We start from the raw sequence: 68873 nt of genomic DNA, 5'->3' as shown, positions 1-68873 counted from the left end.
CAATTTGTACCTCCTATATTTATTGGTGTAACTTTTATTTTTTACTTTTTATTTTTGAAGTGTTATTTCATTTTTAATTGACAAATCATTGCCTATATTTATGGGTTACCATGTGATTTTTCAATATATGTATAATTGTGGTGTGTTCAAATCAGGCTAATGAGCATATTTATCACTCAAATATTTATCATTTCTCTTGTTTTTGGTTTTTGTTTGTTTGTTTGAGACAGAGTTTTGCTCTTGTCACCCAGGCTGGAGTGCAGTGGCATGATCTTGGCTCACTACAACCTCTGCCTCCCAGGTTCAAGTGAATCTCCTGCCTCAGCCTCCCAAGTAGCTGGGATTACAGACATGCTCCACCATGCCTGGCTAATTTTTTGTATTTTTAGTAGAAACGGGGTTTTACCATGTTAGCCAGGCTGGTCTCGAACTCCTGACCTTAGGTGATCCACCCATCTCGGTCTCCCAAAGTGCTAGGATTACAGGTGTGAGCCACTGCACCTGGCCCAAATATTTGTCATTTCTTGGCGGTGAGAACATTTAAAATATCTTGTAGCTATTTTAAAATACATGATACATTATTATGATGTATTTTCTATTTACTGTCTGTTTTATTCATCACCACCTGTCTAGCTAGTGCCTTTCCCAGTACCTAATCCAGGGTGTGCACTCAAACCTTTTTTTCTGGGATGCATGAATGACAGCAAGTAAACAACTTCGGTTCTTTTTTCTTTTTTCTTTTTTTAAAATTTTACTTTAAGTTCTGGGATACATGTGCAGAATGTGCAGGTTTGTTACATAGGTATACATGTGCCATGGTGGTTTGCTGAACCTATCAACCCGACATCTAGGTTTTAAGCCCCACATGCATTAGTATTTGTCCTAATGCTCTCCCTCCCCTTGCCCCACACCCCCCAACAGGTCTCAGTGTGATGTTCCCCTCCCTGTGTCCATGTGTTCTCATTGTTCAACTCTCACTTATGACTGAGAACATACGGTGTCTGATTTTCTGTTCCTGTGTTAGTTTGCTGAGAATGATGGCTTCCAGCTTCATCCATGTCCCTGCAAAGGACATGGGCTCATTATTTTTTATGGCTGCATAGTATTCCATGGTATATATGTGCCACATTTTCTTTATCCAGTTTATCATTGATGGACATTTGGGTCGGTTTTAAGTCTTTGCTATTGTAAATACTGTGCATGTGTCTTTATAGTAGCATGATTTATAATCCCTTGGGTATATACCCAGTAATGAGATTGCTGGGTCAAATGATATTTCTGGTTCTAGATCCTTGAGCAATCGCCACACTGTCTTCCACAATGGTTGAACTAATTTACACTCCCACCAACAGTGTAAAAGTACAACTTTCATTCTTAATACAACTGCTTCCAAGGTGATTCACCAGAGCATAGACTCTGAGGCTAGAGTGCCTGGGCTTATATCCTGCCCTAGCTCATCCTGTGTGCCTCAGACAAGTTGCCCTCTCTGAGCTTATCCTGTCATAAATGGAGATAATAGCACCAACTTTGATTTTAAACGGCTGTTTTGGAGATTATATGAGTTCATGCTCAGCGAGTGCTTAACTCAGTGCGTTGGCATATAGTCTGCTGTTAGTAAATATCTGTTCTTGCAATTGTATGCAAAATACCCTGATTGGTGGGGCCTTAGGAGAAGGAAGGTTTCACAGAGGAGGTGGCATTTGAGCTAAGACTTAATGGCTAAGTAATAATTTGCCAGGCAGCAGTGGAGGATAGTCAAAATTAGCACCAAATGAAAAAGAATATTAAGATTGTTAAGAAAAATTCCAAGGTCAAAGTGCTACAACAACAACAACAACAACAACAACACAACAACAACAACAACAAAAAGCCAAAATAAATGGAGAGATTATACCAAGTTCATGGATAGGGAGACCAAACATTGTAGGACTATCCATTTCTCTAAAATTAACCCATAAATTCAATTCAATTCCAATTAAAATCCCAACAGGATTTTTGGTTAACAAGCCTAAGATTCAGGTTAAATAGCAGGTAAGCCAAGGATAATTAAGACACTTCTGGAAAAACATGGGGGAAATTGTTATTTTGACCTGAAGAATGACTAAATTGTAATACTCAATGTAATCATTAACTGTTGGCATGAGGTTAGGAAAATAGTAGAATAGAGCCTAGAAATAGACCCATGGTTGCCTGGAAACTTTATTTACAACAGAGATTGCATGATCTACCCAATATGTATTCTCAGTTGCTGGATCAATTAGTTTTTAGCAATACAGACATTTTTCTTTCACTAAATATGCTAAACACACATAGGAGAAATTTGAGCATAATTTCTAATAATAAGGTTATTTCTGATTTTTTTTTTTTTTCCGAGATGGAGTCTCTCTCTGTCACCCAGGCTGGAGTGCAGTAGTGTAATCTCAACTCACTGCAACCTCTGCCTCCTGGATTCAAGCAATTCTTCTGCCTTAGCCTCCCAAGTAGCTGGGGCTACAGGCACGTGACACTATGGCTGGCTAATTTTGTTTTGTATTTTTAGTAGAGATGGTGTTTCACCATATTGGTCAGGCTAGTCTCGAATTCCTGACATCGTGATCTGCCCACCTTGGCCCCTCAAAGTGCTGGGATTACAGGTGTGAGCCACTGTGCCCAGCTTATTTCCAATTTTTTTAATTTATGCGTCTTATTTAATTATTCCCAAGAGCTGAACATAAGAGTTCAATTTACACACACAAATTTATTTACCAAAGGAAAGCCCTGCCTCTTGTCATACTCCTACTTCACAGATAACTTAAAATTTTAGCCACATATTACATTGCACTATAAAAAATGAAGTATTGAAAAAGAAAGTACATTTGAATTTATATCTTGTATTGGTAACTTACCATAAAATGCATAAACTATATTAAGTCATGATAATTTTATCTTGATGTAGCTACTTTTAGTAACCTGTTAAGGGAGGAGACCACCCCCTCATATTGTCTTATGCCCAATTTCTGCCTCCAAAGAAAGAAGAAGTAAAAACTAAAAGGTGAAATGAAATCCACAGGCAGACAGCCCAGCGCCGCGCCCTGTGCCCTGGGCCCTGTAGTTAAAGATTGACCCCTGACCTAACTGGTTATGTTATCTATAGATTCCAGGCATTGTACAAATTCCTGTCCTGTTCTGTTTCGTTCTGATTACCAGAGCATGCAGCCCCCAGTCACATACCCCCTGCTTGCTCAATCTATCACAACCCTCTCACGCAGACACCCTTAGAATTGTGAACCCTCAAAAGGGACAGGAATTGCTCACTCAGGGAGCTTGGCTCTTGAGACAGGAGTCTTGCCAATGCTCCCAGCCGAATAAACCCCTTCCTTCTTTAACTCAGTGTCTGAGGAGTTTTGTCTGCGGCTCGTCCTGCTACACTATCATCAGGTTGTGTTCTGAATTTCTCAGGTCTTACAACAGTATTTCTCAAAATATAAATCCAGACATTAGAATATACTTCTCGAATACGAAAATAAATTATTCCCTAACTTAAAGTATGATTCTTACCTATATAAAACTATTTGGGAATATTTAGTTATAATGGTATATAGTACATAATTGTGTGATGCAACTTTTTCCCCACGTGAATCATTTAATATAATTTTAATCTTAAAACTGAGATAGTAAACATCTACTTTTTGGTACAAAAATTCTAAAATGTGGTGTGTTACATTAATTTGACCTCAGGTTCATTTTGCAGTTACCGGAGAAATGGCACCCTCTGTACTATTTTGTAACACCTCGTGAGTCAAACTATTTCAAAATAAAAAGCAGTTTTAATTCATGGCAAATAAAAAATATGCCTCAGACTGATGAATCCAATTCTTTCCAGCTTATTTTGATTTTGATTTTTGATTTTTATTATTTTATTTTATTTTTATTTATTTATTTATTTTTGAGATGGAGCTTCACTTTTTGCCCAGGCTGGAGTGTAGTGGTGTGATCTTGGCCCACTGCAATCTTTGCCTTCCAGTTTCAAGTGATTCTCCTGCCTCAGCCTCCCAAGTAGCTGGGATTACAGGCACCCACCACCACCCCCAGCTAATTTTTGTATTTTTAGTAGAGATGGGGTTCCACCATGTTGGCCAGGCTGGTCTCAAACTCCTAATCTCGTGATCCATGAGCCTTGGCCTCCCAAAGTGCTGGAATTACATGCATGAGCCACCACACCCGGCCCCTGCTCACATTTTATGACTGATATGAGTAGCTAAGAAAATTGTGATACTAGGTAGGCTGGGTGCAGTGGATCACGCCTGTAATCCTAGCACTTTGGGAGGCCAAGGCGGGCAGATTGCCTGAGCTCAGGAGTTTGAGACCAGCCTGGGTAACAACGATGAAACCCTGTCTCCACTAAAATACAAAAAATTAGCCGGGCATGGCAGCATGCACCTGTAGTCCCAGCTACTTGGGACACTGAGGCAGGAGAATCGCTTGGACCCAGGAGGAGGAGGTTGCAGTGAGCCGAGATCACACCACTGCACTCCAGCCTGGGCAACAGAGCGAGACTCCGTCTCCAAAACAAAACAAAACAAAACAAAAAGGAAAATTGTGATACTAGGCTAGGCACTGTGGCTGGTGCCTGTAATCCCAGCACTTTGGGAGGCCAAGGCAGGTGGATCGCTTGAGTTCAGGAGTTTGAGACCAGCCTAGGCAACATGACGAGACCCCCATCTCTACTAAAAATACAAAAACTTAACCAGGTGTGGTGGGAGGGTCACTTGAGCCCAGTGGGTGGAGGTTGCAATGAGCCGTGATTGCTCATTGTGATGAGATTGTGACATGCAGACAAGCCAAGAAGTGCAGCAGGTGATTAGGATTTTCTTAGATTTTGGATGCTTTCATTTGTATCTTACTTATTTAAAGTTACTTAAATAAGTACGTTTATTTACACTTACTTGGGCATGGTATGTGAGTATTTCTATGGACAGAGCTGCTCCATTGGTCAGTGGAGTAGCCTTATCAGTTTTTTTCCCCCCACATTTTAACTTGGGAACACTGTTTTATTTATAAACAAGCTTTGATTGCTAAAAAGGCAGGTCCTGAATGTTGTCAATAGAAGAGAGTATTGGTCAGCGTTCCCTGGGTTAGACTTACAACTAACTACATTTTTGGGGGTGCCGCAAGTCAGCTGGGAGTCTATGGTTTAGCAACTCTGCTCCAGGCGGGCGACTCCATGGTCCTCTCGTTCCACACTGTGGAGGGGCTTCACCCAGATTGAGGAAGCAGAGGCTCTTGGGGACATGTTCTCATCACAGGAGCCAAGAGTGCTGGTGGGAATTTGCAGTACCTCTAAAAGCTTCCGCTCAGGTACAGCACGCTCACCTTTCTGCTAGCCAGTGCAAGTCTCATGGCCAAGTCCAAAATCAATGGAGTGGGGGAAATATACTGTGTCTACAGGGAGGGGTGGCAAAAATGGGGGGAATTAATCATTGTGAACGAATAATATAATCTACCACCCACAGTAAATATTATTAAGTCCAGTGTCTCTCTCTTTAAAGTGTGTGGAAATGGTATCAACTTACGTGAGTTAGAAGAGCTCAGTTCTATGAGTTATATAAATTCGAAGCTGGTTGGCACAGGGATGATAATTAACATATATATTCAAATTGGAAAATGAAATCAGACTCTTTCGGGGGGCCGGAATTAAGTCTGATTCGGGTGATTAATCTGACAGTCAAGACTAACTTTGCCAATTAGGGTTTACAGAGGACGCTTCCCATAACCAGCTGAGCTAAATTTGTAGCTCCGAGGTTTTGACAAAAGTATATTTAAAACACATGCTACCGGAAAATCATTTTCTATCATGTTGGCCAACGTGTGTTGAAATTAACATTTTTATTACCCAAGAGCTTTCTGAGTATACTGAGTCTTTTTTTTTTTTTTTGAGGCGGAGTCTCGCTCTGTCGCCCAGGCTGGAGTGCAGTGGCCGGATCTCAGCTCACTGCAAGCTCCGCCTCCCGGGTTTATGCCATTCTCTCGCCTCAGCCTCCCGAGTAGCTGGGACTACAGGCGCCCGCCACATCGCCCGGCTAATTTTTTGTATTTTTTTAGTAGAGACGGGGTTTCACCGTGTTAGCCAGGATGGTCTCGATCTCCTGACCTCGTGATCCACCCGTCTCGGCCTCCCAAAGTGCTGGGATTACAGGCGTATACTGAGTCTTAAAAGATGCTTCTTGGCCGGGCGCAGTGGCTCACGCCTGTAATCCCAGCACTTTGGGAGGCTGAGGCAGGCGGATCATGAGGTCAGGAGATCCAGGCCATCCTGGCTAACATGATGAAACCCCATCTCTACTAAAAACACAAAAAATTAGCCTGGCATGGTGGTGGGTGGCTGTAGTCCCCCAGCTACTCAGGAGGCTGACGCAGGAGAATGGCGTGAACCCGGGAGGCATCGCGAGAATGGCGTGAACCCGGGAGGCATCGCGAGAATGGCGTGCACCCGGGAGGCATCGCGTCACTGTACTCCAGCCTGGGCGACAGAGTGAGACTCCGTCTCAAAAAAAAAAGATGCTTCTCACAAGGATCACTTGAACGCAAGAGTTCAAAGGTACCGTGACCTATGATCATGCCACTGCTCTTCAGCCTGGCAGACACAGCAAGACCCTACGGGGGTCAAATTACAGGGGTACTTACATAGGTTTAATAATGTTTTTAATTTATTTGGGAGGTCTGATGGTTGTTTTTGGTTATACTACTGCGATGGCTATTGTCTCTAAAAAAAAGAAACAAACAAAAGGAATATAGGGATAAATAAACCCCAAATTTAGTTTAGCTTTAATCTGTGGGCAGGGGGCATGTGATTAAAGAGTGTGATGCTTCGGCTGTATCTGAAGTGTTTTATTATTTGTAACTGGCTATGATACAGAGATATTTATCATATTATCCTTTATTCTTTTAAAAATATTTTAAAGATGGCATCATAAACATTTCTAACATTTTAAAAGGGACCCACGTGCATTTAATACTAGAAATGTATTCATGAGGTGCAAGAAAAAAAATGTTTCCGACAGAATAAGGAAAGCTGATGTCCCGCTTACTGAAAATGTAGTCCCCTCCAACACGATCCTTTTTTTCTGGAGGCAGGGGTTGTTAGGTTAGAGACAGAGAGCAGCCCGGGATGAAAAGGCTGTACTGTGTGTTTTTTACTTACGCAAATTTCTTTTTATCACTGTGTGTATAAATGACGTCTGAATTAAAATGCAAACTTTGATCTCTTTCCAGATTGATGCTGGGTCCAAAGTTGTGTGTCACTGTAGTATTAGTAGCCTTGGATTCCACAGTTTCCTTCGGGCTGAGTGAGGTTTCACATTTTCTCCTTCATTCTCTTTAGTTCCTTCTTTTGCTGAATGGCATGCAATTCTTAAGTCCTTTCCCCCTCCTCCAGATGCATTCATCAATAGAAAAGATGAAAATATTTGTGTTGGGGGGATATCTTTCCATCAGTAAAATGTGTACTTTTTTTTTTTTTTTTTGAGACTGAGTCTCGCTCTGTCGCCAGGCTGGAGTGCAGTGATCTCGGCTCACTGCAACCTCCACCTCCCGGGTTCAAGCCATTCTTCTGCCTCAGCCTCCCGAGTAGCTGGGACTACAGGCACCCGCCACCACACCCGGCTAATTTTTGTATTTTTACTAGAGACGAGGTTTCACCATATTGGCCAGGATGATCTCGATCTCTTGACCTCGTGATCCGTCCACCTGGGCCTCCCAAAGTCCTGGGGTTACAGGCGTGAGCCACCGCACCCGATCAAATGTGTACATTTTTATGGCACGTTGCATATCATTGTTAAAGATGCCATATAAAGTTTACCCTCTGAATTAAATTAGAGGATGATTTCTTTTTTAAAGAAAGTTGTCAGAATCCCAAAGAAGACATCTGTGTTGGGAATGGAAGGAGAGGATTAGTGTGAGATATTTCAGAAAAAGACTCTGTAGGACAAATTTTTCCTCTCTACTGGAAGATTCTCAACAGTGTACACACATTTGGTAATGTCTATCTCAGCAAAACCCTCTCTTCCTTACACACCAGTCCCTCACCTGTTTTTCTCGTGGCCTTGGTGGCAAAGCTCCTGGGAAGAGTTGTTTATACTCACTGTCTTGACTTTTTCTCCGCCCATTCTCCACTGAACCCATTCCAATCAGGATTGTGTAACTCCATTCAGACCATCTGTCAAGGTCAGCAGTCACCTCCAAATCACTGACCTAATGGCCACCTTTCAGTCTTTATCTCTCTCCCCCTTGGCAGCATCTGTTACTACTGAGCTTTCTCTCTTACAACACTTTCTCGACTTGCCTCCCAGACACTACACTCCCTGGTTTTCCTTTCACCTTCTCAGTAACTTCTTTTCAGTCTCTTTTGCGAGTCAAGTTCTTCTGAAACTCCAAACATTGGAGTGTCCCAGGGTTCAGCTCCTCCCTGATTTCATCCAGTCTCACAGCTTTCAACACCATCACATGTACACAGCTCCCAAATGGACGTCTCCAGGCCAGCCCCAGCCTCTCTCCTAACTCCACATTTGTGTCTCTGGCAGCCTACTTGACAACTCTACTTGAATTTCTAATGGGCATCTCACACATAACACATCCAAAATCACTCCAGAATACCATTCCCCAGCCCAAACTGCAATCTTTCTCATCTTAGCAAATAGAAAGTCCGTTTTTTTCCAGTTGCTCAGGCCAAAAGCACTTGGATTAGGCCAGGAGCATACCTGTAATCCTAGCACTTTGAGAAGCCCAAGTGGGTGAATCACTTGAGGTCAGGAATTCAAGACCATCCTGGCCAACACGGCAAAACCCCATCTCTACTAAAAATACAAAAATTAGCTGGGTGTGGTGGCACGTGCCTGTAATCTCAACCACTTGGGAGGCTGAGGCAGGAGAATTGCTTGAACCCGGGAGGCAGAGGTTGCAGTGAGCCAAGATCATGCCACTGCCCTCCAGCCTGCGTGACAGAGTGAGACTTTGTCTTCCCCTGAAAAAGCACTTGGATTATTCTTGACTTTCTTTCACACCCAGACTTCCAACCCAGTCCTCTGGGCTCTAACTTCTAAATATATCTATCATGCAATTATTCTCCTCACCTCCATGGGAGCCAACCTGATCTAGCCCTCATTCTTAGATCTCTAACTAATCTCCCTGCCTTCATGCTTACCTCTGTTCAGTCTATTCTCAGAACAGCCCCCAGAGATAACCTTTTAAATCATAATTCCGATCATGTCACTTCTCTGCTCAAAACCTTCCACTGACTTTCCACCTCACTCACCATAAACTCAAGGCCTTCAAAATGGTCATGTGTGTATTAGTCCATTTTCGCATTGCTACAAAGAGATACCCAAGACTGGGTAATTTATAAAGAAAAGAGGTTTAATTGGCTCACAGTTCTGCAGGCTGTCCAGGAAGCATGATGCTGGAATCTACTTGGCTTCTGGGGAGGCCTCAGAAAAATTTCACTCATGGTGAAAGGCAAAGCAGGAGCAAGCATCTTCAAGTGGCTGGAGCAAGAGGAAGAGAGAGAGAGCAGGGGGAGGCACTACACACGTTTTGTTGTTGTTGTTGTTTGTTGTTTTAGATGGAGTCTCACTCCGTCACCCAGGCTGGAGTGCAATGGCGGGATCTTGGCTCACTGCAACCTCCACCTCCCAGGTTCAAGCGATTCTCCTGCCTCAGCCTCCCGAGTAGCTGGGATTACAGGCGCCTGCCACTATGCCCAGCTAAAAGTGGACAAAGGATATGAACAGACACTCTCAAAAGAAGACACTTATGCAGCCAACAGACACATGAAAAAATGCTCGTCATCACTGGTCATCAGAGAAATGCAAATCAAAGCCACAATGAGATACCAATGAGACACCAGATAGAATGGTGATCATTAAAAAGTCAGGAAACAACAGATGCTGGAGAGGATGTGGAGAAATAGGAAAGCTTTTACACTATTGGTGGGAGTGTAAACTAGTTCAACCATTGTGGAAGACAGTGTAGCAATTCCTCAAGGATCTAGAACTAGAAATACCATTTGACGCAGCCATCCCAGTACTGGGTATATACCCAAAGGATTGTAAATCATGCTACTATAAAGACACCTGCACATATATGTTTATTGCGGCACTATTCACAATAGCAAAGACTAGGAACCAACCCAGATGCCCATCAATGATAGACTGGATTAAGAAATGTGGCACATATACACCATGGAATACTATGCAGCCATAAAAAAGGATGAGTTCATGTCCTTTGTAAGGACATGGATGAAGCTGGAAACCATCATTCTGAGCAAACTATCACAAGGACAGAAAACCAACACCACATGTTCTCACTCAGAGGTGGGAATTGAACAATGAGAACACTTGGGCACAGGGCGGGGACTGGGGGGCAGGGGGAGGGATAGCATTAGGAGAAATACCTAATGTAAATGATGAGCTAATGGGTGCAGCACACCAGCATGGCACATGTATACATATGTAACAAACCCGCACGTTGTGCACATGTACCCTAGAACTTAAAGTATAATAATTAAAAAAAAACAGAGAAAATATTTTCTGCTCACCCACACAAGAAGCAGTCCCAAGCAAAATTCACAACTGCCTTCCATGCTTTGTTTATTTTCACCACCTGATAGAGCATAACTATTTTGTTTGAATCTTCTCTTCCCTAATAGAAGATAAGCTCTATTAGAGCAGAGACCGTCTGTTCTGTTCAATGCCATAGCACCCATCACCTGGAATTTTCTTTTCCATGGTCGGTGCTCAACAAACACTTGTTGAACAAATGAAGGTGGGACAAACTAGTGTGACCTCCAGGTTTCTGGCTTGGGTGGTGGGTCGCTGGTGATGTCATTTACTAAGATAGGGATATTTCAGCAGAATGGAGGTGGATGGAGGTGGGGAGGGCAAGCTGGTGAAGTTTTATTTTTGTCTGGTTGGACTGGAGTCACCTGCTGTCTGGAAGGCAGACAAGTAATTTAGATTTCAGGGGAGTGGTCCTGCTGGAAATGGAGAGTTGGAAGCCATCTGACAGTGATTTCCCCAGAGAGAAGATTTGACCCTGCAAAAAAAGAAAGGGCTCTGCCAGAACCCTGGGAGACACCAGACTTTAGCAAATGAAAGGAGGTAAAGATGCTGATGGAGAGGACAAAAAAGGTGCATCAATGGAAGAAGGAGGAAAACAAAAACAGAGGAAACCAATGGAAATCAAGGATTGGAAGGGATTCAGGAAGGAGAACCAATGGAAATCAAGGATTGGAAGGGATTCAAGAAGGAGAACCAATGGAAATCAAGGATTGGAAGGCATTCAGGAAGGAGAACCAATGGAAATCAAGAATTCAAAGGGATTCAGGAAGGAGGGAGGGGACTACAGTGCTGACTGTTGAGTGCATGAGGACTGGGCAACAAGGTCATTGCAGATGGAGTGGAGTTCAGTAGCAGTGGAGGCAAAAGCCAGGTTGAAGCAGAGTAGGGAGAGAATGGGAAGCCATGCAAAGCAACACCAGCAAGATTAGACTGCTCCTTCCAGAAGTCTGACTGTGAGGAGAAAAGAAAAGCGAGGTGTACTTGAAAGGACTAAAGGGTCAAAGGAGATTTTCTGTTTATTTGCTTTTTTAATGGGAGAGACGTGCATATTTATATGTGGGGGTGGGAGGAGAGAAGAGGCTATAGGAAGTAAAGAAAAAGAAGAAACAGGAATAGGAATGCTATGAAAGAAAGCTGTGGAGGACTGGATAGAATTGCCTTTGATGGGAAGAAGGAGACTGGGTAGGGATGAGTCAGAATGCAGAAGTGCAGGCATCAGGGAAGATAGAGCTATATCAGTAAATAAAGCCAAAAAGAAAGCAGAAAAAGCTGTGCATGTTACCACAAAGCTAGTGACAGGACACTGGGACCTCTGCTGATGTTGTACTCAGAAAATCCCAAAGCCTTGAGGACCGAGCTGGCCAACAGAAAGAAGCAGGAAGCCCAGACTCCACCTTCCCTTTCTTACAAATCTCTTGCAATGCATCTGATTGTCGAAATGCGAATCACAGCTGAAGCCCTAGCTGCAAAGAAAACTGCAATGTAAGAAAGTACACAGGAGGAGGGTAGAATGGATGTTGAGTCCCAGTGTTCCATATTCAGCCACCCATGTTTTATATATTGTTTTATATATGTATATATACACACACACACACATAAACAAATATATATGATAATGTATTTTTACATAAAATATAAAATTATAAAACAATGTATAAAACATAAATATAACATTCTAATATATTTTAAATTTAAATATATAAAGATATTTTTACATATACAATTACTATGCATTATATGTTTTATATATATATATATATATTTTTTTTTTTTTTTTTGAGAGATAAGGTCTCACTCTGTCACCCAGGCTGTAGTACAGTAATGTGGTCATAGCTCACTGCAGCCTTGAACTCCTGGGCTCAAGCAAGCCTCTCTTCTTGGCCTCCCAAAATGCTGAGATTACAGGCGTGAGCCACCATGTCAGGTCTATATTTATTTTTTATATGTAAATAAAAATTATGTGTAAATATTTTATGTGTTTTATGTAAATTATTTTATATGTAAATAAAATTACATTTATATGTAAATAAAAATTTATATTTAAAAATAATTATAAAAATAAAAATTATGTAAATAAAAATAAATAAAAATTTAGACACATATCATCTTTACTGAGATATAATTCACATCTCATACAATTTACCCATTTAAAGTATACAGTGAATGGTTTTTAGTATATTCACAGAATTGTGCAACCATCATCACGATCAATCTTAGAACATTTTTATCACCCCAAAAAGAAATCCTGGAGGTGAGGCAAGATGGCCAAATGGAAGCCTCCACCAGTCATCCTCCCTCAGTTGCCTCCCTTCTGGACAGCAAGTGACTCCAATTCAACCAGTCAAAAATGATATAGGTTCTGCTATATCATTTCGAATTCTGGCTTCTACCTCCACTGCTACTGAACTCCAGTCCATCAGCAATGACCTTGTTGCTCAGTCCTCATGCTCTTGACAGGTGGTGGTGCAAGATGGCTGAATAGAAGCCTCAACTGTCTGCACACATAAAGCATCATTGCAAGAACCAAAAATCAGGTGAGTGATCACAGAACCTGGTTTTAACTTCATATCGCTGAAAGAGGCACTGAAGAGGGTAGGAAAGACAGTCTCAAGTTGTTGATCCCCTGACAGTGGTCATGTGGTATAGAGAATTTGTGCATTTCAGCGAGGAAGAGTACAAGCGATTGTGGGACTTTGCATTGGAACTCGGTGCTGCCTTATCACAGCAGAAAGCAACACTGTTGCTTTTCTGTTGATACATCATATCAACAGAAAAAAAGGACAAAAAACATAGGATCGTTTCAACTCATGCTGGAAAACCTTTGATAAAATTCAACATCCCTTCATGATAAAACCCCTAAAAACACGGGGTATAGAAGGAACATAACATAATAAAAGCTATATAATATAGCTTAATAGACCCACAACTAGTGCCATATTGAAAAATTGAAAGCCTTTCCTCTAAGATCTGGAACACAACAAGGATGCCCACTTTACAACTGTTATTCAACATGGTACTGGAAGTCCTAAAAAGAGCAATCAGACAAGAGAAAGAAAGAAAGAACATACAAATTGGAAAGGAAGAAGTCAAGTTATCCTTGTTTGTAGATGAGGTGATCTTACATTTGGAAAAACCTAAAGACTCCACCAAAAAAACTATCAGAATTAATAAACAAATTCAGTAAGGTGCAGCATGCAAAATCAACATATAAAAATCAGCAGCATTTCTATATATTAGTAGTGTACAATCTGAAAAAGATATCAAAAAAGTAATTCTCTTTACAGTAGCTACAAGTAAAATTAAATACCTAGGAATCAACCAAAGAAGTGAAGGATCTCAACAATGAAAACTACAAAACACTGGTGAAAGAAATGGAAAGGACACCAAAAAATGGGAAGTTATTCCATGTTTAAGGATTAGAAGAATCAATATCGTTAAACTTTCTGTAGTATCTAAAGTGATCTACAGATTCAATGCAATCCCTATCAAAATACCAATCACATTCTTCTCAGGAATAGAAAAAAAATTCTGAAATTTATACAACCCAGAATAGCCAAAGCTATCCTGAACAAAAGAACGAAAGTGAAGAAATCGCATTACCTGACTTCAAATTATACTACAGAGCTGTAGTCACCTCACCAAAACAGCATAGTACCAGCATAAAAATAGACATATAGACTAATGGAACAGAATAGAGAACCCAGAAACAAATATATACATCTACAGTGAACTCGTTTTTGACTAAGGTGCCAAAAACATACATGGGAAAAAGACATCCTCTTCAATAAATGGTACTGAGAAAACTTAATATCCATACGCAAAAGAATGAAACTAGATGTCTATCTCTTGCCATATATAAAAATCAAATAAAATGCATTAAATACTTAAATCTAAGACCTCAAACTATGAAACTACTAAAAGAAAACATTGGGGAAACTCTCCAGGACCTTGAAGTGGGCAAAGCGTTCTTGAGAAGTACCCCCACAAGCACAGGAAACCAAAGCAAAAATGAACAAATACGATCACATCAAGTTAAAAACTTCTTCACAGCAAAGGAAACAATCAGCAAAGTCAAGATAAAACCCACAGAAATATTTGCAAACTGGCCGGGGGAAGTGGCTTATGCTTGTAATCCTGGCATTTTGGGAGGCCAAGGTGGGCAGATCATGAGGTCAGGAGTTCGAGATCACCCTGGCCAATATGGTGAAACCCCATCTCTACTAAAGATCCAAAAAAATGAGCCGGGAGTGGTGGTGCATGCCTGTAATCCCAGCTGAGGCAGGAGAATCGCTTGAACCTGGGAGGCAGAGGTTGCAGTAGCCAAGATTGCACCATTGCACTCCAGCCTGGGTGACGGGGTAAGACTTGGTCTCAAAAAAAAAAAAAAAAGAAAAGAAAAGAAAATATTTGCAAACTATCCATCTGACAAGGGATTAATAACCAGAATAGATGAGGAACTAAAAAAACTCTATAGGAAAGAAATCCGATAATCCAACTTAAAAATGGGCAAAATATCTGAATAGACATTTCTCAAAAGAAGACATACAGACGGCAAACAGGTGTATGAAAAGATGCTCAATATCACTGATCATTAGAGAAATGCAAATTAAAACTAAAATGTGATATCATCTCACTGCAGATAAAATAGCCCTTATCCAAGACAGGCAATAATGAATGCTGGCAAGGATGTGGAGAAAATGAAACCCTCATACACTGTTGGTGGGAGTTTAAATTAGTACAACCACTAAGGATAACTGTTTGGAGGTTCCTCAAAAAACTAAAAATAGGTTAGCATATGACCCAGCAATCTCCCTGCTAGGTGTATACCCCAAAGAAAGGAAATCAGTATTATCAAAGAGATGTCTGCACTCCCATGTTTATTGCAGCACTATTCAAATAGCCAAGATTGGAAGCAGCCTGAGTGTCCATCAACAGATGAATGGATAAAGAAAATGTAAGATATATACACAATGGAGTACTATTCAGGTATAAAAAAGAGTGATATCCTGTCATTTGCAACAACATAGATGGGACCGGAGGTAATTTTGTCAAGTGAAATAAGTCAGGTACGCAAAGACAAACTTCACGTCTTTTCACTATTTGCGGGAGTTAGAAATGAAAGCAATTGAACTCATGGAGATGGAGAGTAGAAGAATGGCTACCAGAGCTTAGGAAGAGTAGTGGGTGATGGCTCCAAAAAGCTCCTAGAATGGATAAATGAATTCAACAAAGTTTCAGGATGCAAAATGAATGTGCACAAATTAGTAGTTCTTCTGTGCGCCAACAGTGACCAAGCTGAGAGTCAAAGAACTCAACCCCTTTTATAATAGCTGCAAAAAAATAAAATACTTAGGAATATACCTAACCAAGGAGGTGGAAGACCTCTACAAGGAAAACTATAAAACTACTGAAACAAGTCATAGACAACACAAATGAATGGAAATACATCTCAAGCTCATGGATAGGTAGAATCAATATTGCAAAAATGACCGTACTACCAAAAGCAATCTACGAATTCAATGCAATTCTCATCAAAATACCACCATAATTCTTCACAGAACTAGAAAAAAAATTCTAAACTTCATATGGAACCAAAAAAGAGCCCACATAGCCAAAGCAAGACTAAATAAAAAAGAACAAATCTGGATGCATCACATTACCTGATTTCAAAGTACACTGTAAGGCCATAGTCACCCAAACAGCATGGTACTGATATAAAAATAGGCACATAGACCAATGGAACAGAGTAGAGAACCCAGAAATAAACTCAAACACTCACAGCCAACGGGTCTTCGACAAAGCAAACAATAACATAAACTGGGGAAGGGACACCCTATTCAACAAATAGTGCTGGGATAATTGGTGAGCCAGATGTAGGAGAATAAAACTGGATCCTCATCTCTCACCTGATACAAAAATCGACTGAGGATAGGCTGGGCGTGGTGGCTCATGCTTGTAATCCCAGCACTTTGAGAGGCCGAGGTGGGTGGATCATGAGGTCAGGAGATCGAGACCATCCTGGCTAACATGGTGAAACTCCATCTCTACTAAAAATACAAAAAATTAGCTGGGTGTGGTGGAAGGCGCCTGTAGCCCCAGCTACTCGGAATGCTGAGGCAGGAGAATGGCATGAGCCCAGGAGATGGAGCTTGCAGTGAGCCAAGATCGCGCCATTGCACTCCAGCCTGGGTGACAGGACGAGACTCCATCTCAAAAAAAAAAAAAAAAACAAACTAAGAGTATAATTGGGTTGTTTGTAACAGAAAGTATAAATACTTGAGGTGATGGATACCCAATCCCAATGCGAATATTATGCCTTGCATGCCTATATCGAAATATCTTACGTATTTCATAAATAAATAAATAAATATATATATATATTTATGCATTGGATCTGTAAATTGCTTTGGGCAGTATGGCCATTTTAATGACATTGATTCTTCCTATCCATGAGCATGGAATGCCTTTCCATTTGTGTCATCTCTGGTTTCTTTTAGCAGTGTGTTGTAATTCTCATCGTAGAGATGTTTTACCTCCCTAGTTAGCTGTATTCCTAGGTATTTTATTCTCTTTGTGGCAACTGTGAAAGGGATTGCCTCCAGTCCCTAGTAACCTTGGACTCTCTAGATCCTGAAGGCAGTAATGCCTAGGGCTATGAAAAAGCAAAGATGGTGGCCTGTCCCTCCCCCTGGGAGCTCTATTCCAGGGAGGTGTAATGCTGCTACCAGTGACTGGCTGGAGTTCCAAGCCAGTGGGCCTCATCTTGCAAGGTGCCATGGAAGCAGGGCCTACGGATGGTCAATGCTCAGCCCCCTGGATTTAGCTCTTTTTCTAGGGGTAGAACCTCCCACTTCACTAGAGTTGCAGCTGCTTTTGCCAGGAAGTCCAGTTATCGAAAGTTCCTGGGACTCCATGTATGCCAGAGTGGCTGCTCTGCCAAAATTCCATGTAGCTCTGCATGTCAGAATGCAGACCATGGTGGAGTGGGTTCATGAAGGGATCTCCTGATCTGAGAGTTGCAAAAATATATGGGGGACACATGGATCTCTGGGGTTGTTCACTCACTCATAGAGGCTCCCCTGGCTCTGTGTCACTCCCGGGCAGGTGATTGTCCTGCCTTGCTTTTCTCCATTCTCTGTGGGTTAAGTTGTTTTCCTGATGAATCCCAATAATTATACCTGGATGACTCAGTTGAGGGTGCTGTATTTACTCACCCTTTCTATTTGTGTCCATGAGAGTGGTGCACACTAGCTGCTTCTAGTCAGCCATCTTGACCATCCTTCTCCCTGACTGCCTTTCTTTTGGGTATATACCTAGCAGTGGGATTGCTGGATCATATGGTAACTCTATTTTTAATTTTCTGAGGAGCCTCCAAACTGTTCTCCACTATTAGTACAATAGTAGTTGTACTAATTTACATTCCTATAAACAGTACGAAGGTTTCCTTTTCTCCACATCCTTGCCAGCATTTGTTATAGCCTGTCTTTTGGATAAAAGCTATTATAACTGAGGTGAGAGGATATCTCATTGTAGTTTTGATTTGCATTTCTCTGATGATCAATGACGTTGAGCACCTTTTCAAATGCCTGTTTGCCATTTGTATGTCTTCTTTTTGAGAAATTTCTACTCAGATCTTTTGCCCACGTTGAAATTGGATTACTAGATTTTTTTCCTGTAGAGTTAGTTGAGCTTCTTAAATATTCTGGTAATTAATCCCTTGTCAGATGGGTAATTTTCAATTATTTTCTCCCATTCTTTCCGTGGGTTGTCTTTCCACTTTGTTCACTGTTTCCTTTGCTGTGGGGAAGCTTTTTAACTTGATGTGATCCCATCTGTCTATGTTTGCTTAGGTTGCCTGTGCTTGAGGGGTATTGCTCAAGAAATTTTTACCCAGTCCAATGTCCTGGAGAGTTTCCCCAATGTTTTCTTGTAGTAGTTTCACAGTTTGAGGTCTTAGATTGACATCTTTAGTCCATTTTGATTTGATTTTCATGTACGGCAAGAGATAGTGATCTAGTTTCATTCTTCTGTACATGGATATCCAGTTTCCCCAGGACCATTTATTGAAGAGACTGCCATTTTCCCAAAGTGTGTTCTTGGCATCTTTGTTGAAAATGAGTTCACTGTGGGTGTGTGGATTTGTTTCTAGGTTCTGTATTCTGTCCCATAGGTCTGCGTGTCTGTTTTTATGCCAGTATCATGCTGTTTTGGTGACTATAGCTCTGTAGTATAATTTGAAGTCAGGCAATGTGATTCTTCCAGTTTTATTCTTTCTTCTCAGATAGCTTTGGCTATTCTGGGTCTTTTGTAGTTCCATATATATAAATTTAAGATTGTTCTAATTCTGTGAAGAATGCTGTTGGTTTTTTGTTTTGTTTTTGTTTTTGTTTTTGTTTTTTGAGACGGAGTCTCGCTCTGTTGCCCAGGCTGGAGTGCAGTGGCCGGATATCAGCTCACTGCAAGCTCTGCCTCCCAGGTTCACGCCGTTCTCCTGCCTCAGCCTCCCAAGTAGCTGGGACTACAGGCACCTGCCACCTCGCCTGGCTAGTTTTTTGTATTTTTTAGTAGAGATGGGATTTCACCATGTTAGCCAGGATGGTCTCGATCTCCTGATCTCGTGATCCGCTTGTCTTCGCCTCCCAAAGTGCTGGGATTACAGGCTTGAGCCACCGCGCCCAGCTGTCGTTGGTATTTTGGTAAGGATTGCACTGAATCGGTAGATGACTTTGGGTAGTATGGACAGTTTAACAATATTGATTCTTTCAATCCATGAACATGAAATATTTTTCCATTTTTGGTGTCCTCTTCGATTTCCTGCATCAATGTTTCATAGTTTTCATTGTAGACATCTTTCACTTCTTTGGTTAATTCCTAGGTATTTAATTTTATTTGTAGCTTTGTACACAGGATTACTTTCCTTATTTCTTTTTCATATTGTTCGCTGTTGGCATATAGTTCACCAGGGATACAGCAGTAAACAAAATAGGCAAAAATGTTTTTCCTCGTGGAACTATATTCTAGTTGAGAAAAATAGATAAAAAGCAAATCAAATATATAGTACTATGAAGAAAAACTAAAGCATGGAAGCAGAATACATAATATAATAGACTTGGGCAGAAATGTTAGATTGGTTGCTTTGGAAAGGCTTTACGGAGAAGGTGTCTTTTGAGAAAAGACCTGAAAGAAGTGAAGAAACTGTGTCCACACGGATTCCTGGGTAACAGACTTCCCAGTGAATGGCTAATGCAGCTGGCTTCTGTAGTGGGAGCATGCACGGCTAGTTCCTCAAACAGCAAAGAGACCAGTGTGGGTGCGGTGGAGTCAGCATGGTGGGTAAGAATGAGATATGAATGAGAAAGACAACAGGTGAGAGAAGGTTATGTAGGACCCTGTAGATTATAGTAAGGGCTTTGGCTTTTCCTCTGTGTAAGCTGGAAAACTGTTGGAGGATTTTGAGCAGAGACCTGACATGTTCTGACTTCCATTTTAAGTGGATCACTGTGCCTGCCGTACTGAGAATAGACTTTAGGGGGCAAGACAAGAAGCATGGCTAGAGTTTTGTTGTTATTATTGTTATTGTTTAATCTTACTTTAAGTTCGGGGATACATGTGCAGAATGTGCAGGTTTATTACATAGGTATACGTGTGCCATGGTGGTTTGCTGCACCTGTCAACCCGATATCTAGGTTTTAAGCCCCGCATGCATTAGGTACTTGTCCTAATGCTCTCTCTCTCCTTCCCCCCTGCAACCCCCCAACAGGCCCCGGTGTGTGATGTTCCCCTCCCTGTGTACATGTGTTCTCATTGTTCAATTTCCACTTATGAGTGAGAACAGAAGCATGGATAGAGTTTGAAGATCACTACAACAATCGAGGTGAGAGATAAGGGTAGCTTTGACTATGGTGATAACAATGGAGATGACAAAAGATCAGGTTCTCAGTATATCTTGAAAGCAAGCCAACAGGGTTTGCTGAGACACTAGATGTGGGACGTGAGAGAAAAAGCAAGGATGTCTCCAGTATTTTTGGCCTGAGCAACTGAGAAAAAAAAGATGCCATGAACCCACTTGGGGAATATCAGGAGACAGCTTTGGATATGTTAAATTAGCTAGCCTATTGGATATCAAAGTAGAGATGTCAAGTTGGCATTTGGAGAGGAAGGATTTTGCCCCACAAAACCTTGGAAGGCTTAGAAACTGGGGGCACCGATTTCCATGGACAGTAGGTGTGAGAGTAGGGGCTGAAAACTGTGTGACTGGTAGAAAAATCTGCAAATATATAAGTTAGACCTCAGGTTCCCTATTCCAATACTAGCGAGTTCATTTTTGAAGAAGCTGAACCAGAAAGTCCCTGGACTCAGAACACTGGGTACTGTGCAGGGCTGGATGCAAACATGGAGGTTAGGTGAAAGTCTACGTATTGAACAGTGAGGTCTGCAGCTCTTCATCCCCATGCATTTCTCAGGTTTATATTAACCAGGCAAGCATTTGTAAGATCCTTCTCTGAATGGCCCAAGAGAATAGACCTGCAGATACTGACATCTGGGAGTCAGTTAGATGAGTGAAGGAAGTCAAGTACCCAATCCTCTATAGTAAGCTAGGGTTTCACCATATTGGCCAGGCTGGTCTTGAACTCCTGACCCTGTGATCCGCCTGCCTTTTCCTCCCAAAGTGCTGGGATTACAGGCGTGAGCCACCGTGCCTGGCCAATAAATTGTATCTTGATCTTGGAAAGAAACAAAAAAAGCCCAAACTGAGATTTGAGAATCAAAGTTTGCCTTTGCATCCAGGCAGTTAACTGCCTGCAACAAATAAACAACAAAAAAACCTCAATGGTTTCAGAGGGAGCTAAAAGAAACCAGCATCTATACAACATAATATTTACAATGTCTAGAATTCAATCCCAAATTACTTGACAAGCAAAGAAACAGATAAATGTGATCCCTTATCAAGAGAAAATACAATGAAAAGCCCAATCCAAGATGACCTATATGTTGTAATTATTAAACAAGGATTTTAAAACATCTATTGTAACCATGCATAATGATGTAAAGAAAAATATATATTTGTAATAAATAAATGGAAAATCTCAGCAGATAAATAAAAACTCACAAATAAACCAGGTGGAAGTTCTAAAATTGATTAAAATATCTAAAATTAAAAATTAACAGCAGCAGATAGAAGATGACAGAGGAGTCAGTGAATTTGAAGATAGATCAACAGAAATTATCTAATCTGAAGAAAAAAATTAAAATAGAAGAGATCCTCAACATCAAAATCTCTGAGATACTTTCAATGAGTCCCAGAGAAAGAGACAAAGAATGGGGCAGAAAAAAATCTTGCAAAACAATAGCTGAAATTTCCCCCAATTTGGTGAAAGACATTAATTTACAGGCACAAGAAATTCAGCAAACCCCAATCGGGATAAAGATGAAGAAAACTATGCGTAGACAAATCGTTATCAAACTGCTGAAAACCAAAGACAAAAAGAAAACCTGACACCTGTCAGAGAAAAATGACAGATTACATACAGGGAATGATAACTCAAATGACCATGTACTTCTCACCAGATACTATGGAAGCCAAATAATTATGCTTGATGCATCCCCAAGCATAAATTAAAAGGGAATTCGAAAAAATATTCAAAGAATCCAAAAGAAGGCAAGAAAGGAGGAATGCGGGAACAAAAAAGCAAGGGGCATACAGGAAAAATGACAATAACGTTGCAGACCTAAATTCAACTGTATCAACAATTATAGGCCGGGCGCGGTGGCTCAAGCCTGTCATCCCAGCACTTTGGGAGGCCGAGACGGGCGGATCACGAGGTCAGGAGATTGAGACCATCCTGGCTAACACGGTGAAACCCCGTCTCTACTAAAAAATACAAAAAAACTAGCAGGGCGAGGTGGCGGGCGCCTGTAGTCCCAGCTACTCGGGAGGCTGAGGTAGGAGAATGGCGTAAACCCGGGAGGCGGAGCTTGCAGTGAGCTGAGATCCGGCCACTGCACTCCAGCCTGGGTGACAGAGCGAGACTCCATCTCAAAAAAAAAAAATTATATTAAATGCTAATATACTAAGCACGCCAATTAAAATATGGAATTGGACCCTGTTCACAAGATGACACCAAAAGCGAAGAAGGAAGCTCCTGCCCCTCCTAAAGCCGAAGCAAAGGCTTTAAAGGCCAAGGAGGCAGTGTTGAAAGGTGTCCACAGCCACATAAAAAAGAAGATCCACAAAAAAATCAAGATCCACCCACCTTCTGGCAGCCCAAGACACTGTGACTCTGGAGGCAGCCCAGATATTCTTAGGAGAGTGCTGCCAGGAGAAACAAGCTTGACCACTATGCTGTCATCAAGTTTCTGCTGACCACTGAGTCTGCCATGAAGGAGACAGAAGACAACAACACACTTATGTTCATCGTGGATGTTAAAACCAACAAGCATCAGATCAAACAGGCTGTGAAGAAGCTCTGTGACATGGATGTGGCCACGGTCAACACCCTCATCAGCCTGTTGGAGAGAAGAAGGCATATGTTCAACTGCCTCCTGATTATGATGCTTTAGATGTTGCCAACAAAATTGTGTTGAGTCCAGTTGGCTAAATCTAAATATATGTATATCTTTTTCACCATAAAAAAATATGGAATTGGAAGTAGCTCCCCAACTTACTGCTTGCTGAGGAAAAGGCATAGATCATCCATTCCCATTGCTTCCATACTCATTTGATATATATCTACCCAAAAGTAATATGCTGTTCCACTCCCCTGTACTCTGCCTTCTGCCTCAAATGCCCTTCGTATCTCACACCACCCTCACCCCCAGCATTCAACACACACACACACACACACACACTCCCTCATGTCTTGCCTTTCCATGAAGGTGATATGATCTGACCACTCCACTTACTGCAATAAAAATAGATCATATTTACGCATGGGTGAAATTATATCTTGCTATGCAAGCTCACTAAGAGCTGAGACTTCATTTTGTTTGTGATTGTAGCCCCTGAGCTAGGTGTATTTAGCTGTTATGTCTAGGTGTATTAGGCTATTTAGCTATCAAAAACATTAATCAGTAATCAAAATTAAGTAGTGAGTATGGTAGGCTGTTCCCCACTAATAAAATTTATAATAACAAACTTGAATAGAGGAGTAATTCAAGCCAGACTATGTCCTCTGCTTTATAAAATAATATCCTGCCAACTTGGCATGACATTGTATTTTTTTTCCTGACAAATACTGACATGTTTGCTCAAACAAATTAATATTCTTCCTTTGATTCACTTTTTTTTGGAGGAAATAAGTTCACATGTCAATGTAAAAGCTGATCCTTACAACCTCTCCTCCAAATGAATTTTTCTATCTTCATGATAACAAGATAATTAAGGAACAATAAACTTTTCTTTAACTTTGTCTTTTTTTTTTTTTTAGACATAACCCTGGCCTTCCTCATGGAGTCCTCGTTACTGAGATAGAAAAACAATGAAATGCTGCTAAATATTTAACAACCAGATCTTGGGGATGGGGAGATACTCTGATTTGTAGCATTTGCCCATTTCCATGGTTTAAATACTCTCATTATGGCCAATTTTAAGGTATCGACATGACCTTACAAATGGAACATTAAGAAGAGCTGGACAAGTCGGGCACAGTGGCTCATGCCTGTAATCCTAGCACTTTGGGAGGCCGAGGCGGAAGGATCATGAGGTCAGGAGTTCAAGACCAGCCTTGCCAAGATGGTGAAACCCCGTTTCTACTAAAAATACAAAAATTAGTGTGGTGTAGTGGTGGGCACCTGTAATCCTAGCTACTTGGGAGGCTGAGGCAGAGAATTGCTTGAACCTGGGAGGCAGAGGGTGCAGTGAGCCGAGATGGCACCACTGCACTCCAGCCTGGGTGACAGAGCAAGATTCTATCTCAAAAAAAAAAAAAAAGAAGAAGAAGAAGAAGAAATGGGCACAATATCTCGGAGCCAGTGTGAATCATTGTAAGAAAGACTATGTGATGTCAAGGACAGGGTAGGAAGAAATACCTGTAAGTTTCCATTTTTAAAAATTAAAACACTAGTTATTCTCTAAAATGAGAGTCTGAGTGATTGTTCATTACCACAACTTAACCATATGAGTAAGTTCACCCCAAATTCTGAGTGAAAAGACTCTAAGTCTCTGAACTTTTCTCTTTCACCTCCCCCACTCCACCATAAAAAGCAACAACAACAAAAAATTGACATATATGGTCATTTGTCCTGAGTTCCATGAGATTTGCTGCAACCAAGGTGACTATACCATGATCAAGATATTAAAAAATTGGTTGCATGCAGTGGCACATTTCCGTAATCTCAGGACCTTGGAAGGCCGAGGTGGGAGGATCACTTGAGGCCAGGAGTTCAAGACCAGCCTGGGTAACATAGTGGGACCCCATTTCTATAATGTTTAAGTTAGCTGGGTATGGTAGCGTGTGCCTGTAGTCTGTGTGAAGGCAGAAGGATTGCTTGAACCTGGGAGTTCGAGGCTGCAGTAAGCTATGATCACTACTGCACTCCAGCCTGAGTGACAGAGACAGACTTTATCTCTTTACCATATATATATAATCTGGGAAAAGGAGAAGGCTCATAACACTGGCCCTCGTAAACATCAGGGAAGAGACCTGGACATCTGGGCTGTGATTGCTGATTGGATGGGAATGGGTTGGTGGTGAAAGTGGGTGAGATGTTTTAACCCGGGGCGGGGCACGGGGGAAATGTGAATGTGTGAAAAGAGACTTCTCACAGAAAGAAAGGAAGAGAAAAGTACTGGTCACTCCCCACAGAGAATGCCATGGAGTTGCTGTTTCTTGCCCATGAGTTTAATGACAAGCTTCCTTCCCCTTCACATGCCAACTAAGCAGCAGCCAGCAGGTCATTCCTTGTCTTTGCTGCCCAACCAGGCGTAGAGTCTTCCCCAAACACAGTCACAGATATTCACAGGCTTGAATGCCATCCCGAGACTAGTCATTTGATGCAATTGCCTGTGGTCTGACAAACAAACTCCCACCCACACACGTTTTGCTTGAGGAGTCTGAAATCTACACATCTCCCAGAACTCGGGCCCACTCTGACCACAGGATTCTTCTAAAGACACCACCGACAGAAGTGTGTGCAATTGCACCATATAATTTTTGTCTGGGAAGTGAAATGTCTCTGTTGTTACATCATCTTCCTTAGCATAGTGATCCCTCAAAAGAAGAAAGCCGAAATAAGATCCCTTCTCAAAGTCAACTATTAAAACAATCCTTTTTTGGCCAGGCGTGGTGGCTCACGCCTGTAATCCCAGCACTTTGGGAGGCCGAGACAGGCGGATCACGAGGTCAGGAGATCGAGACCATCCTGACTAACACGGTGAAACCCTGTCTCTACTAAAAATACAAAAATTAGCCGGGCGCGGTGGCGGGCGCCTGTAGTCCCAGCTACAGGGGAGGCTGAGGCAGGAGAATGGCGTAAACCCGGGAGGCGGAGCTTGCAGTGAGTGGAGATCGCACCATGGCACTCCAGCCTGGGCGACAGAGCAAGACTCCGTCTCAAAAAACAAAACAAAACAAAACAAAACAATCCTTTTTAAATATTCTCTCCTGTCTTCCCTGTTGTACAAGTACAGCTCACACAATTTCTCTTCTGATCTTCAGAACGATTCATGGAGGGGTGTATTATTCCTGTGTCCTAGTCCAGCCAGGACTTCCTGCTCCCCCTTTCCCCCATTCCTGCAAAGGTGACATGGCCAGCCCGGCCAATTCATGTCTGAGAGACTGGGTCCTGTGACAACCTTCGCCCGCCTCCCCTGACCCACGGGCCCTGACACAAAGAGACCGCTGGAAGCTCCCAATAACGGCCAAGCGGGTAGCCACAGTGTCCTGGGAAGGAATTCTAAGCCCACAACAGAGCGTTTCTCATCTAGTTTTTTTTTTTTATGGGATTGGGGTTGGCAACCAGCCAAAGACGGGTGGCAGAATGATGAAATCATGCAAGTCTACGGCACCGATTGATGTTGTAGTGGAAATGGGGACAGGCTTTTGTGCTAACCAGAATGTTCTTGCATACACTGTCTGATTCATAATAGTGATGGCCCAGGAACAGCCATGGTCATCAAAGAGAAACATTGCTTTTTCTGTAATATTCTATTTTTTTTAAAGAGCATATATTCACATATTCGTTACGTAATATAAGTTATCTTGAGAAATGAAAAGAAAATGGCCATTGCTGCCACTTGGAGAGCCCTCAGACTCGGGGCTGTTGTGTGAGTGGGGGAAGATTTCTAACTCCCTGCTTAATTATCTAAAAACACCCCATCCATTCCGGTCAGCCAGCATTTGACTGCCTGCTACTGCAAAGCCCAGTACTGCACTGCCTAATAAGCGCAAAACCCACAGGTCCCTCCAGGAAGGCAGGGGTGGTTGGTCGGAAAGAGCTGGCTCTCAGATCACCCATGCCTGGGACTGGATGGGGAGGAGTTGAGACAACAGACACACAGCCAACTAACCATAACCAGAGACGAAGGAGGTAGGTTCTAGATCAGTGTTGGCATAGGAGTTGGTCCTGAAGAACTGCTGGGATTTTGATGGGGAAGGGAAGGGGTGATGTGGGAGGGACAGTCTGCAGGAGGAAACATCTTGGAAGAAAATTAGGATGTAGATGAAAAGCAACCTATAGTCACTTCTAATTCCACCCCCATACCCTGGCCAGACCTTCCATTCCTCTAAGATGTCCAATCTATACACCCCTGCCACCACCCCTATCCCATCTCAGCAGGAGACAATGTGTGAAAAGAAAGCTCTTCGTTTTTATTTCTTTTTCCCTCCCTCCCTCCCTCTCTCCCTCCCTTCCTTCCTTCCTCCCTCCCTCCCTCCCTCTCTCTCTCTCTCTTTCTTTCTTTCTTTTGACAGAGTCTCATTCTGTTCCCCAGGCTGGAGTGCAGTAGTGCAATCTCGGCTCACTGCAACCTCCACTTCCCGGGTTCAAGCGATTCTCCTGCCTCAGCCTCCTGAGTAGCTGGGATTATAGGCACCCACTACCACACCCGGCTAATTTTTGTATTTTTAGTAGAGAAAATACACCATGTAGAGAAAATACACCATGTTGGTCAGGCTGGTCTCCTGACCTCGAGTTCCACCCACCTCAGCCTCCCAAAGTGCTGGGATTACAGGCATGAGCCACTGCGCCCAACCTGCTTATTTTTCATTCTTGATATTCACAGACTGCCCAGAGACAGACAGGAATGGGCAGTGAGGGTCAGAAGGATTAAGGAGCTTGCCTAGCCAGTGAGGAAGGGAACAAGATAAGATGCAAACCTCAGCCTCTGACTCTTGGTTAAGTGCTCCCTACCCCAACCAGCTGTCAAATGAGGTGGATGGGGTCTTGGTTAGGTACATAAACACCTGAATTAGATCAACCTGGTGTGAATCCCAGCTCTGATGTTGAGTGATTGACCTAGCCTCTCTCTGCCTCCATTTTCTCTTTTTTTCTTTTCATTTTTCTTTTTTGAGGCAGAGTCTCACTCTGTCACTGCCTCTGTTTTCCACAGCAAAATGGAGTCAATAATGCTTACGTGAGGGATTAAAACGAAAACAATACCTACATAATGCTTAGAATGGTGCCTGGAACCTAGACAATGCCGAAGCAGTCCTTCGTTCTTCCCTCCTATGGCTGTGATCATCAGTACCACCACACACTGCTTCTCATTTAGTGCCTGAATTTTAGAGCCTGCCTGGACATTTCCCTTAATCTTGTTATCCTCCTCAGAGAGGCAGCACCCACCCCACTGGCAGACTCCTCGGGAATTCTCTGGGCCTGCTTGTCATCACTCCGGACATTGTTTAGAGGCCTTCTGAAAGCACAGCTGTTTCTAGGGTCTGGAAAAACCCTAAGGGCCCCGGGGAGGATACACACCAGATTGGGTCTGAGCTCACACTACCCTGCATCCCCAGAGCCTCCCTGGACGCTGTTTGCGAAGTCCTCGCCGCCTGGAAGTCCAGGAGCCATTTTTAGGGAGAGCATTCAAGCTCAACACGGCAAGTTCCCTCTTTCCTGCAGAGGGAGGACCAGAAGGGAGCCGGAGATGAGGGAGAAGGGTGGGAGGCGGATGGTTTGGAAAAGGGATGGAGATCCAGACAGAGCAAAGCCAGTCAGCCAGGGTAAACGAACAAGCTGCTGCCCAGGAGAAGCCTGGCCTCAGGCTCCCACCCTCAGGGAGGTAGATTCGGCTGTGATAGCAGCAAAGAATGACCGCAGAGAGCGACAGCAGGGGCTGGCCATGCTGTAGAGGGGCTTCCTGGGAGGGTCCAGCCACAGGAATCAACGGGGAATCCTGAGCCGAGAATTCTGAGGATAGGATCTCCTCCCTCCCTGAAGCTGTGGGCTGGGCCGTCGGAAGACTTTCAGTTTTGTTTCCTCGCCTGCAAGAAACGAAACTCAACTGAAAGACTCCAGAGAGCAGAACATGGAAGGAGCCTTCTCGGTGTGCAAGAACTGGTAAGAAACGCTTTCTCCAGCAGCAGACCCGGGCTGGTGAGGCAGAAACGCCGAGGAGACAGGGCTGTTTCTGAAGGGAGGGGAAAGTACTTCATGCATAAAAACACTTAGGAGGACAAGCAGCTGGAGACCGTGGGCCCCTAGGGTAGGAGGGTTTAAACTTGATAATCTCTGGGTGAGGGTGGACAGCATTACCCCCACTGCACTGCAGCCCCTTCCCCCCAAATTTTAGGCTTCCTGGGACAGTTCTGAAGACAAATAGCCCGGCCAGTGGTCCCAACTGGGCTACTCATACTTGTGAGACTTTGGGTCCTAATCTGGGGTTCTGATACTCTGACCTTCACACCAATCTGTGAAAGAAAGGGTCCCACAGAGATTCTCCAGGACTACTCTCACCCTCCTTGAAAGGGAGCCGTGGGGCAGAGCAGGGAGGACAGAGCAGGGAACTGGGACCACCCCTCGAACGGGGCGGGGGCGGAGGCCGGAATCTGACCCGTCGAAAAGCCCCATTCTCAAAGCTCCCTACCTGTGGCAGGGACTTGAGTGGGACCCTCCTCAGAGAGCTTTGCTCCAGCCAGACCCTTCAACTATCCTGGTTTCTCAACCAGCCTAGGAGGAGCAAGGGGAGAAGGGACCAGGCCAGGCAGAGGAGAGAGAACAGAGGAAGGGGAAATGCTGCTGCCTATGTGCCCGCTGCCTGGGCAGAGCAGAAGCAAAGAGCTTGTTCACATCAAGAGGAGTGAGGCTTTGACAGTCCTTCTCGGGGCACGCCCCATGTGCCAGGGACATGCGCATGCAACTGTTCTCGTCCCCTGGCCTTTATGGCTACCGCAGTTTATTTGTAGGTCAATTATACTTCTATAAGGCTGTTTTTGGAATGAAACATTTCACTTTAAATAATGTAAATAATTAAATTATATCAATTTCAACAATTCGAGAGAAGTGCCAACTTCTCTTGAATCTTTTTTCTTGTTTTCTGGTGCCCCTGTTTGGTCCACAGCGTTAGGAACGCAGCCCTGCTAGGGCAGCCCTGCTCCGCATTTCCCTTCTCCTGAGCTGCCACAAACAAGAGTTGATGGAAGTGAAAAGGATCATTTCTTTCTTTCTTCCTTTTTTTTTTTCTAAGATGGAGTTTTGCTTCTTTTTGCCCAGGCTGGAGTGCAATGGCGCGATCTCAGCTTACTGCAACCTCCACTTCCCGGGTTCGAGTGATTCTCCTGCCTCAGCCTCCTGAGTAGCTGGAATTACAGGCATGCACCACCATGTCTGGCTAATTTTGTATTTTTTTAGTAGAGATGAGGTTTCACCATGTTGGCCAGGCTGGTCTCTAACTCCTGACCTCAGGTGATCCACCCACCTCGGTCTCCTAAAATGCTGGGATTACAGGTGTGAGCCACCACACTTGGCTAATTTTGTATTTTTAGTAGAGATGGGATTTCTCCATGTTGGTCAGGCTGGTCTGGGATTCCCAAACTCAGGTAATCCACCCGCCTTGGCCTCCCAAAGTGCTGGGATTACAGGTGAGCCACGGCGCCCAGCCGAAAGGGGTCACTACTTGGTGAAGAGGATGGTTAGAGAGAAACATCCTGCCCAGGAAGTGGGAGGCTCAGAACCCTTCCTTCATTGTGGTCTCCAGGAAGAACCTCGGAGTCTCTTGTGAGTTAGCGCAGGTGAACCTGGAGGCAGGAGAGACTTGGGAAGCTCTCGCTTTGGAGATTCTGGAAGTTGGCATGGCCCTGGCAGGAAGTATGAGCCTAGCAGGGCTGCATTTCTAACACTGTGGACCAAACAGAGGCACCAGAAAACAAGAAAAAAAGATTCAAGAGAATTTGGCACTTCTCTCGAATTGTTTAAATTGAAACAATGTAATTATTTTAAAAACAGCCTTATAGAGGTATAATTGACTTACAAATAAACTGCACATTTTAAAGGGTAGTAATTGGTAAGTTTTGGCCTATGTTATACACATCCATGGAACACCATCACCCCCAAAGCTCCCCTGTGCCCCTTGGTAATTCCTCCCTCCTGCTCCTTCCCGTGCCCCGCCCCAGCAATGTAAGAGCTCTGTAGAACGTCCTTATTCTTATCAGATGCTGCTGCACTGTTCTGGTTTTGAACCCACACAGGGAGCATGGGGCAGGAGGTCATCATCATCACATGTTCAGTGCTTAAGGCCTCTGGAGATCTAGCCCTGGGCATGAAACACAGCTCCATGTTTTATAATTTGAAAATAAGTCTGTTTTCCCATCCCCCCACCTTGACCCTGTAGCAAAAGACACGTAGCCTCTGTCCACTTCGCCCTCCATGAGGCTCACTGCCTGCGGTTCCTGGTCTTGTGCCCGGAGTGTAAGGAGCCTGTCTCCAGGGAAAACATGGAGGAGCACTGCAAGGTTGAGCACCAGCAGGTGAGGAAGTGGCAAGGATGGGGTCTGGGAGTCGGGGCAAGGGTGCAGTCCTGCCCGCAGGAGAAATGGGGTCTGAGAGTTGGAGGACGAGGGTCCAGTCCTCTCTGCAGGTGAGATGGGGTCCGGGAGTCAAGGTGAGTGTTCAGTCCTCTCTGCAGGAGAGATGGGGTCTGGGAGTTGGAGCGAGGGCTGGGGACTTAAGGCGAGGGTCCAGTCTCCCAGGCAGAGACTCACTTGAGGGTCATGGAAAGTCATTCAGCCCCTCCACACAAAGCTCCGTGGAAAGGAAATGTTAATCTTGCCTTTTTCATGCTAATCTGAGTCTACCTCCAGTTTTCCCATTTCCAATCCTTTCCCTATAGGCTTATGGATCTGGCACAGGCAAGAGGTTCTGGTTTCAGGAAAGATTGACTGTTCTCTTGAGATCTGTAAAGAGGGGACGTGAAAAAGGAAGGCCCTAGAAGGCAGTCAGGTTGAGCCTCATTTCCCGCCTTTCCATGTCCATTCCTCCTGGGACCCCTGATCTGTCTCTCTGGAGATACTCAAGCTCAGGCAGCCACTGCAACTTAGACTGGTCTGACAAACCACTTCTTGAACACTGGGCTGGGTGCTAGAGAGAGACTGAGGTAGGCACACCTGTTCCTTGCCCTGTAGGAGTTCACAGACCGAAACCCAGAATACTGTGAGCCAAAGTGGATGTGGGGCAGGCCCTGGGTGCTGGGTGGACCCACATCTGGTGTGTGTGTGTGTGTGTGTGTGTTTAGGTTGGGTGTACGATGTGTCAGCAGAGTATGCAGAAGTCCTCGCTGGAGTTTCATGAGGTAAGAGCCCCATGTGGTCCATGAGTCCAACAGAGCTCAGATCTCCCGAGGGCAGCCCCCCACTCTGGCCTTTCTCATCTGCTTTCTTGTATTGGCCGCAATTCCCTAGGGAGATGGGCACAAGTCCTCAATCTGCCTACAGTCAAAGAGGCCAGTGATCGGCCAGGCACAGTGGCTCGCGCCTATAATCCCAGCACTTTGGGAGGCCGAGGTGGGCAGATCACGAGGTCAGGAGTTCAAGATCAGCCTGACCAACATGGTAAAACCCCGTCTCTACTAAAAATACAAAAATCAGCCAGGCGTGGTGGCGCACGCCTGTAGTCCCACCCACTCAGGAGGCTGAGACAGGAGAATCACTTGAACCTGGGAGGCAGAGGTTGCAGTGAACCAAGATCAAGCCACTGCTCTCCAGACTGGGTGACACAGTGAGGCTCTGTCTCAAAACAAAAGAAAAAGGCCAGTGATCATGCCCTTCCTGCTCCCTCCCACAGGCCAATGAGTGCCAGGAGCGCCCTGTTGAGTGTAAGTTCTGCGAACTGGACATGCAGCTCAGCAAGCTGGAGCTCCACGAATCCTACTGCGGCAGCCGGACAGAGCTCTGCCCAGGCTGTGGCCAGTTCATCACACGCCGAATGCTCGCGCAGCACACAGATGTCTGTCGGAGTGAACAGGCCCAGCTCGGGAAAGGTGAGCACACAACTGAGGTGGAAGAGAGACAATCCAAGGGCCAGAGCCTTTCCTGGATGGGATGCAAGGAAGGGAAGCTTTCAACAGGGCAGATGACAAGTGTATTTGCTGTATAGATCTCAATTTGTCTGACTATTCTAATTCTAAACGATGCCTCAGAGTGGCCTTCCTGTGTGTCTGCTGTGGTCTTCAAATGACTGGTCCAGGGAGACCAGCAGGCCGGGGCTAGAGCCTGGCTGCCACAGAGTTGAGTAAACAGGCCATGGAGAAGAAGCTGGGCGGGGTGGCTCATGCCTGTAATCGCAGCACTTTTGGGAGGCCGAGGAGGGCAGATCACCTGAGGTCGGGAGTTAAAGATCACCTTGACCAACATGGAGAAACCCTGTCTCTACTAAAAATACAAAATTAGCCAGACGTGGTAGCGGGCGCCCATAGTTCCAGCTACTTGGGAGACTGAGGCAGGAGAATCGCTTGGACCCAGGAGGCGGAGGTTGCAGTGAGCCGACATCGCACCATTGCACTCCAGCCTGGGCAACGAGAGCAAAACTCTGTCTCAAAAAAAAAGAAAGAAAGAAAAGAGAGACCATGGGGAATCCTAGGAAACAGGGGGCTTTCTTTGCGTGCCTCCAGCACAATCCTAGCCTGGCAGAGATCCATTGCATCCTTTTACAGATGAGAAACCTACACACAGAATAAAGCAGGGGCTTGCTAGAGGCAGAAATAAGACGGGACTCCCACATTTCCTGGCACCGAATCGAGGGCTTTTTCCATTATCAGCAATGGCCAGAAGGGAGCTAGCGATAGCTCCTGGCCTGGGGGCCTATGTATTGGCTCCCTGGTACCATTTTATGTTCACTTGACTCATTCATGTCTTTATGAGGGTGTATTTACTGTCACACAACCATCAGTGTGACAGATCCTTTGGTGCATTTGCTGGTTGTTTTGGTAACATGGGAGAGAGTCTAAAACTCCCCAGACTGTAACCCTCTCCTGATAAACAATTGATCCAAGGGCAAAACTGGCCAATGAAAACCTGAAAAGTGTGAGAGGCGTGTGCATTTCCTTCATCCCAGCATGGCTGGACTTCAACAGAATCAAACACAATTTTCACAACTTCAGTGCAACACAACACAACACAGCTTCAACACCATCCACAAAGATGTGTTCAACCAACACCTGGTCTGATCACAGAGGCTGGAAACTGGTGGAATGAAAGAGCAGTCAGGTTGGAGTGGGTTGGCATCCGCGGCTACAGCTCCATTCATCTCCTCAGAAACCAGTCCTGCTCCAGGAAAATGTCTCTCCATTAGGGTTGCTGCTGCCCTGAGTGCACATCTGTGGCCATAAAGGAAATGATGTGGGTGACTCGGCCAAGAGTTGCCTGTGTGGTCAAGGATGCCGGCAGTGCAGAAAAGTCAAGGCCAGGCAGGCCCCGGGGTCAGTTCATGCTCATGAGTACAGGCCATGTAGGCAGTTGTGGGAGAGCTGGGTTAGCCATTGACAAGGTGTTGTTGTTTCTCTGCTTATTCAGGGGAAAGAATTTCAGCTCCTGAAAGGGAAATCTACTGTCATTATTGCAACCAAATGATTCCAGAAAATAAGTATTTCCACCATATGGTGAGTAGCAATTAGTAATTTTCTGATGGTGCCAATAGTTCGTCCACATTCTGAAAAGTATCATAGGAAAGGCAGATTCTGGGCCCAGTTTTACATAGCACGGATATTAAAGGGTCCTATATTTATTTTTTGCTTTGTTCAAAAAGATATTTTAGTGACTCGCTTAGGCTAATCAAGCACACACAATTGGTCTTCATTTGTGCCCAGCCCTTCAAACGGGCCTCCCTTACCACTCTCAACACCCCCTGATCACCTCTGACCATCTCCAGCCTTCATGGCCTGGACATTGCAATTTGGTCCTCAATGGGGCCTGTCCTACTGCTTTCTGTCCCATGTGGGAGTCTTCTCTATCAGACTGTGAGTTTCCTGCAAAACTGAATGACTTTTTCCATTTTCCTGACATCAGAGCTTGGTGCAAAAAGAGGACTCTGTAGAGATGCAGTTATGTGATTGACTGACTGATTTTGCCTGGGAACACTCACAGGCTCTTCCCTCCATAGCCCTAAGTGCCTTTTAGTGCACTGCTGTGCCAAGTTGCTCCCTTCTTTTGCAGAGAATGAAGCATTTCCCCTTTGGGAAACTTACCAAGAGTTCTCTCCAAAGAACTCTTCTCCTTGGGCAGAAAGTTGTTTACCTTTCTTAACACTTCAGTTCCTAAAACTACAGAATATCAAAACTAAAGAAACCACAGAGATGATCCAGCTTTTTGCTCTTTTTTGTTTGTTTTTACTATTGTGGTAAACCACATATGATGTTAAATTTGCCATCGCTGTAGAGACATTTGGTACATTCACAGTGTTGTGCAATCTGGTTCTAGAATATTTTCATCATTCCAAAAAGAAATCCTGTACCCATTACCAGATACCATCCATTCCCTCATCTTCCCAGTTCCTGGCAACCACTAATCTGCTTTCTATCTTTATGGATTAGTCTATTCTGGACATTTCACATCAATGGAGTCATATACTATGTGGTCTTATGTAACCATCTGCTTTCACTTAGCATAATATTTTCAAGGTTTACCCATGTTGTAGTTGTGGTGTGTATTAGCACTTTATTCCTTTTAATGGCTTTTTTTTTTTTTTTTTTTTGAGACGGAGTCTTACTCTGTCGCCCAGGCTGGAGTGCAGTGACTGGATCTCAGCTCACTGCAAGCTCCGCCTCCCGGGTTTACGCCATTCTCCTGCCTCAGCCTCCCAAGCAGCTGGGACTACAGGCGCCCGCCACCTCGCCTGGCTAGTTTTTTTGTATTTTTTTAGTAGAGACGGGGTTTCACCGTGTTCGCCAGGATGGTCTCGATCTCCTGACCTCGTGATCCGCCTGTCTCGGCCTCCCAAAGTGTTTTTTTTTTTTTTTTGAGATAGGGTCTCACTCTGTCGCCCAGGCTGGAGTGCAGTGGTGTGATCTCGGCTCACTGCAACGTCTGCCTCCCGGGTTCAAGCGATTCTCCTGCCTCAGCCTCCCGAGTAGCTGGAACTATAGGTGCCCGCCACCACGCCTGGCTAATTTTTGTATTATTATTATTTTTTTTTTGTTTTAGTAAAGACTGGGTTTTACCATGTTGGCCAGGCCGGTCTCAAACTCCTGACCTCAGGTGATCCGCCTTCCTCGGCCTCCCAATGTTAATGGCCTTTTTATGGTCATCCCACATTTTGTTCCTCTACTTGTTGATAAACACTCGGGTTGTTTTCACCTTTCAGTTCTTTGCTTTTTGAAGTGCAGTCTGTGGACCAGCTGCATCAGCATCACCTGGGATCCTGTTAGAAATGCAGACTCTCAGGCCCTCCCCCTAGAAATGCTAAATCAGAATATGCAGGGTCACATGATTTCCCAGGCATTTCAAGTCTGAGACGCGCTGTCCCAGCCATGGGATTCTCAGCCTCCGCTGTACATGGAAATCACCTACTGACTTGTTTTCCTTAGTACTGATGTTTATTCGATTCTATAAGTGGTCCATGTCTTCTATTTGAATGAGAAAATACTTGGTGAGCACCCAAACAAGAGTGAAGCTGACTACTCCCCTTCAAATGTTCAGCCTGGCAACCAAGGCCCCTACCTACATACTTATTTGAAGGCTGCAGGGAGCTGGGGAGCTCCAGTACACATGGAACTGGATTTGTGCTCAGAAACTCTGAATTTTAGTTCTGCTCTGCCCCTTACTGGCTGTGTAACCTCTCTGAGCTTCTTTCTTCTTTTGAGGAAAATGGGGATAATGGTTTATCTCCTTGTTCAGTAAAAGAAGACATCCACGACCAGCCAACACCAGATCTATCTCCTTGGCAGCATCCACACTCACTTACTTTGCCTTTCCACCTCTTAACCATAAAGGAGCTTTCTATGTGCCCATCTAAAGCCTATCCCCTCCTACTGGTATACTATATCCTCTCTTTCTGCCTACACAAGGTCACACAAGGTTTTTGCTACACTGCTCCAGCAATTCTCCCCTCTCTGTCCTGCAACAGGGAGAGGTTAAATGAGCTGTATCCACAGGCAACAACAAAGTCTCAAAACTCTAGGATGTCCTAACATTTCGTACAATAAGTTTTTAAAGGGGTACCACTACTGAATATGTATATATCAATGGTGAATCTTTAGTCTTGCACGAAAAGAATTTTCTTTTTTAATTTTTGAAAATTAAAGATTGAAATCATGTATACTAGATGATTTGTGGTTTTCAGTCTTTAACTTTTTATTAACATGACCTAAAACCAGAAAAACATGTAATACTTCTGATCCCATTTCCTACAAGCTACCATCTTGTTTCTTTGTTGCCCTCCTCAGAAAAACATTTGAACTAGTTGTCTATAGTCACTGCCTCCATGTTTTCTTCTCCCATTCTTATTCCCACTCCAAATCTACTCTTATCAAAATCAATGACCTCTGCATTGCTAAATCCAATGCTCAGTTCTCAGTTCTCAATTTATGGGGAGCATTTACTGCTCATCACTCCCTCTTCCTTAACGCCCTTTCTCGGCTTCCAGGGTACCACACTCTCATGGTTTTCAATGACCTTGGTGGTCTCTCATTCTCTACCTCCCCAACCTCTTAATTTTGAGGGGCCCGGGGGCTTAGTCTCTGGTCTCTTCTCTACCTATATTCACTTCCTTGATTATTTCATCCTACCTCCTGATTTTTAAAAATGCCATATGTAGTCAGACACTTCCAAATTTATATCTAAGTCTAGGCTTTTCTCCCCAAACTCAAGATTTGTATATTACTATTTACTGCATCTTCACTTGAACACTTCATAGACATCTTAAATGTAACACATCTGAAATGGAATCCTATCTGCCACAGCTTGGCCCATCTCAGTTAATGGCAACTCTATCCTTCCAGTTGTTCAGGCCAAAATCTCAGTTTTGCTCTCGACTTCTCTTTCCCTCCATGTTGCTACCCTGATATGAACCATCATCTTCTCTAGCCCAGACGCTTCAGCAGTCTCCTAAACAGTCTTCCTACTTCTCACCTTGCCCTCTGCAGTCTATTCTCATCACAGTGGTCAACGTGATGCCTGAAAAATACAAGTCAGATTGTTTGGCTCCTCTGTTCAGATATCTGTACTGATTCTTGCCCCATTTTATGCAAACTCAAAACTACAGTGACCTTAGAGATCTATGTCATCTTTGCCTCCCTTCCTATCTCATCACCTCTTTGATCTCACGTACTACTCCTGTTCAGCTCACTGGCCTCCTGATCGTTTCTTGAGCATACCATGCCTTAGAGCTTTTTCACTGGCTACTGCCTCTGGCTGGAAACTACCTCTTCACCTTCCCCACCTTATTCCAGGAGCTAACTCTCTCACTTCTTTCAAGTCTTTACCCAGATGGCACCTGTTCAAGGAGATGTACCACAACAACCTATTTAAAATTGCAACCCCCTCTCCATCCTATATTTACTACCCGCTTACCTTCTTGTATTATTTTTTTTCCATAGCATTTGCCAACTTCTAACATATTATCTAATTTACTTACTTATGATGGCCCTTGTTAATTATCTCCCACCACCTCAGTAAAACTATAAGCCCCACTGCTCCCCTTCATGCTAACTACTCCCCAGACACAAATACTCTACTTTCACTTTTAGCTGTTTCTGCCAGTAATCAGCTTCATATGTCTAAAGCACCTTCTTACATTTTTTCCAATTTTAGATATTATCTGTTGACTTATAAGGATTTAGGAATATAGATTTCACTTTCTTATACCACCCATCCCACACACATACCTCCAAAGTTCTTCATTTCATCCTGTCAATTTATTGATTTCACTCATTCTGGTTAAATAAATATTCAATATTACATTAGTATAACCACTAAACATTATAAATGGTTTTTCACATGAACTGTGATTATGTGTGCTTTCTCCTACAACTTTTTGTTTTCCCTGGACTTAATCATTGCTTCAGTTTTTCATTTGCTTCACACTCTAGGTACTTATCATTAAATTATCCCTAATATTCTCTAGCAGATATGAAAATTCCCCTGAGTACAACTAAACACATCAGATAGTCTATCCATTTCATTTTGGAAGCATGTTATTCTCCAGGCTTGATGATTAGCTGTTGGTCTGGAATTTCTTCCACTCTCTCCACGATTGGAGTTCTGATTCCCAAATCTCAGGTCTCATCTTTCTCTTTCTTAGGTTACTCCTTGTTTGATAGAACATACCCTAGTTTCTTGAGAAAGAAAGCATGAGAGGCAAATTTTTAAGACCTTATATGTCTGAAAATGATAGCTTGAGTGGCTATAGAATCTATTGACCATCTTAATTTTTTTAAAAAAAAATTTATTCTCAAGCCTGTAATCCCAGCACTTTGGGAGGCCGAGATGGACGGATCACGAGGTCAGGAGATCAAGACCATCCTGGCTAACCCGGTGAAACCCCATCTCTACTAAAAAATACAAAAAAAAAAAAAAAAAAAAACTAGCCAGGCGAGGTGTCGGGCGCCTGTAGTCCCAGCTACTCGGGAGGCTGAGGCAGGGGAATGGCGTAAACCCGGGAGGCGGAGCTTTCAGTGAGCTGAGATTCGGCCACTGCACTCCAGCCTGGGTGACAGAGCGAGACTCCGTCTCAAAAAAAAAAAAAATATATTACAATTCTGATTTGGCCACTACACATTGTATACATGTACAGAAGATCACTCTGTATTCTATAAGTATGTATCATTATTACTTCTCCACTAAAAATAAAAGAAATAAAATTAATTACAAAAAATTCAAACAAATATGAAAGTAGAAAGTTAATACAATAAACGTTCATGTATTCACTCCCCAGATACAACAGTTGTTGTTCTAAACAAAGTGAATAAAAATAAATCTACTCTTAGATACATTACAGGTAAAAGGCAAAGGTTGATTTCTTTGAAATCAACCAAAGAAGATTACAAGCAAAGGAATGGCAATTAGGCTGAAAGAAAATATATCAGCAGCAATAATAGAAGCGGGTATGCAGTGGAATAATCTTCAAAGTGCTAAGAGAAAATAGCTGTTAACGTGTGGAAATCAAAAGATTTCCAGACTTGAACTATTCTTTGTTTTCTTTTTTCTAAAGTATGTTAAAGCAAATCCAAGATATCCTGTTATTTCACCATCATTCTTTCATATCTCAAAAATACAGTCATTTTCTTAATCACAATGCCTTTATCACTCTCAATGATATTAAGAATAATTTTTCCTTAGTTGTTTTGGGGCCTTGCATTGACCACTCTTGTTCATTACTACTGCTGGTGCTGCTGCTGCTTGCTTCTCCCTTGTCTTCTATTGGATTGAGCAAGATGTCTTTATTCTCTTTCTTCTTTTCTACGGATTCAGCAATTTTACATTCTATTTCTATCATTTCAGTAGTTATCCTTAACATTTTAATATGAATACTTGACTTAATAAAGTTTAAAATGAGTCATTAGCTCTACTCTCCTTATAAACAGTATATAAATTTGAGAACACGTTAATTCTGATCCTCTCCTCCTATCTTACATGAAAATGCTGCCAGAATTTTGTTTCATTTTGCTTTCATACTACCCCTCTTTAGTGATTATTGTTGTTACTTGTGTAACTCATGCCTGTTTAGATATACTCACAAGTTTTTTGTTTTTGCTTTTTTTCTTTCTATTTTAGAGACAGAGTCTCACTCTTGTTGCCTGGGCTGGAGTGCAATGGCACGATCTTGGCTCACTGCAACCTTTGCCTCCAGGGTTCAAGCAGTACTCCTGCCTCAGCCTTTCCAGTGGCTGATACTACAGGGGTGTGCCACCATGTCTGGCTCATTTTTGTATTTTTAGTACAGATGGGGTTTTTCCATGTTGGCCAAGCTGGTCTCGAACTCCTGACCTCATGTAATCTGCCCACTTTGGCCTCCCAAAGTGCTAGGATTACAGGCATGAGCCTCTGTGTCCAGCTGGATATCCTCACAAATTTACCCTTCCCTTTGCTCACATTCTTTCTTGAATCCTAAGCTTTCCTTCTGGGTAAGATTTCTGTCTTCCTGAAACACATCTCAGCAGTTTCCTCACCAAGAACCTTGAGTAGTAAATCTTCAGTTGCCTGCAAATATGCTTTTTGTTTTTTGCATTCATGAATGATAGTTTAGCTGAATATCAAATTCTAGATTAACAGCTATTTTCTCTTACCATTTTGTAGATTATTTCACTGCTGTCCCACTTCTGTTATTATTGTTGATGTATTTTCTTTCAGCCTAATTGCCATTCCTTTGTATGTAATCTTTTTATTTGGTTGATTTCAAGATCCTCTTTGCCTTTTACCTGTAATGTATTTAAGAGTAGATTTATTTTTATTCATTCCGTTCAGAACAGTGTACTCAAATGTGTTTGCTTTTCTCCTGCTCAGGATTTCTCTTTCCTTAATATAAAGGTTTATATCACTAATCAGGTCTGAAAATTCTCATCTATTATCTCTTTGAATTCTCAACATTCCCCAACTCTCCCACATTCTCTCAACTCTCCTTCTGGAACATAACACATGTGTATTAAACATTCTCATTCTAGCTTCATGTCTCTCTTTTTTTCATGTAATCTTTCCCCTTTTAATAGCCTTATGTCTCTTAACCTTTCATATTTTCTCTATCTCTATCTCCTGTATTCTGGGTAATTTCCTCAAATTATCTCCAAGTTCATTCATTCTTTCTTGGCCAAATCTAATCTGCTGTTTTTAGCCCATCTGTTTAGGTTCAATACCTGCATTTTTCATGTCTAGAAGTTCAATTTATCTTTCTTTCAAATTTGCCTGTTTTTGTTCTCACTACAAAAAAAAGATAGGTATGTGAAGTGATGGATATGTTAATTAACTTGATTTAATCATCCCACAATGTATACATATATTAAAATATCACACGAATATATAAAGTTATTATTTGTTAATTACAAATTAGAAAATTTCAAATTTGCCTATTCTGTTTTTCATGAGATGTTATTCTTTTCCCAGATTTAACCATTTTTAATTAATTTATTTTACAGTCTCTATCCTATAGTTGCATTACCTGAACTTCTTGGAGGCTAATCTTACTACTTTTGTGTCTGTGACTCTTAAGGCAGATTGCTTCCCTGTGTGTTTGTAATCTTGGATTGTGAGTTTTTGTCTGGCGGGACTCTACCTATGAGGATCCTCTATGACCTATTTTGAGGCTCTTGTCCCTCCAGAGGAATTTTGTGATTGCTTCTGCCAGACATCTCAATGTTTGTGTTAATTCTTCTGCTCAGGGATTCCCAGACCATGAAGCTAAAGTAAATCCTAATCCCAAACACAGGAATGGCGTGGACCTGTGATTTTCAGTTTTCAGGGGCATGAGTTTTCTTCTCCACACTCAAATACCGGCCCAAGAAAGAAAGGCTTCCTTGCCACTTTCCTTTTCTCATTAGCTGATACTTTTCCTCTTACCCACCACAATTTACCCTTTAAAGCTTCCAGCTTTATGCAGGGTTAATAGAGTCTTACTTCCAATTCCCCTCCTGTGTGGATGGGATTTCCTCTCATCCAAGCCCCTAGTTACAAAATTGACCCTGCATCTCCCATAACCAGTGTCAACTCCTGTGCTTAACCAGTCCATTTGTGCTGCTATAACAGGATACCACAGACAGGGTAATAATAAAGAACAGATATTTATTTCTAACAGCTCTGAAGGCTGGGAAGTTCAAGATCAAGGTACTCACCATTTGGTGTCTGGTGAGGGCCTTCTTGCTGCCTCCTAGCATGGTAGAAGGCAAAAGAGTAGAAGGCTGTAGCCAAATGCTTCATGAAGCCTCTTTTATAAGGACTCTAATCCCATTAACAAGGGAGGAGCTTTCATGATCTAATCACCCCCAAAGGCTCCACCTCTTAATACCATCACGTTGGCAACACCTGAATTTTAGAGGCGACACCTTCAAACCATAGCAACCAGTCAGACCTTCATTCCTGGAATGCAAAATTTTCTTTCTTTCCCGCAAAGCCAGCTATTAAATTGAATGTCTGTCACATTTTATACAGCATATAACAGTGTTTACAGTGGGAATTTTTGTGTTATCTAGTCTACTGTATTTTCTGACCATGAAAGCTGAAGTCGTTTTAAAATTTGATATATTATTCACAATTGCAGGGTAAATGTTGTCCAGACTCAGAGTTTAAGAAACGCTTTCCTGTTGGAAAGCCAAAAATTCTTCCTTCATCTCTTCCAAGTCAAGCTGCTGAAAATCAAACCTCCATGATGAAGAAAGATGTTCGCCCGAAGACAATTAGTATAAACAGATTTTCTCTTCATTCTGAAAGTTCATCAAAGAAAGCACCAAGAGGCAACAACAAAACCTTGAATCCACTTTTGATGTCAGAGCCCAAGCCCAGGACCAGCTCTCCTAGAGGAAATAGAACAGCCTATGACATTCTGAGGAGATGTTCTCAGTGTGGCATCCTGCTTCCCCTGCCGATCCTAAATCAACATCAGGTACTCAGCCTCTGTTTTCTGCTTACCGTGCTGTACACCATCTGCACAGTGTCTTTAAAAAGTCCAACACCTGAAAGCCACAACAAATGTTGTGGCTGAAAAGGCCCTTTTCTCGGACTCCTGCTTCTCTGGGTGCCCAAATGCACTCTCTCGTAGCACTTACCACCTGGTTTATTTGCATCACCTCCGAGAGACTGAGTCACCTTTGACTCAAGCCAGGTCTTTGAAGGTGGAGCCAGGTCCCTCATCTCTGTGTCTCTAGCTTCTAGGCCAGGGATTGACATACAGCAAGTGCTCCAAAACTGTTGAGTAAACGAATAAAGCAGTGGATAACCAGTCTATCTCTCTCATGGTGTAGACATGCCACTGAGGTCCAGAGATGAGATGTCTTGGTCAAGATCCTAAGCCAGTCGGTGGCTTACCTCCAGCAGATCAAGGTTTGCTTCAAGAAGATCAGGGTTTGTAGGCATCTCCCTGAATATCCTGATTTTTATGTCCTAGGTTATTTTCCTTTTTTTTTTTTTTTTTTTTTTTTTTTTTTTGAGATGGAGTCTCGCTCTGTCACCCAGGCTGGAGTGCAGTGGCATGACCTCGGCTCACTGCAAGCTCCGCCTCCTGGTTTATGCCATTCTCCTATCTCAGCCTCCTGAGTAGCTGGGACTACAGGCGCCCACCACCTCGCCCGGCTAGTTTTTTGTATTTTTTAGTAGAGACGGGGTTTCACCTTGTTAGCCAGGATGGTCTCGATCTCCTGACCTCGTGATCCGCCCGTCTCGGCCTCCCAAAGTGCTGGGATTACAGGCTTCAGCCACCGTGCCCGGCCTGTCCTAGGTTATTTTCTAGTAATAATAACAATTGACATTAGAGGTTGTTAACCATGGTGTACCAGTTACAATGCAGAGCTCTTTATAATCTTCATCATAAACAATAGGCGTGTATTTCATCCCCATTTTAGAGATAAGGTAAAGTAACTTCCCAAGGGCTGTACATAGAGGGTGGCAGGATCCAGCCTGAGTCCCCATGTATATAGCTCCAAAGTTTATGCTCTTAAGCTCCAGACTAAATGCCTCACTTAAAAAAATTTGTTTATTTTTTTTTCGAAATACAAAAGTACTAGATTTTGTTGGAGCTAGTTGACATAATATCATATAAAGAAGTATAAAAGCAAAGCTAACCCTACTTCTCCAACCCCGTACCCTGAGATACCAATTTGGACAGTCTTATGGGCATCTTTTCAAAGCTCTATCTTTGTGTATACAAACCTAAACAAGGTTTTACTTGTTTCTTTTTCTGCACATACTATCTTACTATACTTATTACTCTGCCACTTGCCTTTTTCACTTAGTATATGATGCATGCTCCTTACAAAAGACTTAGCAGGCCAAAACTTTTTTTAAACTTCCTTATGCATCTATGTATGCACATAAGCATATAATTTTACAAAAATGGGCCAATTTCATATTTGCTGGGGGTGTTACTAGTGCCGTTTTTCCTGGCCTCCCACAATTTGGTATATTTCCTTCCACAATTTTCTCCATCCTTATATAACAGAGTTGCTAGATTTGGCAAATAAAAATACAGGACATTCAGTCAAATTTGAATTTCAGAGAAACAAAGAATTGTTTTTAGTATAAGTATGTTCCATGCAATGATTGTTTTGCTGAAATTAAAATTTAACTGGGGCACCCTGTATTTTATTTAGCAATTTCTTACATGATGACATACAAACATATACATTTGGAGTCCTGTTATATACATTTTTTTACTTTTTTTTTTTTGAGACAGAGCCTTGTTCTGTCCACCCAGGCTGGAATGCAGTGGCAGGATCTTGGCTCACTGCAATCTCTGCCTCCCAGGTTCAAGCAATTCTCCTGCCTCAGCCGCCTGAGTAGCTGGGATTACAGGCACCTGCCACCAAGCCCAGCTAATTTGGCATTTCAGTAGAGATGGGATTTCACCATGTTGTCCAGGCTGGTCTTGAACTCCTGATCTCAGGTGATCCACCCGCTTCAGCCTCCCAAAATGCTGGAATTACAGGCGTGAGCCACCACGCCTGGCCAACATTTCTTTACATCCTAATGTAAATTCAGCAATACCCAAGGAAATCCCTACAAGCCAAACAATATGGCTTATTTTTATTTTTATTAATGGCTGCCTACGATTCCATGGTGTGAGTGTTCTCCCATCTGTCCCTCCACCCAGTGATAGCAACAGGCCCCTGTTAAACTTTGTTGCAAGCCTCCTGTACTCCTGGCTCAGCGGGCTCCTGACCTTTTCTGTGCCATTACACTCCAGTCTTTGGGCAGGGCTCATGCTCTGTAACAAGGGACAGCAATATCCAGAGATATTCTAGGAGCTAGCACTTCCTACTTTAACCATATCAAACTTTTTTTGTATCTGTTTCTTAGGAGAAATGCCGGTGGTTAGCTTCATCGAAAGGAAAACAAGTGAGAAATTTCAGCTAGATTTGGAAAAGAAAAGGTACTACAAATTCAAAAGATTTCACTTTTAACACTAGCTTTCCTGCCTACTTGCTGTGGTGGTCTTGTGAAATGTGATGGGTTTTATTCGTTGGGCTTTAAAAGAAAAGGTTTGGCAGAACTAAAAACAAAACCCACATATCATCTCAACAGATACAGAAAAGGCTTTTGATAAAATTCAACTTGACTTCGTCTTAAAAACCCTCAACAAACCAGGCGTTGAAGGAGCATACCTCCAAATAATAAGAGCCACCTATGACAAAACCACGGCCAACATCATACTGAATGAGCAAAAGCTGGAAGCATTACCCTTGAGAACTAGAACAAGGCACTTCAGTCCTATTCAACATAGTACTGGAAGTCCTCGCCAGAGCCATCAGGCAAGAGAGAGAAATAAAAGGCATCCATATAGGAAGAGAGGAAGTCGCAGCATCTCTGTTCGCAAACGATATGATTCTGTACCTAGAAAACCCCATGGTCTTGGCCCAAAAGCTCCTAGATCTGATAAACAACTTCAGCTAACTTTCAGGAGACAAAATCAATGTATAAAAATCAGTAGCATTTTTATACACCAACAACATCCAAGCTGAGAGCCAAATCAAGAACGCAATCCCATTCACAATTGCCACAAAAAGAATAAAATACCTAGGAATACAGCTAACTAGGGATATGAAAGATCTCTGCAACAAAAATTACAAAACACTGCTGAAAGAAATCAGAGATGACACAAATGGAAAAACATTCCATGCTCATGGATAGGAAGAATCAATATTGTTAGAATGGCCATACTACTCAAAGCAATTTATAGATTCAATGCTATTCCTATCAAACTACCAATAACATTCTTCACAGAATCAGAAAAAAAAATGCTTTAAAATTTATTTGGAACCAAAAAAGCACCCCAAAGCCAAAGCAATCCTAAGCAAAAAGAACAAAGCTGGAGGCATCACATTACCCAACTTCAAACTATACTACAGGGCTACAGTAATCAAAACCACATGATACTGGTACAAAAAGCATGGTACTAGTACAAAAGCAGACACACAGATCAATGGAACAGAATAGAGAGCCCAGAAATAAAGCTACACACCTACAACCACCTAATCTTTGACAAAGTAGAGAAAAATAAGCAATGCAGAAAGAACTCCCCATTCAATAAGTGGTACTGGGATAACTACCTAGCCATATGCAGAAGATTGAAACTGAACCCCTTCCTTATACCAGGTGCAAAAATCAACTCAAGATGGATTAAAGACTTAAACGTAAAACCCCAAACTATAAAAACGCTAGAAGATAACCTAGGCAATACCATTCTGGACATAGGAACGACAAAGATTTCATGACAAAGATCCCAAAAGCAATTGTAACAAAAGCAAAAATTGACAAATGGGACATGGTTAAACTAAAGGGCTCTGCATAGCAAAAGAAACTAGCAACAGAGTAAACAGACAACCTATAGAATAGGAAAAAATATTTGCAAACTGTGCCTCTGACAAAGGTCTAATATCCAGAATCTATAAGGAACTTAAATAAGCTAACAAGCAAAAAACAAACAACATAATTAAAAAGTGGAAAAAGGACATGAATAGACACTTTTCAAAAGAAGACATACACGTGGCTAACAAGCATATGAAAAAATGTTCAACATCACTTATCGTTAGAGAAATGCAAATCAAAACCACAACGAGATACTATCTCACATCAGTCACAATAGCTATTATTAAAAAGTCAAAAAGTAACATGTTGGTGAGGCTGCAAACAAAGGGGAACGCTTATACACTGCTGGTAGAAATGTAAATTAGTTCAGCCATTGTGGAAAGCAGTTTGGCAATATCTCAAATAACTTAAATCAGAACTACCATTGACTCAGCCATTCCATTATTGGTTATATACCCAAAGAAATCTAGAGCATTCTGTCATAAAGACATATATACACAAATGTTCACGGCAGCACTATTCACAATAGCAAAGTCATAGAATCAAACTAAATGTCCATCAGTGGTAGAATGGATAAAGAAAATGTGGCAGCTGGGTGCAGTGTAATCCCACACCTGTAATCCCAGCACTTTGAGAGGCCGAGTTGGGTGGATCACCTGAGGTCAGGAGTTTGAGACCAGCCTGGCCAACATGGCGAAACCCCGCCTCTGCTAAAAATACAAAACTTAGCTGGGCGTGGTGGCAAGTGCCTGTAATCCCAGCTACTTGGGAGGCCCAGGCAGGAGAATTGCTTGAACCTGGAAGGTGGTGGTTGCAGTGAGCAGAGATCGTGCCACTGCACTCCAGCCTGGGCAACTAAGCAAGACTCTGCCTCAAAACAAAAACAAAAAAAAGTGGCACATATACACCGTGGAATACTATGCAGCCATAAAAAAGAATGGGCTCATGTCCTGTGCAGCAACATGAATGGAGCTGGAAACCATTATCCTAAATGAACTCATTCAGAAACAGAAAACCAAATACCACATGTTCTCACTTATAAGTAGAAGCTAAACATTGAGTACACGTGGATACAAAGAAGGGACCCACAGACACTGGGGCCTACCTGAGATTGGAGCATGGAAGGAGGGTGAGGATGGAAAAACTACCTACCTGGTACTACGCTTTTTATCTGAATGATGACATAATCTGTACAACAAACCCTGTGACATGCAGTTTACCTATACAACAAGCCTGCACATGTGCCTCCAAACCTAAAAAAAAAAGTTAAAGGAAAAACGTTTGGACTATTTTTCTTCTTTTGAACAAAGACAATGGTGTGCCCAAGGACTACAAATAAACAAGGGGAAAAAAGAAAGGTTCCAGTTTTGTCTGAAAATTCTGATTAAACCTCTGGGCCCTGCAGCCTGGAGTACCTGGAGAACTCGACACCCACAGAACCCGGCTTTGTCCCCAAAGAATTAAAAACGCCTCTGGAAAAGCTGCTCTTCCACCTTTCTTTGGGTTCCGCACTGGTTTTCTAGGGCCAGGGACGGCAACCACGGGAACCCCAGGATGAGGGCAGTGCTCAGGGAAAGGGCAGCACAAGGTGTTCAGGGAGGGAGAAAGAAACGAGGCTGGGACGGTGGGTAAGGGCCAGGTGAAGTGGAGAGGGGCGGCTTCGAAGGCCTCAGGCAGGGAGAGTGGCGGGGGGAAGCCTAGCAATGCAACCTATCCAGCAGCAAACGGCATACTCCCACCTTTCTGCCTGGGCTTTGAGGAGACCCAGTTAGGGCACCCGCCTCTGCTAGGGGAGGAAAATAGGTGGGTAGGACGTCTTTAGATTTCTCTCCCTGGTTGGCACCGGTGTGATATGGTGGACCAACCCTGGGTTCGAATCCCACCTCCCCACTTACTACACATTCTCACTGGGAAACTTTATTCACCTTCCAACACCTCCGTCTCCGTATTTGCGAAATGGATGTGTTTGTATTCCTATCTTCCTTGACGGGATGGTGGAAGCAGTTCTCTAGCTTTGTCTTGCCCAGCTAAGTCTGGTGCTTAAGGCTTTCCTTTGGGAGCTTTGAAGAGAGGAAAGTGGACCCAAGGGCTGAGCACGCTGCAGCGGCTTCGATAAAAAAAAAAAAAAAAAAAAACCCGGGGCTGGGTCAGGATGGGAAAGGCAACGAACTGAACGGGCTTGAGCCCCACGTCTTCCCTGCGTGCAGAAGGAAGGGCAGGAGCATGCCATCCTCACCTGGAGCGCCGGCCGAGCCTCCGGCCTCGCGACGCCTGGCCAGGGCCCTGTCTGGCCCTCTGCACACGGGATCCACTGACCTGGCAACTGTAAGTTTGGGACTGAGACCTGGGGGCAGGAACAGAGTCTTGCAGGTGGCGGCGCGTCACAAAGGCGGCCCGAGCTTGGTATTTAGCCTGGGCCAGAGCAAGGCGCAGACCCCGGGCGCCCACGGAGTTGGCGTCGGAGCAGCAGCGGCGCGGGCGGGGCAGGCAGGCGCGCTCACAGTCCCCGCAGCCCAAACTGGGCGCAGCCCGAGCAGGGCTCAGCGAACGGGTAACGGGCGAGCGTGGGCGGGAGCAGGCTGGGGTGGCGATGGGATGCCCCGAGGCCGGCGTAGGGGAGGCGGGCTGCTCTCATCGCCTCCTCTGGGAAGTGTCTTTGGCTGCAGGAGTTGCCGGGCCAACTCTTCTCCCGCGGTGGGTAGGACATCTTTAGATTTCCCTCCCTGATTGGCAGCTGTGTGATATGGTGGAACAACCCTGGGTTCGAATCCCATCTCCCCACTTACTATACGTTCTCCCTGGGAAACTTGATTCACCTTCCAACACCTCTGTTTCCGTATTTGTGAAATGGATGTGTTTGTATTCCTACCTTCCTTGACGGGACGTTGCAGAAGTACCTGAGCACCCACTTTCTTATTAATGGCAGCCAGCTCTTGTACAGCATTTACTATGGGGTGGGCACTGTTCCCGGTGCTTTCCAGGTATCAGCTCACTTAATCCTCCCAACACTAGGAGAAAGGCACTATTACTACCCCATTTACAGATATGAGGACTGAGACACAAAGAAATGGACTTGTCTAAGGTCATCCGACTGCAATGGGCATAGCTAGCATCCAACCCACTAAGCTATACTGCCTCTGATGGGGTCTGGGGGGGATAAGGGGAGGCTCCCAGGCATTAAATAAGACTTCAAGTCTCCTTGCAGCAACTCTTCCAGACAAACATATTCTTCCAACCCCACCCTACAGCACCAGCGTCTGATAATTTTTCTCACCTACGACCTTGCTGGCCAAAAGGTTTCATGGAGCTTTTATTTATTTGTTTATTTTATTATACTTTAAGTTCTGGGATACACGTGCAGAACGCGCAGGTTTGTTACATAGGTATACATGTGCCATGGTGGTTTGCTGCACCCGTCAACCCGTCATCTAGGTTTTAAGCCCCGCATGCATTAGGTATTTGTCCTAATGCTCTCTCTCCCCTTGCCCCCCACCCGCAACAGGTCCCAGTGTGTGATGTTCCCCTCCCTGTGTCCATGTGTTCTCATTGTTCAACTCCCACTTATGAGTGAGAACATGTGGTGTTCGGTTTTCTGTTCCTGCGTTAGTTTGCTGAGAATGATGGTTTCCAGCTTCATCCATGTCCCTGCAAAGGACATGAACTCATTCTTTTTTATGGCTGCATAGTATTCACTGGTGTATATGTGCCACATTTTCTTAATCCTGTTGATCATTGATGGGCATTTGAGTTGGTTCCAAGTCTTTGCTTCGTGGAGCTTTTAAATTGGTTTATCTCTTCTGCAGCACCTTTTAGGAGCTTTGCTTGGTGGAGTGCTGTGGAGGCCCCTAGCCTTGGGCAGTTTACAAGTGGTTGAAGAGACCTATTTCTTCCTTTGTTAAATGTTTAAGTAACTTCTTAAAAGCAGAAGGAGGACGTCAAGGGGTGTGTGGGTCCCCTGGGAGAAAAGGCAAGGACACAGATCACAGGTCAGACACTTTCCAGACTTCCCCACCTCTTCCTTCAACAGTTACCAAATCGTGTCTTCTACAGAACTCGCAAACACATCCCCATTCCCGCCACAAGGCTGGGACTCTGCTCTTGACTGTCCTTCCTCTCCCCACCCTCCCCGCAGAGTGTCCTTTCCACACCTCAGAACTCACCACGTGGCTTCCAGACATGTGACCCATCAACCTTCACGGCTCTCCGTGACCTCAGCTGGGGTTTCCCACCCTGTTCTGCTGTTACACGTCTTGAATGTAAACACAACTGTCCACAATGTAGCTAGATACCGGAAGGGGACAGGCCATGTCAGGATTCCAAAATCTTGGGGAAATGGGAAGTGGGACTCTCTGGCCTCTAGGACATAATCTTTATCCCTTCACTCAGGACCCCATGATCCAGCACCTCCCACTGCTCCCACGTGATCCAGTTCCTCCATTTCCAGCCCACGTAACAAGTTAAGTGCCAGATGACCAAACCATTTTTAGTTCCCTGAACGGGAACACGTCACATACATTCACAGTTCTGTGGCTTTGCACGTGTTGTTCCCTCTGCCCAGAATGCATCAGTTCCTCCACCACTACCACTAGGCCCACCTGATCAGCCTCACAAATCCCACTCACCCTTCAAAGCCCATCTCAGATGTCACCTCCTCTGAGCAGCCCTCTCTACTTCCAAACACTGTATTTAGCCAAACAGAGTAAGTCACCCTCCATGTGTGCTACCCCGCACTAGAGTCTGCCTGAACCTTCCCACTCTCTCACAGGGTTATAATGGAGTACTGGTCTGTATCCCTGGATAGACTATGAAATCCTTGCAGGTGTGGACTGTATTATGAATGTATCATTGAACCACCCACACCTAGCACGGTGCCTAATGCACTTGGGACCACAGGGAAAGCTGGTTCATTTGAGTTTCATCTCTGTTTGACAGGTAATGGCTCTTCTTTTTTACTCCCCACAGAAAGCAAGTGATTGCTTTCCTTTCCTCATTTTCGGAAGCCCTGCCTAACACACAGCTGCACTCTACATCCCAGTTCCTGGATGGACGAAAAAAGTGAACTGATCCAGCCCCAAGACCAGAGCTGCTGGGCCACTCTGCCCGACGTGTGTCTGTGCCGTGTTTTCTGGTGGCTAGGAGACAGGGACAGGTCCAGGGCTGCTCTTGTCTGCAGAAAGTGGAACCAGATGATGTATTCTGCTGACCTCTGGCGGTACAGGACCATCACCTTCAGCGGGAGACCTTCCAGGGTACATGCATCTGAAGTTGAGTCAGCTCTTTGGTATGTTAAGAAGTTTGGTCGTTATCTGGAGCGCCTGGAGGTCAAATTCCTGAATCCTTACAATGCTGTCTTGACCAAGAAGTTCCAGGTCACCATGCGGGGCCTCCTGTCTTGTCTGAGTAAGAGCAACAACCGTCTGAAATCTCTTTCCATCCAACATTTGGAGCTGGACCGCCTGGTGTGGAGGAACAGCATCAGGAGCTCATTCATCAGGAGCTTGAGCTTCTTCTTAAAGAAGATGGGCAAACACCTGGATTACCTCAACCTAAAAGGGGCCAGGCTGACCGTGGAGCAAGGCTGCCACATTCTTGACTCCCTCAGCCACCTGAGGAATGAGAATGTGATCTCGGAACTCAACATCGAGGACTACTTCAGTCATCACCTTGCTGTCTACAGCAGCCCCCAGTTCAAAAAGACCATGTCCACATTCCACAATCTTGTGTCGCTGAACCTCAACTACAACTGTATCTCCGACGAGCTGCTTGAGAACTTGTGTGAGAACGCCAGCACCCTCTGGACCATAAACATCAAATGCCACATTCATGACCCCCATGGACAGGTCATCTGGGGTATGTCCTGGGCCAAGCTGGCCAGGCAGGCCACCAATCTGAAGGTGAACTTCTACTTTGAACGGATCATGAAGTACGAACGCTTGGCCCGAATCCTCTTGCAGGAGATCCCAGTCAGGAGCATCAGTCTGAGAAGCTGCTATTTCAGTGACCCAGACTGGTCCATGAGACCCACTCTGACAGATCTCCTGCCCACCTTCCGGCACACTCTGCAGGTAGGTAGGACTTGTGAGCAGTGACTGCTGTTTAGGTGACTGGCTTCCCCAGAAGAAAGCCCACTGCTGCCTGCTCTTGGCTAGGCTCCCAAATGTTCACTCAATCTCAAATTGAAGTTCTAGCAAATATCACCAACTAAGCCTCCTCACCTCCTCCCAAGACCACAGTAGGCAACAAAAGCTGCTACTCACTTCCTCTGTGTGGTAGACACAAGGAATTATCTGGTTAGCTGTCAGCCAGGGAAAGCCCCTAAATCCCCACTCAGAGCTATGAAGCCTGAGCCTGGAGGTGCCCTGCAGGTGAAGAGCGGCTGGGCTGCCTCTTCCTACCTTTCCACCAGGTCACAGCAGCATGCAGGAGACCCTGTGACTCCTGTGGTCAGATCTCAGTTGGGGGATCTGTCTGGTTATAGCAGTGCCAGTGCCTGGTAACCGGGGAGATAGAATGGGGAGGACCGGGCCAGACAAAAAGTCAAATTGGATTTACACAACCGAAGAACTCAGAGTTTTGGGCTGTTCCCTAATCTAGCAGCTTTCTCATCTGTAAGATCAGGATCATTTTGTCTTTCCAAGGACCTCCCAGTGGTTGCGACAATTGATATTAACAGGTTTATGTATCTCTACAAACATAGATGGACTGCAAGGTGCTAGTACCTCATTAGGGATCCACATAACCCTAAGGTGGGGTAGGGCAGACATCATCATGGTGCTTGCGTGCTGCAGAAGAACTTGAGGTTCAGTGACCAGCCCACAGTCACCCAGCCAGTCCACTGCAGGGCTGGGACGAGCACCTTGTATACTCCAAGTACACTGCCTCCAAATTCCAAGTTTTGCAAACTTGGATGAGATCACCATCATTCTCACATCTCTTCCTCTAAGAACTACATGTCCAATCTCCCTTATCTAAAAAGCCACCAAATTCCATTAACACCAGACCTGTCCTACAAGAAATGCTAAAGGGAGTTCTTCAATCTGAAAGAAAAGGGCATTAATGAGCAATACGAAGTCATCTGAAGGTACAAGATGTATAGTTACTATTACTTACTGGTAATAGTAAGTACGCAGAAAAACACAGAATATTGCAACACTGGAATTGTGGTGAGTAAACTACTCATATCCTAAGTAGAAAGACAAACATATAAGCTGATCAAAAATAATAACAACAACAACTTTTCAAGACCTTGACGGCACAACAAGATACAAATAGAAACAACAAAAAGTTAAACTGTAGGGAGACAAAGTTAAAGTAAAAAGTTTTTATTCATTTGTTTATGCAATGAGTGTTAACTTGTCATCAGTTTAAAATAATGAGTTATAAGATATTGTCTGCAAGCCTCATGGTAATCTCAAATCTAAAAACATACAACAGATAAATAAAATAAAAAGCAAGAAATTAAACATAACTCCAGAGAAAATCACCTTCCCTAAAAGGAACACAGGAAGGAAGAAAAGAAGGAAGAGAAGACCACAAAACAACCAGAAAACAGATAACAAAATGGCCAGAGTAAGTTCCTACTTAATAATAACATTGAATATAAATGGACTAAACCCTCTAATCAAAAGATGTAAGTGGCTGAACAGATTAAAAAGAAAGACTCAGCTATCTGCTGCCTACAAGTAACATATTTCACCTATAAAGACACACATAGATTGAAAATAAAGAGATGGAAAATGATATTTAATGCCAACAGAAACCAAAAAAGAGCAGCAGTAGCTATGCTTATATCAGACAAAATAGTTTTCAAGACCAAATCTATAAAAAGAGACAAAGAAAGTCATTATATAATGATAAAAGAGTCAATTCAGCAAGAGGATATAACAATTGTAAATATATATGCACTCAACACTGGAGGACCCAGACATATAAAGCAAATATTATTAGGGCTAAAGAGAGAGATAGACCCTGATATAATAACAGCTGGAGACTTCAACATCCCCCTTTCAGTATTGAGTAGATCTTCAAGACAGAAAATCAACAAAGAAACAGCAGACTTAATCTGCATTAGGAACAAAAAGGGCCTAAAGGATATTTACAGAAATTTTTATCCGATGGCTGAAGAATACACATTCTTCTCCTTAGCACATGGATCATTCACAAGGATAGGCCACATGTTAGGTCACAAAAAAGTCTTAAAACATTCAAAAAATTGAAATTATAACAAGCATCTTCTCTGACCACAACAGAATAAAACTAGAAATTAATAACAAGAAAAATTTTGGAAATTACATGAACACATGGAAATTAATATGCTCCTGAATAACCAGTGGTTCATGAAGAGATTAAGAAGGAAATTGAAATATTTTTGAAACAAACAATAATAGAGACACAACATACCAAAACCTGTAGGATACAGTGAGCAATACTAAGAGGGAAGTTTATAACTATAAGCGCCTACGTCAACAAAGAAGAAAGACTTCAAATAAACATTCTAATGATACACTTTAAAGGACTAAACAAACCAAGGGCAAACCAATCCCAAAATTGGTAGAAGAAACAATAAAGATTGGAGCAGAATAATGCAAAAGATCAAGGAAATAAAGTTTTTGCAAAGATAAACAAAATTGACAAACCATTAGCCAAAATAAGAAAAAAATGAGAGAAGACCCAAAGAAATAAAATCAGAGATGAGAAAGGAGACATTACAACCAATACTGGAGAAATACAAAGGATAATTAGAGCCTATAATGAGCAACTATATGCCAATAAATTGGAAAACCTAGAAGACATGGATAAATTCCTAGACACTTACAACCTACCAAGATTGAACCATGAAGAAATCCAGAACCTTAACAAACCATTGACAAGGAACAAGATAGAAGCTGTAATAAAAAGTCCTGAAGCAAAGAAAAGCCCTTGACCTGATGGCTGTACTGCTGAATTTTATCAAATATTTAAAGAAGAACAAATACCAATCCTATTCAAACTACTCCAAAAAAATAGAAGCAGAGGGAATACTTTTAAACTCATTCTACAAGGCTGGTATTACCCTGATACCAAAGCCAGATAAGGACACATCAAAAACAAGAAAACTATAGGCGAATATTCCTAATGAACATTGATGGAAAACTTCTCAACAGATTACTAGCAAACCAAATTTGACAACACATTACAAAGATCATTAATCAAAGACCAAGTGGGATTTATCAAAGGGATGCAAGAATGGTTCAAAATATGCAAATAAATCAATGTGATACCTCATAACAACAGCATGAAGAAGAAAAAACATATGATTATTTTAATCAATGCTGTAAAAGCATTTGATAAAATTCAACATCCCTTCATGATTAAAACTCTCAAAAAACTGGGTGTAGAAGGAACATACCTCAATACAATAAAAGCCATATATGACAGACCACAGCTAGTATCATATTGAATAGGGAAAAACTGAAAGCCTTTTCTTTAAGATCCAGAACAAAGTAAGGATGCCACTGTTACCACTGTCATTCGACATAGTACTGGAAGTCCTAGCTAAAGCAATCAGCTGAGAGAAATAAAGGGCATCCAAATAGAAAATGAAGTCAAATAATTTTTGTGTGAAGATGATGTGATATTATATTTGGAAAAACCTAAAGACTCCACCAAAAAAAACCATCAGCTAAAAAAATTCAGTAAAGTTGCAGGATACAAAATCAACATACAAAAATCAGTAGCATTTCTATACGCCAACAGTGAACAGTCTGAAAAATAAATAAAGAAAGTAATCCTGTTTACAATAGCTACAAATAAAATTAAATACCTAGGAATTAACCAAAGGAATGAAAGATCTCTACAATGAAAACTATAAAATATTGATGCAAGAAATTGAAGAGGACACAAAAAATGGAAAGATATTCTATGTTCATGAGTTGAAAGAATCAATATTGTCAAAAATGTTTATACGACCCAAAGCCATCTACAGATTCAGAGGTATCCTATCAAAATACCAATGACATTCTTCACAGAAATAGAACAGAGAATCTTAAATTTATATATATATGGAACCACAAAAGATTCAGAATAGCCAAAGCTGTCCTGACCAAAAAGAACAAAACTGTAGAAACCACATTACCTGACTTCAAATTATACTGCAGAGCTATAGTCACTAAAACAGCATGAGACTAGCATAAAAACAGATTTCGAGTTCCTTATATATTCTGGTTATTTATTAATCCCATAAAGACCAACAGAACAGAATAGAGAACCCAGAAACAAATTCATTCATCTATAGTGAACTCATGTTTGACAAAGGTGTCAAAAACATACATTAGGAAAAGGACAATCTCTTCAGTAAATGGTGCTAGGAAAACTGGATATCCATATGCAGAAGAATGAAACTAGACCACTATCTCTTGCCATATATGAAAATCAAATCAAAATGGACCGAAGACTTCAATCTAAGACCTCAAACTATGAAACTACTACAAGAAAACGTTGTGGAAACTCTCCAGGACATTGGACTGGGCAGAGATCTCTTGAGTAGCACAGGCAACCAAAGCAAACATAGACAGATGGGATCACATCAAGTTAAAAGGTTTCTGCACAACGAAGGAAACAGTCAACAAAGTGAAGAGACAACACACAGGAAGAATGGGAGAAAATATTTGTAAGCTACCCATCTCACAAGGGATTAATAAATAACCAGAATATATAGAGCTCAAACAACTCAATAGGAAAAAAAATAGTAATCCAATTAAAAATGGGCAAAACACCTGAACAGGTATTTCTCAAGACATATAAATGGCAAAATAGATATATCAAAAGGTGCTCGACATCACTGATCATCAGAGAAATGCAAATCAAAACCACAATGAGATATTATCTCACCCCAGTTAAAACGATTTTTATTCAAAAGACAGGCAATAGCAAATGCCGGAAAGGATGTGGAGAAAAGGAAATTCTTATATACAGTTGGTGGGAATTTAAAGTAGTACAGCCACTGTAGAGAACAGTTTGGAGGTTCCTCAAAAAACTAAAAATAGAGCTTACATGCGATCCAGCAATCCCACTGCTAGGTATATACCCCAAAGAAAGAAAGTCAATATATTAAAGAGATGTCTGCACTCTCGTATTTATTGCAGCACTGTTCACAATAGCCAATATTTGGAAGCAACCTGAGTGTCCATCAATGGATAAAGAAAATGTGGTACATACACACAATGGAGTGCTATTCAGTCACAAAAAAAACATGAGATTCTCTCGTTTACAATAACATAGATGCAACTGAGGTCGTTATGTTAAGTGAAATACGTCAGGCTCTGAAGGACAAACGTTGCATGTTCTCACTTATTTGTGGGAGCTAAAAATTAAAACAATTTAACTCATGGAGATAGCAAGTAGAAGGATGGTTACCAGAGGCAGGGAAGGGTAGTAGGGGGTGGAGAGGGAAGTGGGGATGGTTAATGGGTACAAAAAAAGTTAGAATGAACAAGATCTAGTATTTGATAGCACGACAGGGTGTCTATAGTCAATCATCATTTAATTGTACATTTTAAAATAACTAAAAGAGTATAATTGGATTGTTTGTAACACAAAGGATGCTTGAAGTCACGGATACTCTATTTACCCCATTGTGATTATTACACATTGTATGCCTACAACAAAATATCCCATATACCCCGTAAATATATATACCTATGTACCACAAAAATTAAAAACTAAAATTAAAAGCCCCCAAACCATCATAGCTATCAGGCCCAGAGCCAGGTCGTGGAACTGTTACAGGACAACCCAGCCAGTCTCAGCATCTCTGCCCACACACATCTTCCCTTTCGGTGCTTTTCCAGAAATTAACTTTTGAATTCAACAACAACCACGAGTCACTCGACGAGGAGCTGCTCCTCCTCATCATATCCTGCAGGAAGTTGTTTTACTTCAAAATCTGGGCTTTCCTTGATGTTAGGTTTGTGGAGCGGATCCTGAAGAGTCAGAAAGAACGGCAGTGTGCCCTGCGCACGCTCAAGGTAAGCGGCCCCCAGGCTGGTTCCACGGGGTGGAGTGGGGGCATCCGGGAATGGCACTTCCGCTCTGGAATGAAGGGCAGAGATAAGGCAATGAACAGAATCATCTGTTCATTGGAAATCAGCAGTTTCACAGAAGGGAATTTGGAGCTCTTTTTTCTAGCAGTTGGGTTTGGTCTTTTCCTGATTCTGCCAACATATTTTCCTGATTCAACAACTGTATATGTAGATCATTTAAGTTATTGTCAAGCCCTGAAAAGTGTAGTCACAATGTGTGTGTGTGTGTGTGTGTGTGTGTGTGTGTGTGTATGCTCATATGTGGATGTATTTCTCTGTTGACACAGGTGAGAATTTATACAAACAGATATGAGACGAATGAAGAGGACAGGACCCTGCGGGAAATTTACAGGAAGTATAGAAAGCTGATCGACTCAGAGCTTAGCTATTTTGTCATCGCATACCCTATGATGTAATGAACACTCTATAAATGAAGAAAGCTAGGAGCACTTTGAACTTGAAAATCATTTTTCTTAGAACTACACTCGGGCATGGCCAGCCCTTTTGCTCCTCTCTCTTCCCCACCTCTCTCTCTTTTTTTTTTTTGGTCAGTTCAATACCAACACGAGCAGCCCAGCAAAGGCTGAGACTGCCGATGACCTGAAGGCTCCAGGTGGCTTTAAAGCACTATGTTTACCAACTATCCAGGTGTAATTTATCTTTTTGTCAGTTTTGCTTTTTGACACCCTCACTCATCCACAGAGCTAAAAACCCAAAGCCACTCAGAGTAGCTTCCTTTTTCTTTTTTTTGAGATGTGTTGAAGAAAAGACTCAAACTGTGTAAAATATTTTTAGAGATTTATTCTGAGCCAAATATTTTTAGAGATTTACTCTGAGCCAAATATGAGTGACCATGGCCTGTGACACAGCTCTCAGGAGGTCCTGAGAACATGTGCCCATGGTGATCGGGGTACAGCTTGCTTTTATATATTTTAGGAGGCATGAGACATCAATCAAATAGATTTAAGAAATACATTGGTTTGATTCAGAAAGGCGGGGCAACAAAGCAGGGACTTCCAGGCTGTAGGTAAATGTAAACATTTTCTGGTTGACAATTGGTTGAGTTTATCTGAAGACCTGGGATCAACAGAAAGGAAATGTTTGGGTTAAGATAAAGGATTGTGGAGAACAAGTTTTACTGCGCTCTCAGATAGCTGACTTCAGAGAGAGCAGGTTGTAAAATGTTTCTTATTGGACTTAAAACGGTCCCTGGCTCTTAGCTGATTATCTCCTGGAACTGGAAAGGAAGGAAGGAAAACAAAGGGGAAAGGACATTTTCTATAGAATGTGGGTTTTTCCCACAAGAGACTTTGCAGGGCAATTTCAAGGTATGGCAAGGAAATATATTTTGGGATAAAACATTTTGATTTTCTTCCTTGTTATGCCAGAGTCAGATTGGAAAGTCACTATGTACAGGGTTAAATAAAACCCATCTGACTAGAATTTATGGCTTGTAGGGCATGATTCCTCCTCAGACCCCTTCAATAGGAATTTGGGCAAGATTTAAAAAAAAAAAAAATAAGAGCTTAGTCCTCAGACGGAGTCTTGCTCTGTTGCCCAGGCTAGAGTGCAGTGGTGCGATCTCAGCTCACTGCAACTTCTGCCTCTCAGGTTCAAGCAATTCTCCTGCCTCAGCCTCCAAGCAGCTGGGACTACAGGCATGTGCCACCATGCCCAGATAATTTTCATATTTTTTGTAGAGATGGATTTCACCATGTTAGCCAGGCTGGTCTCCAACTCCTGGCCTCAAATGATCCACCTGCCTCAGCCTCCCAAAGTGCTAGGATTACAAGCGTGAGCCACCACACCTGGCCCCAGAGTAGCTTCTTACTAGAGGACCCTGACTCCTGCTGACCTGTGCACCTGAAAAGGTGTGTGTAACCATGGAGCAAATCGAATCACGTTTTCTACTGACTGACATTATCAGTTTATAAATCCTTTGTATCTGCTGACCTTCATGTGGGAACCTCCTGACATTGACATTGTCTGGGCCCGATCTCAGATGCATAGAAATCTCCAGACTGCCCTTGGATGAAGCAGGAAAAGCCCCACTTTTAGGAGGAGTCTGCTCAGAGCTGGAACTCCCTCCCACAGAAGGAACTCAGCCCCTGACTTAATAGCCTCATGGACTCGAATCTCCTGCCTCTGTTTTTGCTGCGTCTCCTTCATTTTTCCACAAATATGCTGGGACTGGGTCTGCGATGTTGAACATAGATGTAAATGGCCAAGTTTGATGGCTCCAAACCTGGCTTTTGGAGCCAGGTGTCTGGGGTTGAGTACTGGCCTGCCATGCACTTGTCTTGTGCCTTTGGGTAAGATTTTAACCTCCCTGAGTTTCAGCTTCTCTGTGTGTAAATGAAGAAAAAAAAAATTAATTACATGCATTGCAACACACACACCTGGCCCGTGTTGACTTTTATCTTGTTTGATATATGAAGGAACAGGCTCTAAGGAAGTTAATTTACCCCGAGTCATACAGCCAATTTGTGGCAGAACTAATAACAAAGTCTCCAGATTTAGAACCCAAGACTCTTTCTTCCACCCAAACAACAAAATGCGAAGAACCCATTCCCCCTCCCTTCCTCCACCCAGCTTATCTCAGACAGATATTAAAGTGGTCACTGGTTGAGTGTTTACATGCTAGATATAAATTCACCTAGTTTCATTTAATCCTCACACCGCAAAAAAAAAAAAAAAAAAAAGAAAGTAGAGACTACTGTTATCCCTCTTTTAGAAGGATCCTGAAGGGTTCCAAGTCTAACCTGCCCTGTCACGCATTTAGGAAGTGCTGGAAGTGAGTGTCAAACCCAACCCAATTCCAGAGCTCGGCTCTTAATTCCTACATATTATCCCCCACAGCAGGAGGATTTGGGGTCTGTTGTACCGTAATTCTATTAAGTGAAGAGCATGGTTGGAAGAGAGGATCAATGATAATAATAAATTCCTGAACCCATGCCATAGACATTGTATTACTTCTGGTCCTTTGAGGGTTTTGTGCATGCGATGGCATAGAGTTCTTTTTTTCAATAGATATAAATTAATAAAATCTCAGAACACTTTTAACAAGTGACGTTTCAGATTTTGTTTGTCTTGCCTCTTGTGTGCTATGCCCGTATAGTTGCTTAGCTGAGGTTTTCGGAAGTGAGAAGTGTTGGTGACATTGTCAGACAAAGGATTTGCAACTGTCATAGACTCACCATCCACCACATGGCACTCACAGGTGGCATTTACTCACAAACAGACCTCAAGGACTCCAAAATACTGAGGATTTTCCATGGTATCCAGAGATGATGAGGGAACAAAGGTCTGTACCAGCTTGAGCAACAGGCACCCGTCAATATGGCTTGTTACTGACACGTTAATCTCCATGGCAACATAAAGCTATTCTTTCCTTAAATTTAACCATCCCAACAAATTTGAGAAATGCTAACACCCTCCAATAAAGACTTTGTGAACCTAATTGACACTGTCCTTTTAAATGCCATTTATGATATGAGGCAGGCAATGGGAAGTATTTTATAAGTAACTTGTCTTCTTTAAGGATTTTAAGGAATATATGCCAGGGACTGACAGCCACAACTCACATAAACCTCAAACCAAGCTACCCTGCACTCCATAATGACTTTATTATGCAATTGGTATAAAGGTAAACCAGAAAAAAAAAAAAAGCTGGCTCAGGCTTTTTAGGTATTAATGAGACTTCAGTGTTTGGAATACAACTAGGTTGATAGCATTCTGCTAATTCCATTTCTGGGCTAGACTAGATACTTTTCAAAGTCTCCATTCACAGCTTTAAGGTTTATGCCTTCAAGACACACTTTTTTAAGGGCTGTAGGCCAAATTGAAAGAAGCCAACCTGGTATTTTATCACGTGGACTGTAGGCTTGCCTGTAGTCAACAGAGATGTTTCACTATTTCTTCTCTGTCCTCTCAGCTTTTCTCAGCCCTTGAAGCAGTGTCCGTTATCAGCAGACGGCAGAGGTTAGTCCATTTCTTTTCAAAGTCCAGCCAAAGATAAGCATCTTTAAGCCTCTATCACACCACTGCACTCCAGCCTGAGCAACAGAGCGAGACCCCATCTCTAATACAAATAGACAATAGGTAAAACAAACATAAGCCTCTACACTTCTTGACTTCTTCCTCCAATACTCTTTTGGAATTGCTTTCGGCAAAGTGTCATTGGTGGCTGCCTAATTGCCACATCTAGAGGATGCTTTTCCTTTCTTAGCTGACTCTCTGGAGCCTTTGACCTGCTGACCCAGTGCCTCAAAAAGTGGCACCTAGGGCCGGGCGCGGTAGCTCACGCCTGTAATCCCAGCACATTGGGAGGCGGAGGCAGGCAGATCACGAGGTCAGGAGATTAAGACCATCCTGGCTAACATGGTGAAACCCCGTCTCTACTAAAAATACAAAAAAATTAGCCGGGCGAGGTGGCGGGCACCTGTAGTCCCAGCTACTCGGGAGGCTGAGGCAGGAGAATGGCGTAAACCCGGGAGGCGGAGCTTGCAGTGAGCTGAGATCGCGCCATTGCACTCCAGCTTGGGCGACAGAGCGAGACTCCGTCTTAAAAAAAAAAAAAGTGGCACCCATGACACCCATGCTTTCCTGGCTTCCTCCAGTCCCCTGGGATGTTTCGCCCAACCTGAGAGCGTTGGTGTTTCTCAAGGCTCAGCCCCTCCGCGGCTTCTACCACCAGCTGTCTGCAGATGTCTCCCAGCCCTCTTGCTACAGCCAGACCTCTCTCCACCCACGGGCTCCTCATAGTCAGAGACAGAGTTTGCGCCCTTGGCTCTCCCGCCCTCACCCTTATTTTATTTTATTTTTTTATTTTATTGTTTTTTTTTTTTTTAGACAAGAGTCTCACTCTATGGCCCAGGCTGGAGTGCAGTGGCACTATCTCAACTCACTGCAACCTCTGCCTCCCTGCTTCAAGCGATTCTCTTGCCTCAGCCTCCTGAGTAGCTGAGATCATAGGCACTTGCCACTACGTCTGGCTAATTTTTGTGTTTTTAGTAGAGACGGGGTTTCACCATGTTGGCCAGGCTGGTCTCGAACTCCTGACCTCAAGTGATCCACCCGCTTCAGCCTCCCAAAGTGCTAGGATTACAGGCGTGAGCCACCGTGCCCGGCCTTCACCCTCATTTTAGAAGCCCTCCTCCTCCTACGTTCCCTCTCAGCAATCCATTCGCCCTGCTACTCAAGCCAGAAACCTGGGAGCCACCCTAGATCCCTCCCTGTCCCTCGCCCTGTATAACAAATCAGTCTCCAAGCCACTTAGCCCCTAGACATTTCTGGACTCTGTCCCTTCTTCACTATTTCTACATTCCTGTCTTTACTCAGTCTCTCTTATGTCTACCTGGATTGCTGGGCCTCCTGCATTGCCTTCAGGCCTCCAGTTCCAATCTCTGCCCAGCCTCCAGCCCTCAGTCCCATCTACACTTGCCTAAAAGCACCCTGCTCTTTCAAGCATCGGTTTCTTCCTTCCCATCTTCCTGGAATGTCCTTCCTACCTTTCTCCTTGACTACTGAATTTCTGCTCATGTTCCATAGCAGGTGCTCACAAGTTGGTAATGGCTGTTTCAGACAGGCTCGTCAGCGTCCTTCCTGTCTCAGTTTAGGCGGCTCCTCTTCCAGGAAGCTGCTCCTGATCCCTAAGGCTGTTCTCACAGCTATCATGGTTATTGTTGCTTCGCCTCCCTCCCTACTCTGCCTGCTACATGATAGGTGCTCAATAAATATGGGAGATATTATTTTGAAATTTGTACTTTTCTCTAGTCCCAGCTACTCAGGAGGCTGAGGCAGGAGGATCACCTGAGCCTGGGGAGGTCGAGGCTGCAGCGAGCCCTGATCACACTACTATACTCCAGATTGGGTGACAGAGCAAGATTCTGTCTCAAAAAAAAAAAAAGAAAGAAAAAGAAAGAAAAGAAAATAAATTTGTACTTTTTATTTTTATCTTTTTTCTTTTTTTGAGACAGAGTTTCACTCTGTCACCCAGGCTAGAGTGCAGTGGCGTGATCTCGGCTCACTGCAACCTCTGCCTCCTGGGTTCAAGCGATTCTCTTGCCTCAGCCTAGCGAGTAGCTGGGATTACAGGAGCCGCCACCATGCCTGGCTAATTTTTGTAATTTTAGTAGAAACGGGGTTTCACCATGCCGTCCAGGCTGGTCTCAAACTCCTGACATCAGGTGATCCACCCGCCTCGGCCTCCTGAAGTGCTGGGATTGCAGGCATGAGAAACCGTGCCTGGAAAAATTTGTACTTTTTAAAGCTCTGGTACTACTTTTCAATATTTACTGTTAGTTCACAGATGCTTTTTCTCAAAATATTGGAAACTAACTCATTTAAGAAGAAACTAGGTACCATTTAGTGGGAACCCACTACATCAGGCACTATACATACCATAACTCATTTTATCTTCACAACAACCTGGCAAGAAGAATGTTCTTCATCTGATTTACAGACCAAAACATGAAGATCAGAGAAGTTAAGTAACTTCCCTGAAGCCTCACAGTTACTTTGTGCGGAGCAGGAATTCCAATCTCACCCACTCCTTTCGCTGCCCCACACCCAGGGCTGTCACAGAGGCAGTATCCTGGCAAGATGCTGACTCAGGCTTTTTAGGAAATGGTGATTTGGGACTTGACAATGACCTTTCAAAAACTTCAGTCTTAAATTAGGCAGTTACCTGCTGACCTGATACGTAGAAACCCCTGCCTAGAAAGGCACCCTTGGGATGTATCTACACTTGTTAAGAGGAAGAAATTTCCCTGACATGCATTGGTCAATTGGAAACCACAAGAATCACTAGCCTCCTCTATCCCAGAGCCTGGTGGCAAAGTGCCGCAGCAGAAAAGGGCTATGTGGATCACAAGGACAGCGTAGGCCTCATGACTCTGAGATAACAGAACAGAGGCACAGAGAGGCTAAGCAACTTACCCGAGGTCACACAGTAAGAGGAAGAGTGAGCCAGGATTTGAACCTTGGTCTATCTGACATAAAGGCCAGCATCCCATCTATAAAATGGAGCTAGTAATCATACCAGCCTCTTCAGGTTTTTGTAAAGATTTGACGAGAAAATATACGAGAAGTCACTTTATGAACTGTGGATCACAGCCGAGTGTGACAGGTCATCGCTACTGTTGTCCATCAGTCAATTATCTGGGATGGCCTGAGGTTGTGTCACACCTACATAAGCCACGGAAAAATTGACTCATGGAAGAATCAGGACTGGGCATGAATGAATGAGAAACTATGTTTCAATGGAGCCCAGACTGAACGGGAACCAAAGTTGGGTTCTAATACCATCGGGTTGGTTACCTATGGCAGAAACAGCCCAAGCGAATACGTGACCAAATGCTCCCATCCCACCTAAATGTTTAAGTTGTTCTCTCATTTTGAACATTAATCTGTTTTCAGGGGATGATCCAGGGAAAAGAATAAATCAAGCCATTACTGTGGTATTTGGACCAGCGGCCACGTGCCATTGACATGCTGAGAACAAGGATGTAGGTTTACTTCTCATGCTCTTAGGAATGTAAGTCTAGGATCTGGATCCACTCTGAGGAATCTTTCCTCTCCACTCCCACTGGCTATTGGGAATCTTAGGAGCCAGTAAGCCAGGAATGACTGTTTATACTTTCCTCTTGTTTCAATGGATTAAGGTACCAGATTGGTCTGTAACACCGTACAGTTTCTAACTGGCTTTCATTTAACATCGACACCATTAACGCCACCATGCAAGAATGAACTGTTTACTTGCCTGAGAAATTACATGTGGGATTTAAAACTTTTTCTAATATTCATTTTTTCGACTGATGATCTCTCAGGAGTTTTTTCTGGTGATGTTTGAGACAGTGACTGATGTCGGCATTTTCCCAGGATGTGGAGGCCCCCGAGTTTAAAGCCCAGTTGACCCTGTGTGCTAGATCTTCAAACAAGAAGGACCAGTGATGTAAGAGGTTCTCCAAATCACACCACTAGCTTTGGAAAATTAGCTGAGAAAAATTTTATGTAGAGAAAAAAAGACTTGGAAAATTGTCTTCTGAATTAAACATATTAGTCTTCTTCAGGTAGCAGCAAATAGAACAATTGATTGTGACCAAGTGCCTTTCTTTCTTTCTTTCTTTCTTTCTTTTTTTGAGACGGAGTTTTGCTCTTTGTCACTCAGGCTGGAATGCAGTGGTGTGATCTCGGCTCACTGCAACCTCTGCCTCCTGAGTTCAAGTGATTCTCCTGTCTCAGCCTCCCGAGTAGCTGGGATTACAGGCACCCGCCACCACACCCGGATAATTTTTGTATGTTTTCTTATTTAGTAGAGACGGAGTTTCACCATGTTGACCAGGCTGGTCTCGAACTCCTGACCTTGAGTGATCTGCCCCCCCCCCCCATGGCCTCCCAAAGTGCTAGGATTACAGATGTGAGCCACCATACCAGGCCTCCAAGTACCTTTCTTATGGACCAAGTTCATTCCCAATATTTTAGCAGTGGCCTTAGGTAGACTGTATATGATGATTCTCCCAAATAAGGTCATTCTCTTTCTGTTAAATGTGGTTTTCACTGATTTATGGATGCATCTGGAACTATTATTTTGGCAGGTTTTACAAGGCCTCAGAATCAGTTTGGATGCAGGAACCATGTTTGACGTTTATGTCAAAGTTCTCATCATAGCCTGGAAAATGTGAAGCCTCTTTTGCAAGAGTGGAAATGGTTGCCTTTAAGCCAGATTTAAACACTGTTAGCTCATTGTGAAAAACACAAGTGCCAGTGATTAACAAAGCATGTTTACCTAATTTACTTCAGATCTGGTCTCAGTTAAAGGTTAGCTCATCCTTATCAGGTGGCCACAGAAACTAGATCCCAGTAGCAGAGTGACCTTTGGAAGCTCGAATTCTAGTCAATGGACTTAAAGTGAGACCGTGGGAGCCAGTTCTTCACTTCATTAAGCAGAGTTGTAAGTCAGACTTGGTTTGCCTCAATACTACACATGCCCTGTAAAATAAATTAGCTACACGAGACTGCTGACTGTATGGCCACCAGCCCTGCCCTGGTGGGCAAATGACTCCGGGGAGTGTCCTTTGCAACACTAGTATCTGAGGTGGAGCCCTCCATTCCTTGTGTGTTTCATCCACTCTCCCTTTCCTTTCTCTCCCCGCAACATAGGACTCTTTGCACAAGAGACCAATGGGTTAGCCAGCAGGCCTCGGCAGCTGCGAGGATAGGTCTCTCTTTTGCCCGGGGGGAGGGAGATACCAGCTTGACTCATGATCAGATACTTTATTCCCCATGACAGGCAGCTCAGAATCCAGCATCAGTGTTCCTGTTAATTTCTTGTTAGTTTTGCAGCTTTGGGTGTC

At 43.2% G+C, this 68873-nt stretch overlaps 2 protein-coding genes and 1 long non-coding RNA gene across 7 annotated transcripts; 2 read left to right on the top strand and 1 right to left on the bottom strand.

The window, feature by feature from the left end:
- The first annotated feature begins 28404 nt into the window (after positions 1 to 28404).
- XAF1 (XIAP associated factor 1) lies at positions 28405 to 52553 on the top strand. Of its 5 annotated transcripts, XM_033184855.1 has the most exons (8): positions 28405 to 29087; positions 31357 to 31492; positions 32257 to 32313; positions 32805 to 33000; positions 34532 to 34617; positions 43200 to 43541; positions 45950 to 46022; positions 52421 to 52553. In XM_033184855.1, exons 1-7 carry the CDS (start codon positions 29056 to 29058, stop codon positions 46004 to 46006), a joined length of 906 nt encoding a protein of 301 aa, XP_033040746.1. In that variant the 5' UTR covers positions 28405 to 29055; the 3' UTR covers positions 46007 to 46022; positions 52421 to 52553. The 5 variants fall into 5 exon arrangements, with proteins under 5 accessions (XP_033040746.1, XP_033040745.1, XP_033040748.1 ...); XM_033184854.1 differs by lacking the exon at positions 52421 to 52553 and having other exon boundaries at positions 45950 to 46655; XM_033184857.1 differs by lacking the exons at positions 32257 to 32313; positions 52421 to 52553 and having other exon boundaries at positions 45950 to 46428.
- On the bottom strand, positions 39196 to 49471 carry LOC117067824. Its single transcript, XR_004430858.1, has 4 exons — positions 49384 to 49471; positions 41239 to 41370; positions 41029 to 41152; positions 39196 to 39288 (listed from the first exon to the last, which is right to left on the bottom strand). It is a non-coding gene; the product is annotated as an uncharacterized LOC117067824 (long non-coding RNA).
- FBXO39 (F-box protein 39) lies at positions 52421 to 60160 on the top strand. The gene is made up of 3 exons (XM_033184853.1): positions 52421 to 53523; positions 59287 to 59463; positions 59805 to 60160. Exons 1-3 carry the CDS (start codon positions 52501 to 52503, stop codon positions 59931 to 59933), a joined length of 1329 nt encoding a protein of 442 aa, XP_033040744.1. The 5' UTR covers positions 52421 to 52500; the 3' UTR covers positions 59934 to 60160.
- The last annotated feature ends 8713 nt before the right edge of the window (positions 60161 to 68873 follow it).

Source organism: Trachypithecus francoisi, unplaced genomic scaffold (genome assembly GCF_009764315.1).
Source record: "Trachypithecus francoisi isolate TF-2019V2 unplaced genomic scaffold, Tfra_2.0 Lachesis_group20, whole genome shotgun sequence".
Taxonomy (NCBI): Eukaryota; Metazoa; Chordata; class Mammalia; order Primates; family Cercopithecidae; genus Trachypithecus; species Trachypithecus francoisi.
Note: the sequence above shows the minus strand (reverse complement) of the source record. Positions and strands in the feature narration are given on the sequence as shown.

Coding starts and splice junctions, on each gene's coding strand:
- XAF1 (XM_033184855.1), top strand. CDS start 29,056: ATGGAAGGAGCCTTCTCGGTGTGCAAGAACTG. Junction 33,001..34,531: donor ACAGGCCCAGCTCGGGAAAG/GTGAGCACACAA, acceptor CTGCTTATTCAG/GGGAAAGAATTTCAGCTCCT. Junction 43,542..45,949: donor CGATCCTAAATCAACATCAG/GTACTCAGCCTC, acceptor TCTGTTTCTTAG/GAGAAATGCCGGTGGTTAGC.
- FBXO39 (XM_033184853.1), top strand. CDS start 52,501: ATGGACGAAAAAAGTGAACTGATCCAGCCCCAAGACCAGAGCTGCTGG. Junction 53,524..59,286: donor CCTTCCGGCACACTCTGCAG/GTAGGTAGGACT, acceptor GTGCTTTTCCAG/AAATTAACTTTTGAATTCAA. Junction 59,464..59,804: donor GTGCCCTGCGCACGCTCAAG/GTAAGCGGCCCC, acceptor CTGTTGACACAG/GTGAGAATTTATACAAACAG.